The 71548-nt window shown below is 43.2% G+C and overlaps 1 protein-coding gene across 3 annotated transcripts; it reads left to right on the top strand.

Moving 5' to 3' along the window:
* The first annotated feature begins 28197 nt into the window (after positions 1 to 28197).
* Positions 28198 to 60400, top strand: PTP4A2 (protein tyrosine phosphatase 4A2). Of its 3 annotated transcripts, XM_045476492.1 has the most exons (7): positions 29002 to 29110; positions 44698 to 44831; positions 45288 to 45991; positions 49805 to 49897; positions 54212 to 54342; positions 56963 to 57037; positions 57848 to 60400. In XM_045476492.1, the coding sequence occupies exons 3-7, from the start codon at positions 45896 to 45898 to the stop codon at positions 57954 to 57956; spliced, it is 504 nt and encodes a 167-aa protein (XP_045332448.1). In that variant the 5' UTR covers positions 29002 to 29110; positions 44698 to 44831; positions 45288 to 45895; the 3' UTR covers positions 57957 to 60400. The 3 variants fall into 3 exon arrangements, with proteins under 3 accessions (XP_045332447.1, XP_045332445.1, XP_045332448.1); XM_045476491.1 differs by lacking the exons at positions 29002 to 29110; positions 44698 to 44831 and adding an exon at positions 28198 to 28429; XM_045476489.1 differs by lacking the exon at positions 44698 to 44831 and having other exon boundaries at positions 28983 to 29110.
* The last annotated feature ends 11148 nt before the right edge of the window (positions 60401 to 71548 follow it).

Raw genomic sequence — 71548 nt, 5'->3', positions numbered from 1 at the left:
CTATACTGATAGCACCTGCTGTATAAGGTGGTCGTGAGGATTACACGAGCTCGTTTCTGTATGGCAGTTAGCTCAGTGGGCACACAGAACGCACTCAGTAAATATGAGTTGTTCTTCTTAGTTATATTACGTGCAGAAGTACTTCTGATAGCCATCCTAATAGCAGAAGAGTGCACAGTCAGGCAAATTAATGAGAAAAGCTTTCTGAGGAGATTCAGAGGTTTTAACCGGATTTGAGAGGTAGAGAGGAATCTATTTTGGCAAAGAAGACGGGGGTGAATATTTTGGGAAGGAAGAAGAGGGAACAGGTGTCTGTGTGACCAAAATGAGATACTTGGACGCAGCTCAGGCCTGTCCTCAGGGCACTGTTGGGCCCCTGCCAATAGTGGGGAATCCCAGAAGCTTCTCAGGCTTGGCTGCAGAAGGAAACAGACATCTCCCATGGAGAGAAAGGGAAATCGCAGAGCCGCTGTCTGGTGGTGCCTGAGATTGGGGCCAAACCAGCCAGCAGACAGATTTCTAAGGGGTCAAGGGAGCTGGCAGGGTAATGGCTTGAGGGTCAGTTCAGGACTCTCTGGCCATGTGGGAAGCTGAGCTGGAGGCTTTTTGCTCCCAAGTTAGCAGGGCTAATTCATCCCAGAATGTTCTTCCCAGATGTTCAAAGTACTTGTCCCCTATATGCCATCTTTTGGGGTTGCCTCCGTGGAAGGACGGAGAGCGCTATGCAGGAAAGACCAAAGCAAACCATGAGAGTTTTAAAACCGGTCTGAGCTTCCAAAAGATGATCGTGGGATTGTGGGAAAGACAGCCAGACCAGGCTGTGCTGCTTTCTTGTTGGGCCCCCTATTTCCTGTCTGTCCCTCCAGCTCCATGCTTCACTCTGTTCTGGGCCTGACTTGTTTTGATGCATTGGCAGACTCCTTTACCTTCTGGCTTCTGGCTGGGCTCAGCCAATGGTAGTCTGTGGATGAGAGACCAGCAGAGAGAGAAGTCAGGGTATTTATTCCCCTGGCTCCCTCCACAGACCAGTAATATGATTGAGAGTCCCTGCTCTTCTTGAGGAGGTCCCTTTTCCAAAGCTCTCTCTCTCCTGGTTCAGATGACTATCTTCTCTGTCCATTCAGGCCTAGGGGTGGTGATAGCTCCTCAGTTGTTAGTAGCCCCTGGTCCCCATGCTGTCTCCTGTGGTTCTCCTACACCACCTATACCATTAGATAGAAACCCTCTTCAAATTACTCTAATTTGGGGCACCTCGGGGGCTCAGTCGGTTAAGCATCCGACTTCGGCTCAGGTCATGATCTGATAGTTCGTGAGTTCAAGTTCCGCACTGGGCTCTGTGCTGACAGCTCAGAGCCTGGAGCCTGCTTCGGATTCTGTGTCTCCATCTCTCTTCGCCCCTCCCCTGCTTGCGCTCTCTCTCTCTCTCTCTCTCTCTCTCTCTCTCAAAGTAAATAGACAAACATTAAAAAAATTCAAATTACTCTAATTTGAGCGTTCCATCTGTTTTCAGTTGGGACCCTGATGGAGACATTTGCCAAATAACGATTCTTTGGGTGGACTTCAGGAGAGAGAGAGAATGTGAATTATTGTCTTGTGTGCCTAAAGCCTGAAGTATAGACTTGAGACATATCTGTCCAAGCATTTAGGCAAGAGCTCCGAGTGTACACGCTCAGCCCCATTCCACCCTTCCGCTCTATTTCTTTTGGATTTGCTTTGCACACAGGCATGTTCTCCACCTGGCAACCCCCAGCAGTCCCAAGCTTCTCTCCACCTGATGTCAAGTCCAAAGGTAGGTTCATCTGTTTCCCAATGGACTCAACAAAGTTCCAGGATTCTCATTGACTCGGCATGAGTTACAAGTCTAATCTCAAACCATTCCCTGTGACCAGAGGGATAGAATAAGGAACTTGCCAGACCTGAGTCACATATCCGCCCCTGGAGCTTGAAATAGAGGTGTCAACCCCACCCAAATCACGCGGCCTGAGAGTGGGGGAGGGCTGTTGCCAAAAGACAGTGAGGGTACTCTAACCAAAAGAGTAGGCATGGCTGCCCAGGAAGCAAAACTACACGAGTCTATAACGCCTGGCTGTGTGAATTCTGATACATGACCCACCCTCTGGAACTTTGGTGTCCTCTCCTCCGAGAGCACTAAAAATAGCTAACGAATATTGAGCAGCTATTGTACACAAGGCCCTAGGCTAAGGGTTTTAAATGAATTTTTGTTTGGCAGGGACCATTATTTCCCCCACTTTATCGATGAGCAAACCAAGAGTTGGAAAAGTAAAGTCGCGTTTCCGGGATTGCAAAAGCCTAGATGTAGCTAGAATTTGAACCCAGATTTGTCTGACCCAAGCACGCACCATTATAACAGACTGCCTCTCATTTTGGAGCCCAGCTTGCAGGGGTGTTGGAGGATTCAAAGAGATACGATAAAAATAACGTATCCAACATTTATTGTACTCTTACTGGGCTCTACATGGATTCATATTCATATTCCCTGCCACAGCTCTCTCAGCCCTGAAAGCACCTGGCACAGCCCCTGGCCCGGTAGGAACTCAGAGTGGCTTCTCTCTCCTCCTCCTGCCTGCCTTTTCTTTTCACGTTGGTTCAAGTATCTCTGCAGCGTTGACCATTCTTGGTTCTTTGATGTTGCACAGGGTCTCTGAGCCATTTCCCCGGTTGCCTAGAAGCTGAGAAGAACCAGGTTCAGGGCCTCAAGATATTGGAGAAGTCCTGATAGGGGGACAGGGCCCAACCAGAGGAGAGCAGGAGGGAAAACGGATATAGGGATGTGATGTGATGTGATGTGATGTAACGTCACCGCATCAGTGTTTTCCCCCTGAGCAGCTTTGGACACTTCTCTGGAGGACTGGGGTTTACCCCTATTGGGGAAGTGAGAGGCAGAGGCCTGATGAGTTCAAGGTTTCCCAGCTAGCTGGTGTGAAGACAGATATACATTGTGGTTTGCTCTCCAATCCCCCGCATTTCTTCTTTCTGAGTCTGGTTGTCCATATTCTTTGACTCTTCCTCTATTCTCTCTGTCCAGTCAGGTGCCAGGCCTTGGCGTTTCCCCCAGAGGACTGTTGTTACCTGAGAGATTGTTTGTTGAGAACTTTGGTTGAGTTTTCTCCATTCGGGGTTGAGGGTAGAGGCTGTATCTTTCTTTTTTCTGTTTCTAGCCACCGAGGAATTGAACTTAATCATAGTGATGATTTATTCAAAGCCTCCCATGAACGAGTTACTTTACTGTCAAATTTGATCCTCACAACGACCTTGTGTTATAGCTACTGCTTTTTTAAAAAAGTTTATTTATTTTGAGAGCGGTGAGGGGCAGAGAGGAGGAGACAGAGAATCCCAAGCAGGCTCCGCACCGTCAGTGTGGAGCCCGACGTGGGGCTCGAACTCACAAACTGTGAGATCATAACTTGAGCCGAAACTAAGAATCAGATGCTTAACCGACTGAGCCACCCAGGTGCCCCAGTTGCTACTGTTGTTATTCCTATGTGACAGAAGGGTCAAGTGCATCTCTGGGAAGTTAGGTGACTTGTCTAGGGTCACAAGGCTAGCAAGTAGCTGAATGGTAAGCTAGTGAGTAGTTTGGGCCTCTCTCTTGAACTCCAGACTCACGTGTCCCAGCTGCCTATTCGACACATTCTCTTGAATGTCCAACGGGCATCTGAGAATGAACATGCCCAAGACTGAGTTCCTGATGTCCACTCCCTCCTATCCGCTCAGCTAATTGCAACTATATCTTTCACTTGCTCAGGACAAAAACTTTGAGTTATCTTTCACTTCTTTCTCATCCGTCGTAGCGCTAATCCATCAACACATTCTGCCAGCTCCTCCTTCAAAATCCCGACAGAATTGACCACTTCTCACTCTCTCTACTGCTCCCTGTCTGGTCCAACCTATCATCATAAGCCGCTGGTTTCCCTGCTTCTTTCTGCCTTTGCCTTCTTTAATCTGTTCTCAGCAGAGTCAGATGTCACCCTTCTGCTCAAAACCCTTCAGCGGGTAAGTTGATGAGTAAAAGTCAAAGTCCTTACTCTGAGCTATGGGGGATTATCTGAGCTGGTTTCCTGAGACTTCTCTTACCTCATTTCCGGTCTCCCCTCCCCACCATCACTCTGCTACCCGTGCTTTTCCTCAGACCATGCATTCTTACTTGACAGCTTTTGCACGTGCTGGTCACCCTGCCTGGGGGAATCTCTTCCCCAAAATTCTCAACATGACTTGCTTCCGGATCTCTTTTAGGTCTTTCCTCCAATGCCATCTTCCTGGCGGGGCTTGTCCTGGTCACTCTATCCAAAATGTCACACCCTCCAATAATATTTCCTGCTCTCTTTCCCTGCGTTATATATATTTTTCTCCTTAGGACTTACCATCATCTAAGATAACATATATCCTGGTTTATTGTCAGTCTTCCCATTAAAATATATGCTCCATTATACCAGGGTTTTGGTCCCTTTTTTTTTTTTTACTGTTGAACCCCCAGCTCCTTTAGCAATGCCTGGCACATACTGGGTGCTTAAATATCTGTTGAATAAATGTATGAATGAATGGAATTAGAGGGAGAGATGAGGGCTGTTGACTTATTCCATTGCTCCATGCTACCTCTCCAAACCCAATGGCTCTGTGATATACAAGTAGTTATTGGATGGAATTCATACTAGGCTGGGGTTCTTGGGGAGTCAATTAAATAACACCCTCCATGCTTCAAAATGTTCTGAGCCACTTGAGAAATAAGATGAGGGAATGAGGCGTATGAAAACCAAAGCAGCAGTATCGATAAAGCTGATATTGGAGTTTGTGGATAGGTGCTTCCTAATAGTGACCCCAGAATTGGGCCACCTTAACCACCCACTCACAGGCAATGGCTGATATTGCAGAATTTAAGGCATACAGAAAGAGAGAGAATGCCTCCTCCAGGAAGAGAGGAGTGTGCAGAACTGCATGCATCAGTTCTTTATTCCAAACACACAGATCAATTAAATAGCTTCTTTCTTTTAGGGGAGGAGTGAGTCGCAGGCAGAAAGAAGCCAAGAGGACCACACTAATGGCTGCCTTTCCCGTGGAAGGGAAACCTCAGGAGGAGGCTAAGAGTATTTCACATATAACAATCCCCAATTAAAAAAAATAATAGTAGCTTTATTGGTATACAATTCACACACTGTACAATTCACTCTTCTAAAGTATGTAAGTCAGCGGTGTTTAGCATGTTCACAGTTGTGCAACCATCACCACCCTCTGATTCCAGAATATTTTCATGGCTCCCAAAGAAACCCCATACTTACTAGCAGTCACTCCCCAACCCCCACCAACCCTTGGCAGCCGCTAATCTACTTTCTGTTTCTATGGGTTTGACTCTTCTGGCTGTTTTCTGTACATGGAATCATAAAAGATGTGACTTTTATGATTGGTTTCTTTCATTTAGCATAATGTCTTCGAGGTTCATTCATTTTGTAGCATGTGTCAGTATTTCGTTCCTTTTTATTACAAATAATATTCTATTGTACGGACATGCCACATTTTGTTTATCTGTTCACTAGCTGATGGACATTTGGGTTGTTTCCACTTCTTGACCATTGTGAATACTGTTGCTATTAACATTCATATACACATTTTTGTGTGGCTATGTTTTCATTTCTCCTGGTTATATACCTAGGGGTGTAACTCTATGTGTAACATTTTTTTTTTTCAACGTTTATTTATTTTTGGGACAGAGAGAGTCAGAGCATGAACGGGGGAGGGGCAGAGAGAGAGAGGGAGACACAGCATCGGAAACAGGCTCCAGGCTCTCAGCCATCAGCCCAGAGCCTGACGCGGGGCTCGAACTCACGGACCGCGAGATCGTGACCTGGCTGAAGTCGGACGCTTAACCGACTGCGCCACCCAGGCGCCCCATCTATGTGTAACATTTTGAGGAGATGCCAAATTATTTTCCAAAGTGGCTGCACTATTTTACATTCCCGCCAACAGTGTACAGGATTATGAAGGCTCTAATTTCTCCACATCTTCACCAACACTTATTATCATCTTTTTTTTTTTTTTTAATTTTAGCCATCTTAGTGGGCGTGAAGTGGTATCTATCTCATTGTAATTTTGATTTTGCGCATCTTTTCATGCGCTTATTGGCCATTTGTGTATCTCCTTTGGAGAAATGTTTTTTTCAAATTATTTGCTCGTTTTTAAATTGAACTATTCTTATTGTTGAGTTTTAAGAGTTCTTTATGCATTCTAAATACAAGTTCCCTTATTTGGTATATGATTTGCAAGTGTTTTCTCCCATTCTGCGGGGTGTCTTTTCACCGTCAAGAGATGGTGTCTATTGAAACACAAAAACTTTTAATGTTTAGAAAGTTCGGTTTATCTAATTCTTTCTTTTGTTGCTCATTCTTTTGGTTTCATATCTAAGAAATGATTACCTGACCCAATGTCATGAGGGTTTACTCCTATTTTTTTTTTTTAAGAGTTTTTGGTTTTAGCTCTTACATTTAGGTCTATGATGCATTTTTTCCTATGATGCATTTTGAATTAATTTGTTTGTATGGCACGAATAGGGGCCCAACTTCATTCTTTTACATATGGATGTCCAGTTGCTGTCTTCATATTTTTGTCTAAAATTCATTGACCATAAATATAAAAAAAAAAGACTGACTTGTATACTTTAGAAGAGTGAATTGTATAGTATGTGAATTGTATATCAATAAAGCTATTATTATTTTTTTAATATGGGGATTGTTACATGTGAAATACTCATAGCCTCCTCCTGATGTTTCCCTACCATGGAAAAGGCATCCGTTAGTGTCATACTCTTGGCTTCTCTCTGCCTGCATAAATATAAGTTTATTTCTAGACTCTAATTTCTATTCCATTAATCTGTATGTTTATTTAAAAAAATTTTTTAATGTTTTTATTTATTTTTGAGACAGAGAGAGACAGAGCATGAGCAGGGGAGGGGCAGAGAGAGAGGGAGACACAGAATCTGAAGCAGGCTCCAGGCTCTGAGCTGTCAGCACAGAGCCCGACGCGGGGCTCGAACTCCCAGATTGTGAGATCATGACCTGAGCTGAAGTCGGATGCTAACCGTCTGAGCCACCAAGGTGCCCCTGTATGTTTATTTTTATATCAGTATCACACATTATTTCAGCTATGTAATAGGCTATATAATACGTTTTGAAAATTTGTTTTGGCTATTCTGTGTCGCTTGCATTTCCATACAAATTTTAGGGTCAGCTTGTCAATTTCTACAAAAAAAGCCAGCTGAGATTTTGACGAGCATTGATCGCATTGGAGATGTCGATCAGTTTGGGAGCCGTTATCATCTTACTCCTCGCAATGCTCTGTTTATTTCCATCCATGAACCTAAGATTCCACACCCCTGCCCCGATTTACCTGTATTCAGTTTTTCTTTAAATTTCTTCATTGTTTTATAGTTTTCAGTGTACACGTTTTGTACCTCTTTTCTTAAATTTATTCCTAAATATAATATTCTTCTTGTTGCTGTTTTAAATGAAATTTTCTCAATTTCTAGATTGTTCATTGCTAGTGATTATGGGCTGAATGCTTATGTCCCTACCAAATTCATGTTGAAATCCTAAAACCCACTGCGACGGTATTAGGAAGGGAGGGGGCCCTTTCAGAGCGTGATTAAGTCCCACCCTCATGAATGGGATTAGAGCTCCTATGAAAGGGACCCCAGAGAAAATCGCCAACTGCAGCCTGGAAGAGGGCTTTTACCAGACCCCAAGTATGGTGCCCCAACTCTGATTTCAGATTTCCCACCTCCAGAACTCTGAGGAATAAATTTTTGGTTTTTGTGTCACCCAGTCTATGGTATTCTTTGACAGCAGCCTGGACAGACTAAGACACTAGCACATAGAAATTCAACTGATTTTTGCGTGTTGATCTTGTGTCCTGAAAACTTGGTCAACTTATTTATTAGGTCTAATTGTGCGTGCGTGTGTGTGTGTGTGTGTGTGTGTGTGTGTATTCCGTAGGATGTTCTATATGTAAGATCATGTTATCTGCAAATGGAAAGAGTGTTACTTCTTACCTTCGAATCTAGGTGCCTGATCTCTGACTCTTATCCTTATCCTTATGTCTTTCTTCTCACACATAGCCTTTAGCTAATCCCCCTCGTGTTTTGCTTTTAATTTGGAGTAGGAATCTGGAGACTTACGTTCTGAGCCAGCTCTGGCTGCTGATCTATTCCTGTTTCTGTAGGTACAAAAATCTTTGAAGAAATGACAAATTAAACTGAAATTACACATGAAAATTGTAAGTTTTTCTCCCTGTATCTACCACATACCAGGCCCCATATTCAGCAGGGCCATCACAATGTTCATCTCTAGAGGGTGCCCATCATATAAAAGGTAACATGAATAATGCCCCCTGGAGGTGTGTGGCAAGATTGTCCTGATACTAAATGCTTATCTTTAATCCTCACAACAATGCCATGAGACTGATGTTACTAATACCCTTGTAGATGTAAGAAAATTGGGGTTCGGAGTAGCTAAGTGGTTTACTCAAGGTCATGTAATTGGTAAATCTCAGAGTCTAGCTTTGAACCCAAGCCTTTCTGATGCCATTATATCAAACTGTCTTCTGGGAAATATTATTTGAAAATTTCAAAATTAATTGAAAAAGCCATACATGTACGTGGTGAAGAATTTAACATTATACAAAGATATAGTGAAAGTAGTTCTCTTTCCTATTGCCATGATCCTCAGTCCTTTCTTCCCTAGAGGCAGTCATTATTATTCGTTTCTGCTGTTTCCTTCTCATTTATTTATTTTTTTCAACGTTTATTTATTTTTGGGACAGAGAGAGACAGAGCATGAATGGGGGAGGGGCAGAGAGAGAGGGAGACACAGAATCGGAAACAGGCTCCAGGCTCTGAGCCATCAGCCCAGAGCCCGACGCGGGGCTCGAACCCACGGACCGCGAGATCGTGACCTGGTTGAAGTCGGACGCTTAACCAACTGCGCCACCCAGGCGCCCCTGCTGTTTCCTTCTGATTGTATATCTAGAAACTTATTTCTCCAGTTATACAGATCCTTATTGAAGACACATACACTCACACGTCTTGACTCTTACGCATCTTTCTTTTTTTTAAACTTAATGAATCTTGGAAATCATTCTATAACAGCACATACTGATCCACCTTATTTGTTTAAGTTTATTCATTTGTTTATTTTTAAGTAATCTCTACACCCAAAGTGGGGCTCAAACTCAAACCCTGACATCAAGAGTCGCATGCTCTTCTGGGGGCACCTGGGTGGCTCGGTTGGTTAAGCGTCTGACTCCGGCTCAGGTCATGATCTTGAGGTTTGTGAGTTCGAGCCCTGCATTGGGCTCTGTGCTGACAGCATGGAGCCTGGAGTGTGCTTTGAGTTCTGTGTCTCCCTCTCTCTCTCTCTGCCCCTCCCCGGCTCATTCTCGGTCTGTCTGTCTCTCAAAAATAAGTAAAAATTAAAAAAAAAAAAAAAAAAAAAGAGTCGCATGTTCTTCCAACTGAGCCAATCAGGTGCCCCCGGATCCACCTCGTTTTCGAAACAGCTACATACTATTCCATTTTGTCCAAATGTTCCCACACAGAGGGATATTTAGATTGTTCCAGTCTTTTGCTGATACAAGCAATTCTGCAGCAGACATCCTTATATGAATTTATTTGTACATGTCAAACTACTTTGGAAAGACCTTAAAACGTGAAAGGAACCATACAAAGACAAGGGCTTTCGTGATAGGGGTGATTGCAGTTGTCTTCCCGCAACACGGTCTTCTACTCTCTCGAGGCCCAAGTCCTGACCGTCAGCGCTTTCTAGTTGACAGGAAAGCTCTCCACCGCTTGCTCTAGCAGTTGGAATAGAGCATCTCCCAGGATTCTCCGGCGTGGAGTGGACAGCATTGTCCAGATGGGTTTGCAGGCATGGTTAAGCCTGGGTCTTGGTCTGTTCTGGGGAGAGGTGCCGAGCTACTGATACTGGGGTGCAGCTCACCGAGGACTGCAGGGGTAGCCAGAAATCACACCTCTGGAGATGACCTTGGAGGGTGCACTGGGTGCAGTTTAGCTACATCAGGCTCTGACCTGTTTTCACCAGGAGAGGGCAGTAGTGAGCTGCCTAGCACGGAAGGCTGTCTTCCCTGTACAAGTCACTTCTGTCTCCCGCAGCTCCACAGAGGACTGAGCAGGTAAGCCTCTCTATTCTTGACGGAGGAAGATGTGTTAGAGGAAATCTGGTAGAACATGCATCTTGGACAATAGAAGACAAAATAAAATCAAGCTAACCTCCCCTGCCCCATGAAAATAGTTTTTTCTTTTCTTTTCTTTTCTTTTTTTAAATGTTTTATTCATTTTCTGAGAGAGGGGGGTGGGCGAGAAGGGGCAGAGAGAGAAAGAGAGAGACACGGAATCCAAAGCAGGCTCCACGGCCCGGAGCCTGACGTGGGGCTCGAACTCACGAACCATGAGATCATGACCTGAGCTGTAGTCAGACGTTTGACTGACTGAGCCACCCAGGCACCCCCGTTTTATTTTTTCTCATAAATATAATACACACACATTATAAAAACGTCAAACAATATATGAGTATAAAGAAGAAGAAAAAAAAACTGCCTGAATTCCCATGGCATGAAGTAACCACTATTCTTTTAGGATTTTTTTTTTTTAAGTTTATTTATTTTGAGAGAGAGAACACAGTGGGGAAGGTGCAGAGGGAGAGAGAGGGAGAGACAGTGAATCCCAGGCAGGTTCCACACTCCCAGAGCAGAGCCCAATGCAGGGCTCAAACTCACAGACTCGGAGATCATGACCTGAACCGAAGTCAGACACTTAACAGACTGAGTCACCCAGGCACCCTGTAACCTGTCTTTCCTGTAACTTGGAAAATGTTGTGGACATCTATCTTTGTCAATACTTTTAACGTTAGAGGCCTCAGGACTTGCACTTACATAAATGCTTCTTAAAATTTTCCACCCAAGTTACCCCAAAGGCAGAGAAGATGAATGAACGCATTGCTGGGTGGTTGGTGTGTGAGACGGTGTGAGGTGCTGGAATGTAAGAAAGCGAGAGGAACGTCTTTGAAATATTGGGCTCCTACCTTAAAACTCAGACAAATGTTGCATTAAATCCCATAACATCCTTCATCCCACCCCCTTGTTTATTTTTTATTTATAAATATTGTGGTTTTTTTCGCTCCCCAATCTTCATAATATCCTATTGTGTGTATATACGTAGCATCATCTATTAAACAAAACACAGTGATGGACATTTAAGTCACTTCTAGTTTTTCTCTAACATAAACACTACTGCACTTATGCATATATATTTTCTTTTGTTTGACTATGTTATTAGAACACAGTTCCAGAATGGGCACGTTTAAAAATAACGATAGGGTTGCCTGGGTGGCTCAGTCAGTTAAGCATCAGATTCTTGATTTCTGCCCAGGCCATGACCTCACGGTTCATGATAGCGTGGAGTCTGCTTGGGATTCTCTCTCTCTCCTCTCTCTCTCTGCCCCTCCCCCTGCTCGCGCTTTCTCTCTCGAAAGAAATAAAAACTAAAAAAATACAAATAAAAATAAAGATATTCCTTCCCTCCTCAATGCTTTTGAAAAATCGGTGCACATGACATGAAAAGGGTGCCGATAGGGACAGAGCTTGTATCTTTAAGCTTCCTTTGCTCGCCCTGTGTGGGACCCACCAACGGACTGGTTCTAGGCTGGTACCCAGTCTCTCTCCTGCATTCAGCTCACACCGATTATAATGGGTTCTTGGGGGCCCCCAAGTGTGCTAAGCTCGTCTTTCCATCTTATCTCAGTCTTCACAATAACCCAGTTGGGTAGGCATTAGTATTCCCATTTTCCAGAGGAGGAAGCCAGTTCAATGAATCCAGGGGTTTTGGCCACCATTGAGGGTGTCCTGATTCAGGAAGCCAGGGTGTTTGTCAGCCTAGAGAACAGGACACTTAGCAGCAGACTTGTTCCTGGGCCGGTTGTCTAAAAGCCATTTAGTTACAAGTAAAAACAATGCAAAACAAAACACCACTCGAGCTATTTTAAGTTATAAAAAAAAACAACAACCAAAAAACAAAACAGGGGAGGGTGATGGCAGGGGAGAGCATTATGCGAATCCTGAGAAATCTCATGGAACCCAAGAGGAGAAGTAATTAGTCTCAGGAGGGACGAGGAGGCCGCCTGTACTCGCTCGCTCTCTTTCTCCTCTCTGTCTCTCTGGGAAAACATGGCCTCCAGCCTCTGCTTCCCTGTGTGCGGCAGCCTCATTCTTGTCCTTCGGCAGATCAGCTTCCCTGCCGCTCTGTGCCTGTGACCTTCTCCCAGCTCCCAATTTTACATCCCTCAGTTTAAGCACGCGGCTCTGTCGCTAACAGAACAGTTAAGGGCTTGGCTGCAGGCACAGCTAGATCCACTTGCGCAAAAAATACCGTTAGGAACCCATCTCTTTCCCTTTCTCAGACCTTTTTCTGTGTTATTCCTAGGTAGGCTTTCCTCTCATGGTGGTAACATTACCACTGGCAGTTCTAGCCTTGTAGTCTCGTGACCTAGCTTCCGGTGTGGAAAGCAAATGTCTCCTTTCCAAAAGTTTCAGCTCTGATTGGCTTTGATTGAGTTATATGCGCATCCTGAGCCAATCACAATATTCAGGGGGTAGCTATCTCTGATTGGCTAGCCCCAAGAGTCACATGACCATCCCTACAGCGGAGGGGGGGGGTCAACCACAAGGGACAAGGGGGGGGGAGGACAGTTCCCCAAAGGAAAAATAGGGTTATTAACAGACATTCCAGAACCTACTGTTTTAAAACAGTGGATTGAGATTTGTACCAGTAACCTCCAAGGGTATGTTAAAGAATCCTGGGGGTGCCTGGGTGGCTCAGTCGGTTGAGCGTCCGACTTCAGCTCAGGTCATGATCTCCACCTCGCGGGGTTTGGTGGGTTAGAGCGAGTTGGGCTCTGTGCTGACAGCTCAGAGCTCGGAGCCTACTTATGATTCTGTGTCTCCCTCTCTCTTTCTCTGCACCTCCCCTGCTGGCACTCTGTCTCTGTCTCTCTCCTTCAGAAATAAATAAACATTAAAAAAAAAAAAAAAAAAAAAAAAAGAGTCCTGGTGGAAGGGGGCGCCTGGGTGGCCCAGTCGGTTAAGTGTCCAACCTTGGTTTTCAGGTCATGGTCTCATAGTTCATGAGTTCGAGCCCGCGACGGGCTCTGTGCTGACAGCTCAGAGCCTGGAGCCTGCTTCCGATCCTGTGTCTCCCTCTCTCTCTGCCCCTTCCCCACTCACACTGTCTCTCGCACGTTAAAAAAAAAAAAAAAAAAAAAAAGAATCCCGGTGGAAGGCAAAGAGATGCCTTTCATTTTTTTTATTCAGTATCCGTGAGTTGAGGGTCTTACTACCTGTGCTCAGCACCGTGTGAGGCACGGGATACACGAGCGAGTCAGATAGACAAGGTCCTTATTTTCACGGAGACTAAATTCCAGTAGTGTACCAACAAATAGATGTTTCTTGAGCGCCTACCAGGTACAAAACACACACTTCCTTTCTAAAGAGAGATAAAATGTGGTTTTACGATATACCAAGGCAGATAAAATAGCCATCCGTCAGAAGAGCAAATGGTAAATGCCCAGAGAGTTACACGAACAAGAAAGTGTTCTGAGAGAGAAGGCTGGGCTGAGACCGAATGCTACTACTGATGACAGAAATGACAGCAATGGCTAATGTTCATTCAGTGCGTTGCTGGGTGTCAGGCTAAGAGCCTTCTGAGCAATATCTCCTTTAATCCCAGTAACAACCCTATTAAAAATGTACCCCATGTTGCAGAGGAAGGAACTGAGGCTCAGAGAGGTGAAGTGACTTGCTCACCGTCACTCAGCTGAGGAGTCGTAGACTCCGCCCTTGAACCCAGGTCTGTCTGACTTCAGGGCCCGTAACTTTATCAAAAAACCCTGGGCCTAGGAGGAAGAACAGGAGATGAGATGCTGGGCCAGCAGATGTGGGCAAGGACCACATATCCCTGGGGGGGCAAGGAGCCAGCAGGATCAGGCTTTGTTCTCTCTGTGCAGAGGGCTTTCTCCGCTTCTCCATACACGCGGCAGAAAGTGGCCATCCCCAGCTTTGGGTCCGGTGCTTAAACCCTACTCCCTGGTGCTGACTACAAACTGACAGCCCTGTACGCCAGATATGATGCACAAGATATGCTTAGCTGGTGGCATTTAAAAGAATGGGTTAGTGCCCAAAATTTGAAAATTGGTAAATTTCACATTAAAAAAAAAAAAAAACAAACCTGGAAAATCGGAATATGCGACAAGCCTGGGCTTATATTCCCATGGCAACCATCTGCTGTCTTTAGACGAGGCACATACTCTCCGTTTGCTTGGGCTCTCTCACGCGTTTTTATTACTGACGTAACCCTTGGGGGGCATTTGGACTAGAGTGGCCGTATCCCAGTTTCACAGTCCCAGGAGATAGAATTCAGCTCAGCGTGGGTCGGATGTGCACCTCTGGTTCAAGACATCCTGGGGATAGCAGGGCAGGCTTCGGTGAGGTCAACGTGGGCATCTCGGGGAAAGTCTTCAGCAAGGTCTGTGGGTAACAGTGGGTCCTCAGGAAGAGGACTGTAGCTGGGCAGACCCTCGAAGACAGGTCCAGTCAAAGTGGGGGGAAGACTGAAGGCCTAGAGCCCACTTATAATAAGCTGCGTGGTGATCTAGGCTTCAGGTCATGATGAAGGCAGAAACCAGGGGGATGGGAGGGAAAAGGGGAGACTGAGAAGATGTGAAGAGCATGGTGGTTTTGTATGCAGGGCAGGGGGCGGGGGGGGGGAGGCAGGGTGACGTTTGAGCCTCTGGCTTGGGTAACAGGGTGAAAAGGTGGTGTTGGTAGGCAGGTGACATTTGGAGGAGAGATCGGGGCTGGAGATACAGTGTGGGAAGTCGCCAGCAAAGAGGTGAAGTTAAAGACTCGGACACAGGTTAACCCTGCAAGGGGAATGCAGACCGGGAGGGGAAAGGGCTAAGTAAGAGCAGAACCAGGGAGCAACCTTTAAGGAAGGGAGAGAAACCCGTATCCCATACCAAAAAGTGCTGGCTGCAGAGGGAGGAGGACAACCGGATGGCTGTGGCCTCAGAGAAACCCAGGAAGGAGACTTTAAAGACTAAGGTGGGGTCAGTAGTGCTGGGTGTTTAGAGAGGGCGGGAAGGAAAGGCCTGGAGGCAGTCTTTGTCAATTAAGAGGTCATCGATGAGCATGATGGTGTGGGAGTGGCTGGGTTAAGTTGCTGGAGGCTGAGAAATTAGTGGGTGGGGAGGCTGGGAGGCAGGGTGTCCACTCTCCCTAGGACTGGGGTGTGGAGGGACGGAGAAAGTTTGTCCAAGAGCTCGTGTCAAACAAGATTCCGTGGGAAGGCCTGGCGGCAGGCTGCTAATGTCTTGTTCCCGGCACCCACCTGGGAGGGCCTGGGGTCAGGTGCTGGCTTGTTTGTGGCACCCGCGTGAAAGTTCAGCCTAGGGACCAACAGAGGGAATTGCCCTGAGAGGAGAGCAACCCGACTTTGTGGCTGGGTTTTCCCCATTCTGCATCTGGTTTCCTTGACCCCACCGATTGTCTTGGGCTGGTTTTGCTGAATGACTCAGGAGTTTGAGCAAGCTTTGCTACTCGGTTTCACAGCTCTGGGGGAGGGGAGGTCAGATTCTTTCCTGATAACTGGGAAACAGTCATTAGATATTGAAAGAAGGACAATTGGGCCCCAGCTTCAGAGAAAAAAAATGTCCTCTAAGCACTAGAGAATTCTAGTGCTTGGATCTGGGAGCAAATAGCTGATGCTGAGATGCTTTTCCTCTCTGCCTCCCTACCCCCTCCAGGTCTGAATAAAAATAACAATATCTAACAGTCATTGAGTGCTTTTACTCACAGGGCCCTGCACTGTCTGTGGGCCTATAGGCTTTATCTCTGAAGTCGACTACTCTCATTATCCTGTTTGACAAGAGGAAGTTGAGAGTGAGAGACAGGAAGTGGCTGGCCTGGGGCATCCAGCCAGTAGTTGCAAGAGCTGAGAATTGACTGCCAAAAGCCATGTTCTTTACCACTAGGCACCACTGCCCTTCTTAGGATGTCTCTAGGTGACCCAGCAAGGCTGAGGGTTTGGTGAGGGGCCCTCCCAGATGAAGATCCTGCACAAATGATAGGAAAACAAACTTCTTTCCAGCTAGGATTTCTATTGGGGAGGAAGGGACAGGATCCCCTGAGCTTGTTCAGAGGCTCCATGTCACCTGAGACCCCTTCCCGTGGCTCCCTCCCCACAAGCTTCTAGGTTCAGGGATAAAAGGCCTATTCATCGGGACTCAGAGAGCTGGGTCTGGAAGTTGGCCCTGGCAGCGGCCAGGGATTAGTCCCTCCCTCCCAGAGCCTGCCTTCCCTGCCCCTCCCTCTGGACTCACACCTGGTATCTTTTTCTGGTGTCCCGGAGCCAGGGCACACGAGGCCCAGGTGGGCACAGTGTAGCTTTGTCACACAATTTCATGTGCTGTGTGGCCCTGTTGTCAGCGCACACTTGCAAGGGTTCCTGTGGAATCCAGCCTCCGGTAAACACCCAAAGAGGAGGAAGTGGGCCAAGCAATGAGCCTGTGATTGCATCAGGACTGACGCACTCCCTGCCTCTCCCCACCTCACTCGCAGGGAAGCCAATGGGGCCAGGCCCAGGCCCTCTCCCCTTCATTCAGCCTGGGAGAGAGGCTAACAAGGCCAAGGTGATAAAGGGGATGCTGGGGAGGGAGGGATGTGCACCTCAAGCTGCACCTTCCTTGGCCTGGGAGAGAAATAGCCAACACTGTTGAAATCTAGAGAAGGCACAGAGGGAGAGTGGCTAGAGGAAAGGCTCCAAAAAGGCTGGGAAAGTAATGTTTACAGAATGTGAACCAGGTGCCATGTGACAATAGCAATAATATCTGACTTAGGACACATCAGGAACAGGAGCTCTACTGCTGTAATAAGTAACTAGAATTTTGCTATCGGCTGGTGCTATGTGGTTTACGCACATTATCTCATGTAATTCTAGCACTACTCTTATGAGTTACTATGATTATGATTACTAATTTTTTTAATGTTTATTTCTGAGAGAGAGAGAGAGAGAGAGAGAAAGAGAGAGCATGAGCAAGGGAGGGGCAGAGAGAGAGGGAGACACAGAATCCGAAGCAGGCTCCAGGCTCCGAGCTGTCAGCACAGAGCCCAATGCGGGGTTCAAACTCATGAACTGTGGGATCATGACCTGAGTGGAGGTTGTACGCTTAACCAACACTAAAATGTTTTTTTTAGTGTTTATTTTTGAAGGAGAGAGAGACAGAGCGGGAGTGGGGGAGAGAGTGAGGGAGACACAGAATCTTCTGAAGCAGGCTTCAGGCTCTGAGCTATTAGCACAGAGCCTGACGTAGGGTTTGAACTCAGGAGTTGTGAGATCACGACCTGAGCTGAAGTTTGACGCTTAACTGACTGAGCCACCCAGGTGCCCCTATCGTGATTACCCTTCTAAGGTGAGGAAACTGGCTCAGCAGGGCTAATGTTCTCCAGAGTCACTCAGTTGAGCATTGGAGAGTTGAGTTTTGAATCTGGGCCTGTTTTTTGCTCCATCATTATATATTAATGAATGTAACTTTTCTCAGCAAGAGGTAAGGTAGTTATCATTAGCTTTGGTTTACAGATGGGGAAAGTGAGGCACAGGACGGTGAATTAATTTGCCTGGGGTCATAGTGCAAGTCTCAATTCTTGTCACCCTTAATCTGATGCCTTCATGCTCAAGGCAAAGGAATCCTGGGGCACCTGGGTGCCTCAGTCGGTTAAGCGTCTGACTTTGGCTCAGGTCATGATCTCACGGTTTGTTAGTTCGAGTCCTATGTCAGGCTCTGTGCTGATAGCTCAGAGCTTGGAGCCTGCTTTGGATTCTGTGCCTCCCTCTCTCTCTGCGCCACCCCCGCAAATAAATAAACATGAAAAAAAAAAAAAAAAAAAAAAAGGAATGGGGGAAGGAATCCTTGCTCCAGCGTTTCTAAGAGTCCTTCTCAGTGCAGTGTGGGTTTCATATAGTTTCTTTCCTCCCTGGAAGGTCACCTCTCTGGACAGTGATAGAACCGGCACCTGCCTCTGCAAAGTCACTTATACTGGCTCTGCTGACCCAGCTTTCCCTCTGGACTACACCTGTCTGAGAGTCAACTCTGGCTGTTAAGTCTTGTCTTTGTACCTGCTAGTGCTGGCCCAGACGAGGGCTTGTTTGAATGAATGGATTCGCCGAAGAGCTGGGATTTGAACCTAGGCCTTTTGGGCTCTGCCAGAGCCATTTCTGTTCCCTTACTGCAGACCCCTCTTACCCAGGAAGGACTTTAGTTACACAAGCTCAAAAGCAAATAGCCAAGACAGCAGACAAGCTAGCTTAGAATCCTTCCCTTGCCTCCCCTTTCCTTCTCCAGAAGCCAAGGAGAACCATGAAAGCTTAAATGTGCCCTGAACCAGTCTCAACCCCCAAGTCAAGGAATGCAAAAGGTGAGGAGTCGCCATGGAAACAGCAGTGCCCGGTGTGGTGGTGAATACTTACTCAGTTCCTGCAGCATCACCGAGGAAGGCCTGCCCAGTGCCTGTCTGTCTGAGGGTTTGCATTTTCTGGCTACAGGGGAGCCGCATTTCATTTGTTCCTCTTAATGGGACGTTACAGGAGACTTTTGCTTTTCATTGCTTCCAGTTTCTTATAAGTGGAAGGGGAGGGGGAAAAAAAACCCAACAACAAATATTTTCCTCTCCTCCCAAGCCACTCAGAGAAATGCCCAAAAAAACACCTGCATCCCCATCCGAGGCTCTGTCGCCACTGGTCACAAAACCCCATCATCACCTAAATTGCTCTATTTTAAAGGTTTGTGAAAACTGCATCAAATTGATTTTTCCCATATCACCCCTATCTGTTATTTCTGCGGTTTTTCTTCTCGAGTGCTGTATTTCCTGGGAACAGGAGAGCAAGTCTATATGAAAACTTGAGGCACTCTTATGTGGTTTGGGAACCAAAAACTAAAGGTGTGTGAGAGAAGACCAAATTGTTTTTCTTTCTTTTACTTTTTCAGGTATTTATGTATTTATTTTTACCTTGGGTCTGTTGAAAAAGATTTGATTCACAGATTCCAAACTTAATTTAGCTTTAGGACTTAACCAGTATTGAGCAGAGAATCTTATACAAGGACGGAAAGAACCTTAGGAGTCACTTGGCTCAGATATAACACTGTATGTTAATTATAGTTCAATAATAATAATTTTTTTTTAATTTTTTTTCAACGTTTATTTATTTTTGGGACAGAGAGAGACAGAGCATGAACGGGGGAGGGGCAGAGAGAGAGGGAGACACAGAATCGGAAACAGGCTCCAGGCTCTGAGCCATCAGCCCAGAGCCTGAGGCGGGGCTCGAACTCACGGACCGCGAGATCGTGACCTGGCTGAAGTCGGACGCTTAACCGACTGCGCCACCCAGGCGCCCCAATAATAATAATTTTTAAAAAATAAATCACTTGAAAAAAAAAATAAATCACCTGGCTCAGAGGTCCGCAGACTTTTAGATGTCAGTTATAGTCAAAAGTTTAAAAAATGAGGAGGGGGACCTAGAATTGGCTGCCAGCTTTTAGTTTGGCCAGACAAGAACATTAAAGAAAGATAACTCCCGGGGGTGCCTGGGTGGCGCAGTCGGTTAAGCGTCCGACTTCAGCCAGGTCACGATCTCGCGGTCCGTGAGTTCGAGCCCCGCGTCGGGCTCTGGGCTGATGGCTCAGAGCCTGGAGCCTGTTTCCGATTCTGTGCTTCCGTCTCTCTCTGACCCTCCCCGGTTTGTGCTCAAGAAAGATAACTCCCATGGACTACAACCACTGCTTCATAAAAGGACATTTTAATACCAAAAAAAAAGTAGAAAAGGTATACTCTCAGAATGAAAGACCGTCCTTTAAATTGAACAAGTGTAGCATATAAAAATTCACTTTATTTTACTTATTTATTAAAAAATTTTTAGTGTTTATTCTTAGAGAGAGAGAGAGAGAGAGAGAGAGAGAGAGAGAGAAAGAGCATGAGCAGGGAAGGGGCAGAGAGGGAGACCAGAATCCAAAGTAGGTTCCAGGCTCTGAGCTGTCACCACAGAGTCCGACACGGGGCTCGAACTCACGAACCGCGAGATCATGACCTGAGCTGTAGTTGGACGCTTAACCGACTGAGCCACCCAGACGCCCCCAAAATTCACCACTTTATTTTCCTCCTTTCCCCATGACCGAGTCTGAGGATGGCCGTTTGAGAACCAAATTTGGTTTATGGTTCCTACCAGTATTTCTTGGGGGTGGTGCCTTGGCCTTTGCTTGGATACCTCTGGTGGCTGGGGCACTGACTGCCTTACTTCTTTGGATAATTGAAGCTATGACTTCTTTCTCATCATTCCTGCCCTTCTTCAGGCTGCTTAGTGTCCCTCCTACATGCTCCCTTATCTCCCCTGAGGTTACCACTTTTGTGGTACTTATCTCAGAGGTGTTGTAATTGCCAGTTGACACATTCCTCCACAAGAGATTGTCAACTTCTGGAGGGCAGGATCCACCTCTGTTCACAGTTGGCTCCTCAGGCCCATCCCATGGCAGAAGTTCGTCAATAATTGTTGACTGAAGGAATGAATTTCTTGGCACCAGACCAATGATTTTGTGACATAAAGGTAAGAATAACCATGAAAACAACTAAAATGTGTTCAATGTGTACTATATGCTAAGCAGTTGATGTGATTTTGATCAGGAACAGGCTTTTATGTCAAGGCGTTTGGAATTAGACGAAAACGATACTTTATGAAGCGTCGTGTTTTAAAAGGAATAGTTTCTCTGGGAATTTATCATTCAGAATTCCCCTAAAAGGGCTCCAAGATCTATGTGCAAAAATGTCCCTTGCAGTACTGTTTGTAAATAGCAAAATATTGGAAGCAATCCAAATATCTATCACTAGGGAACCGGTTAAGTAAATTATAGTTTATCCATACTACGTAGGCAGCCTTTCAAAGAATAAAGTAGATCTATATGCACTGACATGGAAAACTGTCCGAGACATATTGTTAAGAGAAACAATCCCATTTTTGTTAAACATACACATGCGCGGGAGTGTGTGCATGCATGCATAAATGAATACACAGAAAAAAATCTGAATGTACAGAGAGAAAAGTCTAGAGAAACAATATAATACAACTTTTTTTTCAGAGAGGGAGAGGGAGTGAGAGAGAGAATCTGAGCCCAACCCTGAGATCACGACCTGAGCCAAAATCAAGAGTCAGACGCTTAACTGACTGAGCCACCCAGGCGCCCCTAATACAAAATGTTAATAGTGGTTCCTTTTCTGGGAATGATTGTGGAGGACTTTTACTTTATTAAATATTCATCCCTATAATTAAAAAATATTTATAAGAAGCATGTCTTATTTTTTAACAGCTTTATTAAAGCATAATTTACATACCATAAAATGCATATATTATTTTTAAGGTAGGGGGAGAACAGATTTTTTATTTTATTTTTTATTTATTTTTTGAAAGAGAGAGAGAGAGTGAGAGAGAGCAAGTGGGGGAGGGGCAGAGAGAGAGAGAGAGAAAAAAAAATCCTAAGTAGAATCCACACAGATGTGGTGGGGCTAGATCTTACTACCCTTGAGATCATGACCTGAGTCGAAATCAAGAGTCAGATGCTTAACCAACTGAGTTACCCAGTGCCCTGGGAGAACAGATTATTTATTTATTTATTTATTTATTTATTTATTATTATTATTATTTTTTTTTTTGAGAACAGATTTTTTAAAACACCACTGGAGGGGCACCTGGCTGGCTTAGTCGGTGAAGCACGTGACTCTTGGTCTCTTGGTTGTGAGTTCAAGCCTCACACTGGGCATGGAGCTTGCTTGAAAAAAAAAAAAACAAAACACCCACCACTGGAAGGAAAGGCTTCTAACATTGAGGCTAATCTAGTCTTTTGTCCCTTTGCCTATAGGTCTGTTCCCTTCCCCACAGTGGGTCCTCTTACCCCTCCTCAGGCTCTCAATATCTCTGAGTGGCTGGGACATTCTTTTTCTTTAGCTGGGCTCATAAAAGGAGGCATTGCACTGGGTGACTTCTGCCATTCTTTCGGACATTAATTCAGGGAGGTTCATAGTCCAGCTCTCTCTCCCACCAAAACTCATTTTTAGGGAGGCTCTCATAATCTTGTTCTCATTACATGAAAATGGCTGGTGAAATCCAGTTAATTTTTTTTCCCTTGTAATGTTTGCATTTTAACAAAAGATGAACTCTATTTTGGCTTGAAACCAAGAAAGAAACCTCCAATTCTGTAGTTTATAGGCACACAAGCTAAGGATAGCGTAGGGGATATATTTTGGGTGGGGGGCAGGGTAACATTTTCAGCACCTTTGAAAACATACCAGTAGTCAAATTAGGATCACTGGTGGGGAGATGGGTACTCCAGGTTACCAGTAGGTATGATGGGGCCCACTGTGGCTGGGGTGGGATCGGGGAGGGGGGGGGAGGTCAACATTCTGGCCATAGCACTGGACAGAATTAAGACAACTGTGTACCATTGGGGAATGCATCTTCTCAATTTCACAATGTGACCTTGACTGCCCCATTTAACCTAGTGCTTTGATGTCTCAGTGTGTAGAAACATTATCACAGTCAGAGAGCACATATTAAACATTTATGTTCACACAGATAATCTAAGTCACTCTGAAAGAGGTTGCCATGATGAAAAGAGCTTACACTGTTAAACCAATGTGCAGGTGGGTAGGCTGTGAACACATTCTCATTAAGAGAGGCAGATGGCATTGTGGTTGAGGGTGTGGGGCCCTGGAAAAATACTCCCTGGGTTCAAATCCTGCCTCCATCATATACTGGCTGGGAGACTTTGGTCAAGTGGCTTTGCTGTTATCACACTTTCCCCATATCCTATATGGGGATAATAAAATGTTCCATCTCCTAGCATATTGAGAAATTTAAGTTAGTTAATACATATAAAATGCTTAGAACAGTACTTGGCTCAGTACGTGTTAGTTGTGAACATCATTACCTCCAAAACCCTTTGTTGTGTCAGGAGATGAGTTACATTTCCAACAGCTCTTGTTTCAGTTATAAATTCTTTTTTATTTCCCGACTGCCAAATGGGGAAGCTAAGTCTCGAGGTTATCAGAGAATGCTGTGAACGGAACCCAGAAGGCAGGGCAGCTCCAGAGGTTCAAGTTCTGGGGAGTCCACCGCTGACCCTCCGTACCGCCTGGAGCAGATCCCCACCTTGTCCGGGAGCAGTTGCCCCTATCCTTAGGAGGGTCCAATAAGGTGGCTGAGCTACCTTTTCTACGAAGTTTCTAAACTTTTCCCACTCCTTCGCCGCCAGGTCCTGAAGTCGTTTTCTCTTTGGTTTCCTGGCTGAAATCCAGCTACACCTGACTGCGGTGGAGATGGGGATCCTGAGAGCTGATTGGCCTCGGGAAGGTTCCTGAAGGAGGCCGCGGCCTTCCAGCGCACTCAGGCCTCAGCCGGGATTCAGCTCCAGCTCTCCAGCTCCTACCGGCTAGAGGCGAGGGAACTCTCTCCACCCGGGGACCCACCCGGAGCGAGCCTGGCCGTCGGTCGCAATTCACAGTTCCTCTCCCCCACCGCGGGGCTCCCCTCCAACAGCACGCACCGCAGGGAGCAAACTGCACGGGTCCGTGCTTGAATCCCCAGGCTTCCCGCAGCAGCTGATTGGCAGGGTGTGTGTGTGTGCGGAGGGGGGGGGGGGGTTCCTGCTGCCGGCCTTAACTGGGGCCCTGCCCCCTCCGCCTCCGCCCCAGTACAAGAGGGCTGTAAAATTCCGGAAGAGAGATTAGAAGCAGGGGATGGGTGGGGCGGTGAATCAGTACATTCCTTCCTCCCCCTGCCTCCTCCTCCCCGGTTATCACTTTGGGAGGGGGTGGGTCCTCTCTTGGCCTTCTCCTGACCGGTCCTTGGGGTCCAGACAAGCTAAGCCGTGCTGGGCGGGCACCTCCCAAGCTCAGCTGAACTTTGTAGAGGCTGGATCGTTTATTTTGCAGCTCATGACCGCGTCTGGTGTCGGGTTGGGGAATTTTGGTCGTTGCTTCCAACTGGGTCCTTTTCATAAGAGTAGTTCATAGGTCTGTCAGTACATTGGTTAGTAGTTCCCATTTATTGAGCAAGCCCCTCCTCTGAGGCAAGGTCTGTGCTTGGTCAATCAGTCTTGTTTTCCTAAAACTGCAACGTAGACGTACCTTATCTCTTATTAGAGGCAAGGAATCTGAAAGCTCAGAGAGGTTAGATAACTTGCCCAAGGCCACACGGTGGCAAGAATAATCCCACCACGTCCTGCAGACCAGAATAATAACCTCTATTATTGGTTTTATACATTTCCCACCACGTCCTGCAGCTTCCTTTACTTTAGGACGTTGAAAAGCAACACTCTTTGGGGGTTAGGGAAGTAACATGTATGGCCCACCTCCACCGTGCTAGGCACTAGAATATATCGCCTTTAATCATTTAATGTTTTTCGCCACGACCCCCTGAGAGCGATGTGATCCCCATCCCATATTACACATGAAGGAACTTTACAGGTCAGGGATTTCAGGGGCAGAACTGGGATTCCTGTACCGTCATAGCACAAAACCACGGTTCGTGTCTGCACAGTGCTTGACCGTTTACAAAGCACCTTCAGGACCTTCATTTCAGAACTGTCTCATTTCACAGATGAAGACAGCGGTTCATTCATGAAGTGAAGCCCCGTGTCCAAGGTCGCAAAGCTAGTAATAAGGAACAGAGCCTGCAATTTTGAAATAGACTCTGAGAACCAGGGGTAACAAAACTTATTCCATTTATTCATTCCACACTGCCCAGTACCATTCTCATAGTTGTAATAGTAGCTAACATTTATCGAACACTTTTTTTTTTTGAGTTTTATTTATCTAAGTGATTTTTGGACTCAATGTGAGGCAGGAGCTCATGACCCCAAGACCAAGAGCTGCTCACTCTACTGGCTGAGCCAGCCAGGCGCCCTTATCGAACACTCACTATGTGTCTGGTGTGGTTCTACCTGAGTTATATACGCTGGTTCCCGTGACGCTCAAAACTACCTTTGGAGGTAAGCACTGTTACCATTTCAATTTTACAGATGAGGAGATTGAGACTAGATGAAGTAACTTCCCAAGGCCACCCAGGAACTACATGGCAATGCAAAGATGCCACAGGAAACAGCCTAGAGTCCTGGGGTGGGAACCAGGCACCTGGGTTGTGTCCCCACCTCTATCTGAAACCACTTCTCCAAGGGTCTCAGTTTCTTTGCCACATCACCATTACGTCTAACTCCTGTGTGTGGCAGGCCCACACAGCTTCTGCTCTTAAGAAGCTAACACTCCATAAAATCAGCCAAGAATAATGCCAGCTTTGCCTCACAGGGGCGCTGGGTAGATTAATAAGCTAATGGCACTTGGAAGGTTTCAGCAAAGGCAGTGGATGAAGTCAGGGCACTCATTATGTGTGAAACTCACTGCCAAGGGTGGTTTATAACTATAATAAGGCGCCTGCAGCCCAGTTCCTGATCTGTTTGAGGTGTGCAGCCTTCCTTGGGAAACCGTTTGGAGAAGGTCATTCATGTCAGGGGTTAGAGCATTCCCCTGCTGTCCTGGGGGTATGGTGGCATCATGGTCTCAGGCCTTTCACTCTCGGAGGCCAGTGTTTCTAACACTTCAGAAGGGTTTCCAGCTTCCTCTGAGGGACACCCATTATTGATTGGAGTCAGAGACTAATATGCTTATTTGGGCTTCAGAGGCAGACGCCTGGGTTGAGTCCTGGTTCTGCCACTTCATCTCTCTGAAATTCCAATTGCCCCTTAAAAAAAATATTCTTTAAATGTTTATTTATTTTTGAGGGGGGGGGAACAGAGAGAGTCAGACGTGCGCAGGGGAAGGGCAGAGAGAAAGGGAGACACAGAATCCGAAGCAGGCTGCAGGCTCTGAGCTGTCAGCACAGAGCCCAACGTGGGACTCGAACCCGCAAACCACGAGGTCATCACCTGAGCTGAAGTCCGATGCTCAACCGACTGAGCCACCCAGGCACCCCTAATCCCTTTTAAAATGAGAATAATAGGGGTGCTGGGGTGGCTCAGCTGGTTAAGCATCTGGCTTTTTGATTTCAGCTCAGGTCATGATCTCATGGTTCGTGAGATTGAACCCCAAGTCGGGCCTGGCGCTCAGTGAAGAGCCTGTTTGGGATTTTCTCTCTTTCCTCTCTCTCTCTGCCCCTCCCTCCCTCTCTCTCTCTCTCTCTCTCAAAATAGCTAAATAAACTTAAAAAATATTTAAAAAAAGGGGCGCCTGGGTGGCTCAGTAGGTTGAGCGTCCGACTTCGGCTCAGGTCATGGTCTCGCAGTCTGTGGGTTCGAGCCCCGTGTTGGACTCTGTGCTGACAGCTCAGAGCCTGGAGACTGCTTCAGATTCTGTCTCCCTCTCTCTCTGCCCCTCCCCCGCTCATGCTCTGTCTCTCTCTCTGTCAAAAATAAAAATAAACATTAAAAAAAATTAAAAAAAAGACAAAATAAGAATGATACCTTCCTTATAGTATTATTTTGAAGAGTAAACTTGATAATATATTTAAAAACAATTTACCTGGGGCTTAGAATACTGTAGATGTGGGGCACCTGGGTGGCTCAGTGGGCTAAGCACCCGGCTTCGGCCCAGGTTATGATCTCAGGGTTTGTGGGTTCGAGCCCCACGTCGGGCTCTGTGCTGACAGCTCAGAGCCTGGAGCCTACTTCAGATTCTGTGTCTCCTTCTCTCTCTGCCCCGGCCCCTGCTCGGGCTCTGTGTCTCTGCCTCTGAAAATGAATAAAATTAAAAAAAAAAAAAAAAAAAAAAGAATAGTGTAGATACTTAATAATTGGTAGCTACTATCATAGCCATTATTGTTTTCTTTAGTTGATATTGTATTATTTACTGACATCTTAGGGCCAGGCTGAGAGCTAGATGAGGGAAGATTCATTCGTTTGTTCAACCATGTACTAGATTGCCCAAGGTAGGTCAATCGAAGGAGGGGAGAATCATGAAAATAGGCATTTACAATACACATGATAAGTGCTATGACAGGGGACTGCGTAAGGTGTTTTGAGACTTTAGTGGAAGAATCAATGGCCGGGAAACTCAGCGCAAGTTTTGTGGAGGAGGCAGTTCTCTGTTTCAAGTCTGTGCTTCCGGGAAGTAGAAAATGCTGCCTGCTGGAGGCAGACAGAGTGCAAATGGCAGCTGAGCCTGTGCTCCTCATCCAAGGGCCTTGAGGGCCTCTCAACTCCCACACAGTCCTGCCAGCCAGCCTTGCCCTGGAATACCCTCTCCTGGGCCACCTGCTGGTGGTGAACATCTTGGGTTCTGTTCTGTGGCTTAATGTGGCTGAGTCATAAGACCTTTCTTTTTACTGCTAAGCTCTAATGGAAGCCTTCTGGTCAGGAGCAATGCCCCAGGTCTACCTTGTGGGGATGGCCTAATGATGACTGCTGACCACTGCTTCTCCGCACAGGGCCAGATGAACATGTGTGTGGTGGAGGGGAAGCAGCCTAAGGGGCAGGAGCCCCTTCTGGACAGGTGGCATTTCTGGGCAGGTGAGACATTTTAGGGTGGACAGGGGAGATCAAGCCCCCCTCCCCAACCCTCATGGGTGAGCCTCCCCTCTTCCTCCCAAGCCAGTTTGGAATTCCTCTTTTTGGCTGCCATCCAGTAGTGGCCCAGACCACTCTCCCAACTCACCGGTGACCACATTTTCCAAACCCAAACTCAGAACTCGTGGTCTGGCAAAGAATTAAAGAATTTGTGGTCACCTTCCAAACACAAGAGAGAATAGTAGATTCTCCAGGATAATCTCTGTCGTTAAAGGGGACATTGGGTTGGAAACCCAGGCATTTTTCATACATTATATCACTGGTATGTGAAAAGAGCCCTATGAGGTAGCTAACTATTTCCACTTAATAGTTGAGAATACTCAGAGAGAGGAAATAAATTGCCCAAGATGTTCCGTCCCGGAAGTTTGAATTTGGTCTGTCAAGGAGGGTTCCTAGGATGTGTGTTTGCGTGCGTGTGTGTGTGTGTGTGTGTGTGTGTGTGTCGTGCGGAGTTGGGCGGGGAGAGAGGCAGAAACATCCTTCACAATTGCAGACGCACACACTATTTATTTGGGGCCTCGAGGAAGGGTAGCCAAGTACTGAGCTGCCCTGGTTGTCACTTCTGAGCTGGAAATCCCCGGGCAAAGGGCTCGGTCGCCGCCCCGTCCCATCAGGATCTGGCCCCAGGCTTCGCGGCTCGGGATGCGAGAAAAAGCCCTTCGACCTTGCACGTTACACAGCGGCCACCGGCCCTCGCCTCTGCCCAGGTGCGGGTTGAGGGGGCCGCGGTGTGGGCGAACGACTCCCCAGGCCACGTTCCGCCCCCCCCCCCCCCGCCCCGGTCACATGGACGCGCCTTCCGCAGCCGGGAGCGCGGAGCGGAACGAACCACGAGGAGGAGCGGGGGAGGCGCCGAGGGCAGTGGGTCAGCGCCCCGCGGGGTAGGTGGGCGGGCTCAACCGCCCCGCGAGCCGGCCGGTCAGCCAGTCAGCGGGCGCGGGGGGCGGGCCAGTGGGCGCGCGCGCCGCGCCCCGCAGCGCCCCCTGAGGGGCGGTGGCAGGAGCTGGTTCCGGCTGCGCGCGCAGCGGTGGTGGCGGCGGCGCGATCGGCCGGGCTGTAACCGTCGTCCGTCCGGTAGCGGCTGGAGCGGCAGCGGCGGCCGGGCAAGGCGCGAGGTGACGCCACAGGGCAGCGGCGGGAGCGGGGCCAGCGGCGGCAGCAGGAGACGCAGCGGCGGCCGCAGCAGCAGCAGCAAGACGGACTCGTGGACACGCGCCGCCGCCGCCGCCGGGCCGGGCCGGGTGTCGCGCGCCGAGGCTGGGGGGGAGTCGTCGCCGCCGCCGCCACCGCTACCGCCGCCGCCGCCGCCGCCGAGGTGACTGAGGAGAGAGGCGCCTCCTCGCTCCCGCCGCCGCCGGACTTCAATGCCCAGTCCCCAGCTCGCCAGCGTGAGTGCGCTCCTCCCGGGCGGCCCCCGCGCCGGCTCCCGGGGCCTCGGGGAAGGGGAGGGCGGGAGGCGCCGCAGCCATTAGTGCAGGCCCGAGACACGTCCCCGGAAGGAGGGCCGGGCCGGGCCGGGGGCGGGGGGAGCGCAGCCGGGAAGCGTGGAGAACGAGGGTGGGTGAGGAAGGGGGGACTGTGCGTGTGCAAGAATGTGGAGTGTGTGTGTGGGGAATGTGCGTGCATGAGGGGGACAGTGTGAGTTGAGGAGAGGGCTGGGTGTGCATATGGGGTGAGGAAGACTGAGTGGGGGGTGTGGATGGGAGAGTTGGGGGCCGTGTCCGGGGTCAATGTGTGTGTGTGAGTGCGGGCGGAGTGTAGAGGGCAGTGGGGGTGTGTTGGGGGAGTGTGCGTAGGCGACAGGGGTAAATGGGGGAGAGTGAGGAAGCGGGAGAGGGAGAGAGCGGTCAGTGTATGGGGTAGAGTGGGGGGGGAATATGAGTGGTGCGTGAGAGGGAGGACGGGGAGAGGGTGAATGGCAGAGGAGGGAGCGTGGAAGGGTGTGCCTGCGATTGTCCAGCGTGTGAGCGGGCATCCTGGAGACTCTCCGTGATCGTGATCGCTGTGTATGGCGATAGTGAACCCGCGTGTCCTCGGTTAGAGAGTTCTTTCCAAGAGCGTCTTGTTCCTGGGTTTCAGTATGAGGAAACGGTATAGGAGTCTATTCCAATGGCACTATAATCTTCTGGTTCTGCGATTTCTAAAAGAACGGTCGTGTTTTTTCGGAAGGGGGGGGGAGGGTGAATGTTTTCCCCCATGTCTTATGACATCCATATAAATTTCTAAATTTGTCAAGGACATGGTCTTCATCCCAACCTAGTCTGGCCCTCTGAACGCCAACTTGTCTATTGCCCAGGATCCTCGACTCTTGTCTTTAGAGTGTTCAGAGGCATAGACGCTTTTGTACAAGTACTGCTGGTTTTTCAGGTGAAAGGTATTTTATTGTTAGGTAAGTGGAAAGAATTTTTGTTAGGTTTTGGCTCTTTCCTACCCTTCTGGAGAAGAACTCTTAAGAAAAAATAATGTGATGATGATGATGATGAAGAAGAAGAAAAACCACAGGCTAGTTTATTATTCCCTGGAGTTTGTCAAGAAACAAACATATAAAGTGCTCAGCAGTTCTAGCATCACCACAGACCTACTTGTCTGTTTGGAATCACCAAACTACAACTGGTGCTGGATTAGAATATGGTAGTTATTTACAGTAGTTTCAGACAGGAAGTGAGTGAAGTTATGCCTTGTTCAATGTGCAAAGGGAAATTAAGGCTGCGGAACAACACATTGTTAAGGCTCCAGAATCACTTGTGTTGGTGAAGATGGTGAGAAGTTGTTTGCCTGTATTTTGATCTGACATTTTCAAGATTGTTTCATATTGGATAGTGAAAAGACTTTTTTTTTTTTTTTTAAATGATTATTTATTTTTGAGAGAGCGAGTGTGAACGGGCGAGGGGCAGAGAGAGAGGGAGACATAGAATCCGAAGCAGGCTCCAGGCTCTGCCTGTCATGACCTGAGCTGAAGTCAGTCACTCAACTGACTGAGCCACCCAAGCGCCCCTCGAATAGACATTGTTAATGGACTTTGCCAGATTCTTGTGTTGTGGAAGTAGGGGTTTTTGATAAAGAGTATTTGGTATGGATTTTACACTTTAATGATAAGTTTCTTAGAAGTTGGGAGTCTTTCAATATGATAAGCAAAGAGGAAGGTAGTCCTTTTGATAGTAGACACAATCGAATTATAGACCACAGCATCTACGTGTAATTAGAAGTCTGAAATTATATTTTTTCTAGAGTGTTCTTCTCATTCACTAGCATGCCATGCTCTCTGCTTTCAGAAGTAGTGAATAGTATTGTTAACTAATATTCAGTGGGGGACTGGATTAATTAGTATTAAGTGCCTGTTGTGCACCAGGTACTTTTTATACACTCTCATTTAAATCTCACAGCTACTGTGAAGGTTGTAGGGATCCTCATTTACGTTTATTTGGCACATACTGAGTGGTTTTTGTTTGCTAGGCACTTGGGATTCAGTGCTGAGCCCTCAATGACTTACAGTGATGAGATGAAGAGATAATAGAGACGCAAAGAGGTTAAGTAACTTGTCCCAGGTCACAAGATAATAAGAATTGGAGCTGGATTAAAAACCCAGGTCTGTCTGATTCGAGTCCTTGGTTTTTCCACTACACCATCACCACCCTCGCAGTAGGTTGTCTCACTTCGAGGTTTCTCAACCACACAGTGACCCAGCAGCTTCTGCAGATGAGAAATGTTGAATTTAATGCAGAAGACTAGATGGCCAGAGGCAAAGGGATCATTTAGGAGATGCTGACTTGAGGCTCTTTGGGGCCTAAGCTAGGCTTTTATGTGGGTGGAGATTCTGCCTTGAAACTCTTGGGGCCCCAGGGTGTGTGCTTTGAGACATAGTTTTTATGAGGCACCTGGGATATGTCTGGGAGAGGAAAGTCTGATTAAAGAAACCCATCAGCCTTTTATGTTTTTTTATTTTGGGGGAAAGAGAAAGAGTTACTGGGGTTAAGAGCCAACTAGAAGTTGTCATTCCTATGTGAAAGTCTTCTCTGTTCAGCTGTATGAGATATTTAACTCAGATTGTGAAGGCAAGTGAGAAAATACATGTGGAAGCACTTTGTTAATTATAAATTGAACTATATAGATTCAAAATATTATCACCATTAAGACCTTTCTAAGGCAACAGTTTGTCATATTTAGTAACTGGAAAAAGCTAGCATTTAGGACACCTATACAAATGAAAAATTGTTTAGAACTGCTGAACTGGGTATATTCTGACTCAGAACAGCAAAAGTCAAACCACTCCCTCCATGAGTCAGTCTAGTAATATTTAATTTGAACGAACCAAATTTATAGGCAGAAATCATTTACAACATCATTGAACTTTGGTGGCACTAGGAAGAGTAAATGTTTGAATGCTTTTGTGTATAACTTTCTTAAAAAGTTTGAAAGTCTCATATTTCCTTGAAAAGATATTTGTGTGAAATGAGGTAAAATAGATTTGTTTTTCTTAAGATTTAGCTCTTTGTTTAACAATTTGTCTTAACTTTTTTTTAATGTTTATTTATTTTTGAGAGAGAGACAGAGAGACAGTGTGAGCAGGGGGAGGGGCAGAGAGAGAGAGGGGGACACAGAATTGGAAGCAGGCTCCAGGCTCTGAGCTGTCAGCACAGAGCTGGACGTGGGGCTCGAACCCACAGACCCCGCGAGATCATGACCTGAGCTGAAGTTGGAGGCTTAACTGACAACCACACAGGTGCCTCTTAACATTTTTTCTTTCAAAGGTAGAAGTTTTGTATGTAATAGTTATAGAACTTTTTATGATTTTGAGACAAAGTTGAAATTTAGTAAAGGTTCATTTAACAGGGTTTTATACTATACCTTTTTGTTGGAATATGGGATTGTTAACCAGTGAAGCCTCTAGAAAAAACATTTACAGATAAGATGCAGAGGGGCAGTACATAAATTTTTAGCTGTTGCTCTTGGAAGAGCGAAACTTAAGTTAGAGTGAAATCCAAGTTAGATTGATTTCTTCAAGTACTGTATAATCAGCTATACTACTTATAGAAGTTGGGGATCTTTAAACGTTTTGAGCAACTGAATATCAAGATCCATCATTTTAACGTGGTAGATTTAGTTATGTTTATTGAGTAGGGCAGTGGTAGAGATTTTGAGGTCATAGGATACTTGTGATGTCCAACATTATTACACTTTAAATTTCAACATTCCCTTCTTGAGAGTCTTATGTATGCTGAATCATAAATCTTACTTAAAATTCATAATAATCCTTTGAGTAAGTGGCATTCTTTAAATTGTACAGATAAAGAAATTGATTTATAGAATCAGTTGTTGAATCCCAGGTTTTGGAATCCAAGTTAAAGAGTATCAGTAAATAGATGGCAGTGGATAAAAAAAAAATTCCCCTTGAGGCTTAAGGTACTTAAATCTCTGGCTAAACTTGATTTTTGAGTTAACTCTGGTCATTTTATAGGGAGGTATATAGGAGTTAAGTAGACGTTAAAGAAGTTGGCCTTGGGGCACCTGGCTGGATCAGTCGGAGAAGCATGTGATTCTTGATCTCAAGGTCATGAGTTTGAGCCCCACATTGGGTAGAGAGATTACTTAAATAAATAAATAAATACATAAGCAGATGAACTTAAATTTAAATACATAAGCAGATGGCCTTTTGTTTGAAATGTAGTTTTTAGGGTTTTTTTTTTTTTTTCTTTTTTTCTTTTTTTTTTTTTAAAGGATACTTCAGTTACCTGCATATTTTTTGTTTGCTCTTTTGGTGATATTGCTGCTTTGAGAGTTTTCTTAAGACACTAGTTGGGTTATATAGAGACTGATGATTATTTTCTAAGATAAAGCAAGAGTCTGTGATGTTACAGTTCACATAATTTTGTACCTTGGGTTTGTTAATGAACAATGGATACCACCAATTACAAATTTTGGGGGAAATGGTGATTTGAGTCTGTTAATCTGGAATGTTAGAAGAGCCTTTTATCCATTTTCATCCTTAGGGCTAGGGTATATGTATAGAGGTGTCTGGTCGCTTTCTCTAGTTACCCTTTGTTTTACTGACTGAACCACATTCTCTAGCTCCTTTGACTTCTGGCCACTGTCTTGGGACTTGGAGCCCTATAGGACTGCTTGATGTAGAGCCCAAGTAGGTATTGTACGTATGTTTTCTCTCCTTGGAGTAGTGGAGATCTATGTGGGCTTAACGGAAATTGTCACTAGTCTAGCACCTCTAAGAAAGAAGCTGCACAGCACTGTGGGCTCTGTCCACTTTCCACAGTTACCCTGTGGAGTTAACAGGACCTGGGTCAGAAAATGACCCTTCTGCACGTCTTACGGTGGTTTTCCCTGAACTATCTGTTCAATCAGCATAGATTGACAGGGCACAAAATCTTTCCTGACAAAATGACTGTGAGGAGTTGACAGATTATACCAACAGTTTTTTGTTACTTGAATACAAATGTTTTTTGTTTGCCTGCATGGATTTCTTACCCATACATTCTGTAATACAGCATCTACTTCATTTTAAGGGGCCTAGAAACTAAATTTCATCATTTGAATATAAATTTACGTTGCACAACATTGCCTTTTTAAACGATAGAGGATTTTAAGCTTTTCTGTGACTCTTTTCTAGTTGAGCCTGTTTTGAAAAAATATTTTGACCATTAGAATGGTCTTTACCTTTAGAGATATTTAATTCCTTTCATAGTATTTTTGGGTTGAAATTTCATTCTTCTCAGAAAATGTTAATTCTTTTGGCATAAAATGCACACATGATATATTTGCTTTAGCAGATCAGATAAATTACTTTGTGTTTTTATTTCTGCAGTGGTCAAAAATGTTGGCTCTTAACTAATGTATCCTTTGACAAGAATTCAAATTCAGTCTGCTTTCTTGTAGTCCTCTTTTAGTTTTAGTTGAGATTTGAGCAGTCTTATAGGAGACGTTCACTAGGTTGTATCACCACAGTATCCGTAAATTGGATTTATAGACATATGCTGATATTTACTGTTTTTAGCAGCAAAACAAATTGATGTTTTTTACTTTCCATTATTTATGAAAAGCCTCTCATGAGGGAGCAGAATGACTGGTTAGTGCAGAAGGATATGAGTCATCGGCAGGGTTTGTCAGCAAATTGAGAAGGATATGATGGAGAAACAATAGATTCTAGTGACATTATTCTTCATTCCACACGTGTGGATGCAAACAAGTTTCCTTTGGTGATTCGTTTAAGTTACTCAAATAATTTAGATCTTCCAAGATGAGAAGCAGTCCAAATTTAAGTCATAGACTATGCCGTGAATTGTTTTTCTAGTGAAATGAGATCTTCATTTGGAGGTTGTCAACAAGTAGAATTTAGTTAAACCCCTCTCTCTGTTTACTAGGAAAAATAATTCACCTATGAGGTAGGAGTTAGTAAGTTGAGAGTCTGTTTTTGTGAAGCTTGTAACTATGGACGTGCTTGGTAGATCAGAAGATGTCCACCAATGTGACGTATTTGTTTTCTGTCATTGAGTAAAGAGTCACTCCCTGACTACTACTCCTACTTTTAAATTCTTAAAAGCTTTTATTGCATTCAAATTGGTTTGAAATTCTCAGCATGCTCAAGGCCTCCTAGAGTTATTTAACCAAAGACTCCTTTCCTTTCTCAAGGCATGCTACCATGGCCCTTCACTGTTTCTACAGTCTTGCCAGAAAAGTTTTACCTTTCCTCAGAAGTCGTAATCCTCCTCCATTCTACTCATATTTACTTTGTGTCTTCAAAGTATGTGGCATTAATATGAAATTTTAATGTCCCTCATCAAATATTTTCACCCACGTGGATTCTTTTAGGCTCTTGATCCTGGATAGTGTTTGTATGGTGTGCACAAAGAGCTCCACAAAGGCTCGTTGTTATATTGGATATGCTGCACTTTAGTATCATTCAGAGGTGGCATACTGTCCCCCATCTCAGTAAGCATTTGGAGGAAGAGGACGAGAAAGTACGTTTTGCATTCTTTAAGTTGGAAGAGAAGGAAGGTGAATCCATGTTGACCTAAACTGGTGAGCAAAGAATAATAATCCCTTGACATGGTGTTATAGAGGTATTTCACCATTTTTACTTCACTTTCGTGTTTTAATGTGAAACAACTGCTTTCACTGTATGGTTTTTAAAGATTGTGAATGTTGTGTTTTATGAAAATAAACATCAAGCCATTAATGGACAATTGGTGGGTAGACAGTATATTTTAAAAGGCCACTGGCAGCTCCAAATAGAATGATTTGGGTTCTTGTCTATCTTGTATTACAGTGAGTACACAGAGAGAGATGGCTGTGAAGTACAATGTAATTTATAAAAAGCAAGTTTAGGAGAGGAAGTGAAGTGTAACTTAACCGGTTTTAGGGGAAACTTGGACCAAAATGCCCTAACAGCAGAAAAATTTTTGGGGCTCAAACAAAAGAATTTATGCTGACAAGATGTAATTTGGAATGTTTTTTATTCTGTATCCTGTGCATAGCTTCCTTCCCTCCCTGTCAGTGGTGGATATTTAAACAGGACCTTTAAATAATGTTCAATATATTTGACAAAATGGGGAAATGAAAGAGTTAAGCTGACCCATAAACCGCTCAGCTCTGAAACATATATTTTAAATAATGCTAACAATAGCCTGGAAGTTCTTACTTTGCATGCTGCTCCTGTGCTGTAGGTTATTTTGAAAGGTGATTCAAATAACCTTTTCCCAAGTATCTATTTTGCAACCTCAGGGAACTCACAGCTGTTACAGTCATTCTAACTGTCCTGATATAGCTCAGAAAATATTTCAAAGTGGTGTTGACAGGATGAATCCAGGTGTCCTTGTGGATTTTCTTTCTTCTTTCTTTTTCTTTTTTTCTGGATTTTCACTACTGAATTCGCATTATTACAGTTGAAGTTCAGAACCTCAAATGTATTTCTTTATTAATGAAATAATCAATTCAGTGGCTCTGGGTTAATGTACATATAGTGATGTTGGAAACTAAATTAAAATGATTAAAACTTATTAAATTGTTTTCCAGGAAAATTACTTAGCCTTTTGAGGTTAAAGGAGGTAAGAAAGGAAAAAAACAAATATTAGAATTTAATTATACGGGAGTGCTGCTGAATTTGAGATAGTTATTATTTTTTTTAATTTTTTTTTTTAACGTTTATTTATTTTTGAGACAGAGACAGAGCATGAACGGGGGAGGGTCAGAGAGAGGGAGACACAGAATCTGAAACAGGCTCCAGGCTCTGAGCTGTCAGCACAGAGCCCGACGCGGGGCTCGAACCCACGGACCGCGAAATCATGACCTGAGCCGAAGTTGGCTGGTTAACCGACTGAGCCACCCAGGCGCCCCATGAGATAGTTATTATTATATAAAAGAGGTTACCACAGTTATTTAGGAAAACCGTGAACTTAAACTTTATAACATTGGGAGTCTTAAAGTGCACGTAAACTAAAGTCTTTAAACGCAAAGCCCGTGAAGAGGATAGCCGTAATATCTTTGCCTAGAAAGGAAAAGTGTGAATAAATAGAATCAATTTAATAGAGCTATTTAACTTAACTTTTAAAAGATTTAAAAGGTTGCCTAGATGGCTCAGTTGGTTAAGCGTCCCAACTCTTGATTTCGGCTCAGGTCGTGATCCCAGGGTTGTGAGATCAAGCCCCACGTTGGGCTCTCAGCTGAGTGTGGAGCCTGCTTGGGATTTTCTCTCTCTCCCTCTCCCCTGCTCATACACTCTCTCTAAAATAATAATAAAAAATAACAAAAGATTTACTGAAATCAGTAAGATTAAGCCCAATATTAGAATTGTGCTGTTAGGATTTTTAATGTTATTACCAGTATTCAAATAACTATTAAAATTAAAAAAATTTTTTTTTTGAGAGAGAGAGCACGAGTGAGCAAGGAGCAGAGGGAGAGAGACAGAGAGTGTGGAGTGCAGAGGCCACAGTGGGGCTTGAGCTCACCCCATGTGGGGCTCGAACTCAAGAACCGTGAGATCATGACCTGAGCTGAAGTCAGACCCTTAACCGACTGAGCCACCTAAGTGCCCCTAAAAGTTTTTTTTTAATGTTTATTTATTTTTGAGAGAGAGAGAGAGAGAGAGAGAGAGAGAGACAGATGAGTGGGAGAGGCACAGAGAGAGGGAGACACAGAACCTGAAGCAGGCTCCAAGCTCTGAGCTGTCAGCACAGAGCTCAACCTGGGGCTTGAACCCACGAACTGTGAGATCATGATCTGAGCTGAAGTCTGTCGCTTAACCGACTGAGTCACCCAGACGCCCCTCAAATGACTATTTTGGAAAAACTGAAAACTGGCCATAGTCCTGTTACCACCGTTTAAATTTTATTTAAATTTAAAGGAAAAATAACATTTTTGGGAAAAGAAATTCAGCTGGAGAATTGCTAATTTTTAGAGAAACAGTAAAGTACAAAATTGAAAAGTAAATATTTTCAAGTGTGGTATTGAAAATATTTAATGCAGTTTTCATCTTATAGTTATTTGTAGAGGTAAGAATTACTAGAAAATGACAAGTACTTCTAATCACTAGGGCACATACAAATTTGAAAACCACTCCCTTTTCATTTGAGTGGGAACAGAGCCCACAGGACTTCAGTAAATAACGGTCACTGTTCTCAGAAGCAGGTGCGATTGTTGGTTAATGACTTTCCTTTCTGAGTGGCAGGCCATGTATCTCAGGCTGGTTCTGAAATGTTAAGATACTTTCCCACCATCAAGGTCATGATTTCTTTTTATATAAGTGATTATTGATTTCTGTACTGGAACTTGATTCTCAAGTTCCCTCCTTAAATGAGGAAGTGGAAAAGTGGGAATAACCAAGACAGTAACTATGAAACTTTTTTTTTTTTTTTTTTTTTTTTTTTAGCAGTAAAGAAGCATCTTGGTATTTTTAGCTTGTTTACAGATATTTTGGATCCTAATTTGTGTAGAATTTAATGATACCTCTTTCCTTATCAACTCCCTGCCACTGTAATAGGGGAGGGGAACTAACATTAATTTGAATTGTCTAAGTTCACGGATTCAGATGTATACAATTTTAGCTTGATAAATGGCAACCATCGAGGGATGAACGAAGTAGCAGAGAGAGTAGAACTGTTGTTTCTACAAGGCTCTGATGAGTTGGTAGGGTACGAAAGAAGAGTACGATTTCAGTTTGAGACCGGTAACTAGAAGATTCATTAGCGAAGTTGAGTTCTCCTTAATTAACAAGTCTTTAAGATACATTTTCCCACAAACGGTCAGGATGCAGTAGATACAGAAGAGTCTCCCTACTCTTCTTGCATGGCGTTGTGGTGATTTTATGGTCCATTGTTTGAATAGACTCAGAATATTAAGTTAGGCTTCTCTGAGTTCTTGGAGTTACTCAGGGCCTTCTTTTTTCACAGACCCCACATCCAGTCTGGACAGATCTACCTCAGAGTATATCTTGAAACTGATCCCTCCTTATCCTCTACTGCTATTACCATGGTCCAAGCTATTTCTCTCCTGATACGGCTAGCAGTGGTTCCTACCAGATCTCCCTGTTTCTGCCCTCACTACTCGTATTATCTGTCTCCACATAGCAGCTAGAGTGGTCTTTTTAAACATAAGTTGTCAATCTTCCTTGAAACCTTATCATTTTTCTTGGAACAAGACCGAAATACTTACATTGACCTTTAAGGCTCTCTTATTTCTCTGACCCTATTCATTCCATTGCCTTCTCTGCTCCGGTAGCACTAGCCCCCTTGCTGTTCCTAGAACACTCCAAGCATGGCCCCACCTCATAACCTTTGCAACAGCTAATCCCTTTTGCCTAGAATGCTCCCTCAAATATCTATTTGGCTCACACCCCCAGGTCTTGGATAAAATGTCACTTTTTTCAGTGAGGCCTTTTCTGATAGCCTTATTTAAAATTGGAATCCCTCTCTTTTCTGGCACTGTAGATTCCCCTACTTTGCATTTTCCTCTGTAACAGTGGCATAGTTTGTCTTTTTCTGCCTACTAAAATATAAGATCCACCCTGACAGGAATTTTTGTTTACTGCTCTTGCTGCATCTGTAAAAGTATATGACGCATAGGAAATGTCTAATATACACTTGAATTATTAATAAATTGTTAATTAGCCAAATTGCAAGGAGGATGTCTTAACTCTTCAGAAGAAGGAATTCTTTACCGTTGACAGATTATTCATTTCTAGTTTAAGAGAAGTGCTGGTGTCTTTGTTGAAGTGAGATGAATTTGTTTTAGGAAGAGATTGTTGCAAGGTTTTAGCCTTATATGCAGTATAATGCTTTCATGTTGCCTGTTTGTACAAACCAAGCTGACTCAAATTTGCATGACTTCCTGTAGAATTTCTGGTAAGAAAAGCAACAGTAAATGTATGCTTGCTTGTTTTTCTAGACCTTTGCTCTTAGATTTTTTCTTAGGTCTAGAATTCTTTATTGTGCATTTATGTTATAATTTACTGTTTTAATTTGGTGAATACTGGTGTGACCCATCAAATTAGAGGGTTTATTGTATTATTTAATTTGGAAATAGGGGTAATTTCTCAGTGGAAAACTTGATGTGAGTGGATTGACAGGATTTTTAAAAGGATGCCTAGTAAGTTTGGGTTGCCCTCAGATTCTGTTCATTTATGTTTGAACTTAGAATTACAGTTGCCAAAGAGGAACCTGAATGTTACTCAATAATTTAATACTTTTTTTTTTTTTAATTTTTTTTTTTTCAACGTTTATTTATTTTTGGGACAGAGAGAGACAGAGCATGAACGGGGGAGGGGCAGAGAGAGAGGGAGACACAGAATCGGAAACAGGCTCCAGGCTCTGAGCCATCAGCCCAGAGCCTGACGCGGGGCTCGAACTCACGGGCCGCGAGATCGTGACCTGGCTGAAGTCGGACGCTTAACCGACTGTGCCACCCAGGCGCCCCAATTTAATACTTTTTTTAAAGTTTGTTTATTTTGAGAGAGAGTGCACATGCATGTGTGTGTGGGAGAAGCAGCAGAGAGGGAGAAAGAGAATCCCAAGCAGGCTGTTAGCGTGGGTCCATCTTGGGGCTCAATCTCACAAACACTAAGATCATGACCTGAGCTGAAATCAGGAGTCAGATGCCTAACCAACTGAGCCACCCAGGTGCCCCAATAATTTAATGTCTTTAACAAAGAAGAAAACTGTCTGGAATTGTGTAGGTACAGGCCTGCCTGGGACAGAGTGACTAGCTCTCTCTTAAGGCTCTTTGTAATCCTATGGTTATAGCACTGTTGAGAATGTAAATTGTAGTTTTTAGTTTTTGGGGGGCTGGAGGGAAGAGAGAGTATGCACGTGTGGGAGGGGCAAGGGGAGAGGTGGGGAGAGAGAGAGAGAGAGAGAGAGAGAGAGAGAATGAGAGAATCTTAAACAGGCTTCACAGCCCAGCGTGGAGCCTGATGTGGGGCTCCATTTCACGACTGTGAGATCATAATCTGAGCTGAAATCAAGTCAGTCGCTTAATGGGCTGAGCTACCCAGGTGCCCTGAGAACGTAAATTGTAAATCATTGTAGGGTTCTTTATCGCCCTAGAATTTTATTTTAATTAAAAAGTATATTTATTTTTGAGAGAGAGAGAGGGACTCGTGTATGCACAAGCAAGGGAGGGGCAGAGAGAAGGGGACAGAGGATCTGAAGTGGACTCTGTGCTGACAGAGAACCTGATGTGGGGCTCGAACTCATGAATGGAGAGATCATGGCCTAAGCCAAAGTCAGATGCTTAACCGACTGAGCCACCCAGGCATCCCATACCCTAGAATTTTATAAAAGTTATATATATATATATATATATATATATATAAATATATATATATATTTATATATATATATAAAACAAAACAAAAATATATATATAAAAAACAAAACATTTCAAAAGGTATGTATTATGGTAGAGTAATTCAGAGTTCTGGCCTCCAGCTCCAGTCCCTTCCACCCCCTAGACAACCACTGTTACCTCTTTGTAACTCTCCAGATAATTGATGGGTATGAAAGCTATACAGCACTCACAGGTATTTCTGTATATACTGTTCATACTATCATGTGCTCTTTTCACTTATTAGTCTCTTAGCCATCTTTCCATATTTCACATAGATGTGTTTTATTCTTTTTAACCTCGGCATGGTTTTCTTTTTTAAGAATATACCATGATTAACTGATGGTTAGTGTATAATTTCATGTATTTTGGTTTTTGATTCTCATCTAAGTAGATGTTAGGACTAGACTTGACACAGGACATTTAAACTCTAATACACCGCTTTTCAAAGCTTTAAGTAGTCTCTGTTGTGTTACTGACTTAGTCTTTCTGGCAGTACACTATCTTAGCTTGGTAGGCCTCTGCTTGCTTGTTTCCAGTCTCCTCTTTATTCTGTTTTCTCTTTCCCTTTTTCCTCTCTTCGTCTCCTTAATTTAAAACAGTTGCAGGGGGGTACCTGGGTGGCTCAGTCGGTTAAGCGTCCGACTTCGGCTCAGGTCATGATCTCACAGTTCGGGAGTTCAAGCCCCACATCGGGCTCTGTGCTGACAGCTCAGAGCCTGGAGCCTGCTTCACATTCTGTGTCTCCCTCTCTCTGCCTCTTCCCTGCTCATGCTGTGTCTTTCTCTGTCTCAAAAATAAATAAACATTAAAAAAAAAAAAATTAAAACGGTTTGCAGGGTGCCTGGGTGGCTCAGTTAAACTTCTAACTTCAGCTCAGGTCATGATCTCACAGTTCGTGAGTTTGAGCCCTTGGTCAGGCTCTGTGCTGACAGCTCAGAGCCTGAGCTTGCTTCGGATTCTGTGTCTCCTCCTCTCTCTGACCCTGCCCTGCTCTGTCTCTGTCTCTTTAAAAAAAAAAAAAAAAATTCAAATGGATTTTTCTGTCACAGACCATTCCTTCTAATCCTGCAGTGAAGTTATCATCTTTTGTTAAAAATGGAAATGTTGTATAGGAAATGTCCCAAATTCAACATTTTAAAAGTTAAGTTCTCTAAAAGATAACATTATTTAATTAATGCCAGTGAGACAGTTTTAGAAGAAAGTTTTCCTGTAAGATGTGCAGGTGCTAAGTTTATGCTGAAATAACAGGCCTTTGTAACTTTTGAGTATTTTCCAGCTGTGGTGAGTTGTTTATGATTTTTTTGCAGACTGCTTGTTTTGTGTTCTTATGTCTGTTACAGGAATTAACATTAGTTTATCTGAATTGACAGGTGCAAGAGCATTTAACTGTTGATGTGTAGTTTAACTGGGGAGGGGGGCTGGAGAAGGAGCAGAAGCTTGTTTTTATCATGTATCTGTTAACATTGATAGAACATACTGTTTCATTTGGCAGAAATTCCTTTGCTGGGGATCTCAGTATGGTGTTAAGAATTGAAAATCTAATAATGAATTATCCTTATCCTTGGAAGTGGTCCTTCTAAAATGAAGTTGGAGGAGTAAGATGGGATAACATTTGTTTTGTTTGCTGAGCAGACAAACACTGGAGACTAGGTAGAAAACTTAATGCTAGAGCTGTAACCTTTTAAGCCTGGCCATCCCTACAAAGCAGGTCTTTCAGTGCTTTTCCTCAGCTGACACACATATTAGCTGTGATAACATCATTAAACCAAAGGGATTCCAATAGGTTAGAATTTCCTTGTGTTTTGCTTTTCACTGCATGCAAACTATTGTTGAGTGGTTACTTTAATAATCTTTTCTCCTCTTATTTAAGGTCACAGAGTTGCAGATCAACATCCGAGCAAATATTTGAAGAAAAGTTACAGTTGCATGAAAAAAAATTATGACTTGAAAAATATGTGGGTTCCTCCTAGTCAAAATTGGAAACATGAATGGAGTTAGGAGATCTGGGTTCTTGTCCTTGAGCTGCTACTTATTAGGGATGTGGTCTTAGTTAAGTCATTTTAATCTGCCTCCCAAACATCATCTCCCCCCCCCCCCCCCCCCCAGCAAGGTCAGAGTAGTTGCTCTCTAAGTTTCTTGTAGCTTTAAAATTCCTTGACTGCACAGGGAGTAGTACTCTATGAAATGTGTAATCTAAGGTGGCTGTGTTTTGTGGTTAGAGTTAGAATTAGGAGTTGGGAAAGTGGTGGTGTATATTCTTGTTTTTCTTAGTTTGAGTATAGAAGTTTCATGTTTTTACTGTAGTGTATAACTTCTGCTGAGGTATTGAAGTTCTTAGAATGCCATTTTGGATTTCTTATGTGTTTTGTGCTTGTGTCCATGGTTAATATAGTCACAAGTATGTCAGTGACAACAAAATACAGTGCCATAAGAATATCATAAAAAGATGACTTGTGAATAGAATAGGCTTGAAAGTTTGTAAGCTTAGGTTCTTTCTTAGATGCATTTTAGTTTCTTCCTGAAAATGGTTCTGTAGCCATTATCTTCCATGTCTTTTTCTGTCTGGTCAAATCTTTTCAGAGACTACTAAATAAGCGTTTACTGGTGGCTGAGAAGAGGCAAGTGAAAGAACTTAGACCCTGTCCCTATTTCCAGAGCTATTCATTTATTTAGATTTATTTATTTATTTGAGTAATCTCTACCCCCAAGGTGGGGCTCCAACTCCCAAATCCTCACTTCCAAACCCTTATGGACTGAGCCAGCCAGGCATCCTCAGAGCAATTTATGATTATCTTGATACTCTGACTGAGCTAACTATAAAGGTTACTGTGTTTCAAAGCAGCAGGCCCAAAATAATATTAAAAAATTCTGCCACTTTTTTGCCTTGTTTTGGGGATGGATTAATACTCGGGCAGAAGAATGCTGTGTGAATCAATGACCTTTAGATGCTTTGTACTCTTGAGATAGAGATGTGATGTAAAAAATAGTAAAGAAGTAAACTGGGCTAGAAATGAGATGATGGGATTCATGCATTAGTTGAGGTAGCAGGCATTATGTGTGGTACATTGGAAAAACATTGGATTAACAGAAGACATTTACCTAGACAAATCATTTCACTTTTCTGATGCTCTTTCCTCATTCCTTCTAGGTAGCAATAAGTACTCAGAGTTGTGAGGAAAATAAGCTAATTTTTCAAAAAGTACTTTATGGACTAGTGTTATAATTGGGGGCCATTGCATATCCTTTGGATAGAAAGAATTCAGTCCTCAGAGTGAAATTTTGGTAAATATCCTTCATCCATTTACAGATGTATCTTATTTTAAGCAAAGTGTGTATATGAAAGACTTAACCATCAAAGCAGAAGAATAAGATTGCTGTGAACTTTACGAAGAGCCTATGGACGGAAGGTTCTTTAAGGATCTTTTAATAACTATTTTAAGTGAATTTAAAAATTCAGTCATTTAAAAAATGACTTGAGTTACAAATAATCTTCTTGACACAGAAATTTTGCTGAATCCCGTTTTGGAAAAGAAAAAACACACTTTTGAATTTTGGACTTTTAAAACTCTTGGTATACATTTTTATCCTAGTCTTCATAGATGACAGTAATTAAAACTTGGTGGCATTTCAGCATTTCAGAGCTCTTTGGGCTCACAGAGAATGTATTCATGACTTTGAGCATCATGTTTACTATGCTGTCAACCTCCACTTCATTTTACTTCTGCTTTTCTCCTCTAGGTTTTTCGTTGGAATATACGTTGCACATTTATGGCGATTCTGAGCGTGAGGGCAGACTTCTGCCAGGCTCAGCACAGCGTTTTCGCTGACAAGTGAGCTTGGGGCTTCTATGTGCCATAATTAACATTGCCTTGAAGACTCTGGACACCGAGACTGGCCTCAGAAACAGTTGGCTTTTTTTTTTTTTTTTTTTTTTTTTATTGCAAGCATATTTCTTTTAATGACTCCAGTAAAATTAAGCATCAAGTAAACAAAAGTGGAAAGCAACCTACACTTTTAACTTGTCTCACTAGTGCCTAAATGTAGTAAAGGCTACTTCAGTTTTGTATGTAGTTGGAATTTTTGGAGTCCGAAGGTATCCATCTGCAGACGTTGAGGCCCAAGTTGAATTTGGATTCAAGTGGATTCTAAATACTTCTGCTTACCTTGAAGAGAGAAGCTTCTTAAAGAATAAACAAGTTGAATAGAGAAAACACTGATTGATACTAGGCATTTTAGTGGTCTTTTTAATGTTTTCTGCTGTGAAACATTTCAAGATTTATTGATTTTTTTTTTTCATTTTCCCCATCACACCTACACACGCACGCTCACACTTTTTATTTGCCATAATGAACCGTCCAGCCCCTGTGGAGATCTCCTATGAGAACATGCGTTTTCTGATAACTCACAACCCTACCAATGCTACCCTCAACAAGTTCACAGAGGTAAGATTGTAGTATGGTCTACTTTTTGGATTGATTTATAGGTAAAGTTCCATTATAAGTGAACACCATTAGTAAAGAAATCTCTTACCACAAAGCCATTTATTTCTGTGGTTGGAATATGGGTGGTCATCCTTCCCAGTCTCTGTTTAAATTGGGTTGAATTAATTATAACAATTTTTTTTTTAGAGTTTATTTATTTAGAGAGAGAGTGAGCAGGGGAGGGGCTGACAGAGAGAAAGGGGGGGGGGGTGCGGAGAGTGTGAATATCTTAAGCAGGCTCTGTGCTGTCAGCGCAGAGCCCAGGGCAGGGCTCGATCTCACGAACCATGAGAACATGGTCTGAGCCGAAATCCAGAGTTGGGCACTTAACCAGCTGAATCACCCAGGCGCCCCTACAACAGTTTTTTAAAAGAACACTTAAAGAGTTTGGGGAGATTGTCTAGTGCTGGTTTTTTTTAATATCCTTTCTACGTAATTAGCAGTTCTTTTGTCAGATTTTTTTTTTTTTTTCAACGTTTATTTATTTTTTTTGGGACAGAGAGAGACAGAGCATGAACGGGGGAGGGACAGAGAGAGAGGGAGACACAGAATCGGAAACAGGCTCCAGGCTCTGAGCCATCAGCCCAGAGCCCGACGCGGGGCTCGAACTCACGGACCGCGAGATCGTGACCTGGCTGAAGTCGGACGCTTAACCGACTGCGCCACCCAGGGGCCCCAATTGTCAGATTTTTAATAATAAAAATAATATTTATTGAATACTTAGTATGTACCCAACGTTATAATCAGTCTTATAAAAAAAAAAAAAGCGCAGTTTTAGGCGTTATATTACTTACTACTCAGAATAGCCCTATGAGGTATAGGTACTGTTATTTTCTTCCTCTTACAAATGAGGAAATTGAGGTTCAAGGCAATTTGGTAATTTAGTAATTTGGCTAGAGGTACACAACATATAGTAGAACTGTCTCTGACCCTGAAATCCAGGTCTGCCTCAAATATTCTAGCCACTTTTGATAAAAAGCTACTCCAGAACTACTTATCAGTCGTAACTATCATCTACAAGGATCAAAACCTTATGGGGAGGAAAGGTATTATAGGTAACATTTTTATGTCAGATCTTTCATTTTCTCTGCTGTATTTATAGAGTAAACTTAGCTGGATGAACTCCTAGGGATTCTAAATCTACCCCTCTCATTTTACAGATAGCAAAATGGAGTTCAGAAGAGGTTTTGACTTTCATAAGGACACAAATATTTACTATAAAAAACTGTACCATAACCTTTCAATGAATAGCTACTATGGAGTTCATTTTAATAGGATTTTATTTGTATTTTGAAGTGTTTTAAAATTACTGACTCCATGTAATAGCAACAACTTTCCTGAGTCTGTTTTAGAAGAAGGCCATTCTCTGAAAAATAAAGTCCTTTAGCAATTAGAATAACTTTTACCCTTTAGTTAACCAAATGATGGACACTTGTAGGATATCACTGTTCCTGCTTATTTATACTTATAATTCCCTGAGCTTCTTAACTGTGTGTACACAGTGTGTAAGTTGATTCCAGGCCTGTGTGCCCTTAGCTTGTTCAGTCACCTTTAAGCCTGGTTGAATTATGTGATACTATTTTCAGCCTGTGGATTCCTTGGCCATAGACTCCAAGAGTGGCAGAAGCCACTGTCCTGCAACTATAAAAAGATGTTGGTGACCCATTGAAGATAGGTAGTCACTGGATTAGGCATTACTGGAGAAAATTTTCATTTTTCGTTTGTTAAAAAATTTTTTTTAAATGTTTATTTTTGAGAGGGAGAGAGAGCAGGGGAGGGGTGGAGAGAGGGAGACACAGGGTTGAAGCAGGCTCCACGCTATCAGTGCAAGGCCTGACGTGGAGCTCGAACTCATGAGCTGTGAGATCATGACCTGAGCTGAAGTCAGACACTCAACTGCCTGAGCCACCCCGGCGCCCTGGAGGAAAATTTTTAAAGGAGCAAGGTTCTGGCTATAATTATATGTTTGTTGGCTTTGTAACATGATACCACTTTTTAATCTTAATTTCAAAATTACTTTTGTTTCCTTTTATTTTTTAAAATATTTTATTATTTATTAATCGTTAAAAAAAAAAGTTTTTGGGGCGCTGGGTGGCTCAGTCGGTTAAGCGTCTGACTTCGGCTCAGGTCATGGTCTCGCAGTTTCTGAGTTCAAGCCCCGCATCGGGCTCTGTGCTGACAGCTTGGGGCCTGGAGCCTGCTTTGGATTCTGTATCTTCCTCTCTCTCTCTCTGCATCTCCCCCGCTTGTGCTCTGTCTCTCTCTGTCTCTCAAAAATGAATAAATGTAAAAAAAAAAAAAATTTTTTTTTAAATAAAAAAAAATGTTTTTTTTAAATAAAAAAAAATGTTTTTAGGTTTATTTATTTTGAGCGAAAGAGAAAGTGCAAGCAAGGGAGGGGTAGAAGAAGAGAGAGAATCCCAAACAGGCTCTGTGCTGCCAGTGCAGAGCCAGATGTGGAGCTCGAACCCTGAAACTGTGAGGTCATGACCTGAGCTGAAACCAAGAGTTGGGATACTCAACCGACTGAGCCACCCAGAAGCCCCTTTAAAGATTTTATTTTTAAGTAATTTCTGTACCCAACATGGTGCTTGAATGTACAACCTCAAGATGGGGTTGTATGCTCTGCCAGCTGAGCCAGCCAGGCATCCCACTTTTTGTTTCTTTAAATTAAAAAAGCAGTGGTACTTAGTATGTAAAAATCAGAAGATACATATAAGCAAAAGACAGTTTAGGGTTGCCTGGGTGGCTCCATTGGTTAAGCCTTTGGCTTCGGCTCAGGCCATGATCTCTTAGTTGATGAGTTTGAGCCCCACATTGGGCTGTCTGCTGTTGGCACGGAGCCCCGCTTCGGATCCTCTGTCTCCCCTCTCTCTGCCCCTCCCTTGCTCAGGTTCTTTCTCTCTCTCTCTCTCAAAAATCAACATTAAAAAATTTTTAAAAAGACAGTTTAAAAATACTTAACTCTTCTTAATACCTGTCTTCTGGAATACCTGTCTTCTGGATGTTTTTCTCTACATATATGTATATATTCGCTTACATTCATATAGATAGGATCACATTATATTTTATCATCCCCCCAACCTTCTTAGTATTATTTTTATAGCTGTCACAGTATTCTGTATGGATGTACCATACTTTCTTTTTTTTTTTTTAATTTTTTTTTTTAATGTTTTATTATTTATTTTTGAGACAGAGAGAGACAGAGTATGAACAGGGGAGGGTCAGAGAGAGAGGGAGACACAGAATCCGAAGCAGGCTCTGGGCTCTGAGCTGTCAACACAGGGCCTGACGCGGGGCTCGAACTCATGGACCGCGAGATCATGACCTGAGCCAAAGTCGGATGCTTAACTGATTGAGCCACTCAGGCGCCCCATTCCATACTTTCTTTAACTGTTCCCCTGTTTTTGGACCATTAATGTTTCTACCTTTTTACCATTCCAAACAGCCCATGCTGCACATGTTGGTACCTAAGTCTTGGGTGTATATTTAATTACTTTGTTACTATAAATTCTCAGAGGTAGAATTTCTAGGTTGTAGTGTGTGTGTGCTTTCAAAGGTTTTGTGACAGGTTACCAAACTGCCCTTTATAAAGGTGAATCATAGTGATGCTTCCATTAAGAACTTGAGTGTCCATTCTATATGTTGCCACGATGAGAATGATTTTGATCTTTGAGAATGATGTCTCATTGCTTCAATTCGTAATTGTATGCTTTTAAAGTTTTGGTTGCAGATTCTAAAAGTAAGTTCCCTTATGTTTGTTTTTCTTCAAAGGAACTTAAGAAGTATGGAGTGACAACTTTGGTTCGAGTTTGTGATGCTACATATGATAAAGCTCCAGTTGAAAAAGAAGGAATCCACGTTCTAGTGAGTGTGTAGTGTTTGCATTTTTCATTACGAACTACTAGTAGTACCTTTTAAACATAGCTGTTTTGAAAACTGGACATTCAGTATGCTTTTTAAGCTTATAGGAGGTACAACGTTGATAGCAGTCTTTTAAACTTTTTAGATTGGCAGTTTTGTTCATTTGTGCCCTTAAAGTCTATATATGCAAAGTATTTTCAACAAATGAAAAGCAAAATTTAATGTACACTTATTTCAAGAAAATGGAAATTTGATTTTGTTTTCTCTAGGAAATTATTGCAATATTTAGTTTTTGTTTCTAGGCTACTGTTGTGAATCTAGCTGAAAGTAATTTCCATCAGGAATTAAGTCACATGGAAATACAGTTGACCTTTGAATGCGGGGTTAGAGACACCAATCCACATATGACTTTTGACTTCCCCAAAACTTTACTAATAAGCCTACTGTTGACCACAAGCCTTACTAATAACATCAACAGTCCATTAACACGTATTTTGTATGTTATAGGTATTATGTACTATATTCTTACAATAAAGTTAGCTAGAGAAAAGAAAATTTCATTAAGAAAACATAAGAGAAAATACGTTAAAGTACCGTACTTTGTTTATTGAAAACAAATCTGCATGTAAGTGGATCGGTACAGTTCAAATGCATGTTGTTTGAGGGTCAGCTGTATTCTGTCTCACTTTGCAAATACTATTTGTTATTTAATGTTTTGTGGATAACTTATAGGGGACAAAAAGGTTGGAGAAGAGATTAAGAAGGGAGAGGGAGAAGGCATCTTGCTCTAGAGTAATCAGCATAGGTTCTGACACGTTTTGGTGGGCTTCTAACAAGCTCATGTGTGATTAGATTTATTTATGCTCAGTTTGAGCATAAAGTGCTTGGAATTATTTTAAATTCCTCCTTAGCCCCTAAATACACTATTTCATGTATCAGAAACAGGAGCATTAGGCTATTTTCCCCTAAATAGTTGTCTAAATTGCAAGAGCATGTAATGAAATGACCTTGTAGTCTTAGGTGTCTTAGAGCTATTTGATTTGATTGTGGGAAGACACTGTGGTGTTGTAAGTAGTTGGTTAGGAAAAAAGTAATAAAGAAGATATTGGTACAAGGTTATTTATTGAGAGGTACTTTTGTAGTCTTAATGCATTGGTCATCCGTGGTTGGAAAGTCAGTTGCAAAGGAAATAAATGCCTTCTTGGTAAGGCAGCTGTCTCATATCTGATCTGTAAAGTTTCCTCGCCTTCATTTTGGTGAAAACATAAAAACAAAACAACCAAGCATTAGGTTTTTTTTTGTTTTTAAATATTTATTTATTTTTTATTTTGTTTAAAAATTTTTTTTTAATGTTTATTTATTTTTGAGAGAAAGAGTGCAAGTGGAGGAGGGGCAGACAGAGACGGAGACAGAATCTGAAGCAGGCTCCAGGCTCTGAGCTGTCAGCACAGAGCCCAGCATGGGGCTCAAACTCCTGAACTGTGAGATCATGACCTGAGCCGAAGTTGGACGCTTAACCAACTGAGCCATGCAGGCGCCCTGTTTTTTTTAATGCTTATTTATTTTGAGAGAGAGGGAGAAGTATATGTGCACTTGTGCACAAGCTGGGGAGGGGCAGAGAGAGAGAGAGAATCCCATGCAGGCTCCGCACTGCCAGCACAGAGCCCCACCTGAGGCTCAGTCCCATGAACCATGAGATCAAGACCTGAGCTGAAATCAAAATTCAGGCGCTTAACCAACTGAGCCACCCAGGGGCCCCCAAACATTATGTTGTAAAAAAAAATGTATTTTAATAGTATGGCATGGTAATAATTTGCTTGCATTCCCATTTCTAAATGATTTTAAGGTCCTCTGGCTGTAAATCACTGGGGAATAAGTAGAAACTTGTATAAAATGTAGCCCTGTGTTAAAAAAAAAAAATTTTTTTTTTTTTTTCTGAAACTAGGCTGAATACAAGTTCTTTTTCCTGTGTTGTGAGTATGATCTCCAGTGGCCAGATGAGAAATCCGTTTTTGACAGATGGCATGGGTCAGAAAATGAACTGTGGGTTGACCATAGTCTGTTTGAATCAGTAATGTTGGTAAACACCTTTATGAAAGAGAAATGAACTAAAGAACTTGAACTAGTTTGTAGAAGATAATGGTAGGGCTGGGATTTATGTTAGGCCCTTAAATCTAGGCTATTGTTTTGTTTTTGTTTCGAATAGCTTTGATCAGATAAAATTAAAGGTCTAATTTAAGCTTATAAAAAACCAGAACATTTAGAATTAAGCTTGGAATTTCTTTCCTTTTCCCAGACAGAGATTTTAAGTGGATCGTTAATCTACTTTTGGTAGGTGAGGAGGGTTTATAAGGGCATATCCCCAAAATAAGACTTTTCAAATCCTTTGACTAATGTTCTTACAAATCAGAGGCATATTGGAAAAGACTAATAATGGTAGTTTCATTTATGTCCATCAGTTTGAAGTTCAGACCATTCTAAATTATTTTAATGATTTTTTTGGTAGAGACTGCTTATATGAGTAAGTGAAGCATATTTCATATCACTGTTACTTAACTAGGTACATTTTAGGAAGTATTAGAGGAAATAAGCTCTCAACTAAGGCACTAACTTGTTTTACTGCTATTTACAGTTAAACTCTATGGTGACATTTTTTTTTTTTTTTTCAACGTTTATTTATTTTTGGGACAGAGAGAGACAGAGCATGAACGGGGGAGGGGCAGAGAGAGAGGGAGACACAGAATCGGAAGCAGGCTCCAGGCTCTGAGCCATCAGCCCAGAGCCCGACGCGGGGCTCAAACTCGCGGACCGCGAGATCGTGACCTGGCTGAAGTCGGACGCTTAACCGACTGCGCCACCCAGGCGCCCCTATGGTGACATTTTTAATGGTAACACTGACAGCCGTTTAATAATGGGGTGTAGTTGACAAATCAAACATAATGTGTTGTCATTGCTAATGGGCTACATGAAATGTTCTAGTGGTGCCCATGAGTGTAGAATCAATTTAGTGTTTTGTCACTTTTCTCTTTTTCTTTCTCTAGTGTCTTAAAGTGTCCTTATCCAATCTCATTAGGATAATCTTATGTTTAAAAAAAATTCCCAGTGTTTTTGCATTTCTGTCCTTGAAGCTAGATGGAAGAGAGAGACTGCAAAATGTGAATTCCCTTCCCCCTTTTTTTCTTTTTTAATAAAGTTTTTTTATTTTGAGAGAGAGAGTGTGCACCATGCACGTGAACTGGACAGAGGCAGAGAGAGAGTGGGAGAGAGAGAGAATTCCAAGCAGGCTCCTCGCTGTCCAAGCAGAGCCCATTGCTGGGCTCGGTCTCATGTACCTCGAGATCACGACTTGAGCCGAAATCAAGAGTTGGACACTTAACCAGCTGAACCACCCTGGCGCCCCTCCCCTCTTTCTTTAAAGCTGATTTATGTTGGTTTCTTAGGTCTTTTGCTAGGTAGAAAGGAAGGTAAACCTCTGCCTATATGATAAATGCACATGGGGTTGGTCTTAATTAAAAAGCAACCTAAGGGGCACCTGGCTGCCTCAATCAGTAGAGCATGCAATTCTTGATCTTGAGATTGTGAGTTTCAGCTCACTTTGGGTGTAGAGATTACTTAAAAAACAAAAAACAAAAAATGCACAAATTGGTGAATATAAAGAGAAAGGGATACTTAAGAAAAAGTTCTCCATTTGCTCAGGACCCTATCGTCTGGTACTGTGCTTGTTAAATGGGATATGTATAATTTAGGCAGAACTTTTAAAAATATTTGCTACTTTTTTTTTTTTTTAATATATAAGCACAAAGATGGTAGTATATTTCTGTTACGATATGCCAACTACTGGTGATTTCTTGAGAGTCTTCCTCTAAAGGAAAGACATCATAACTTAGAGCTATTTGAGGGGATAATCCTCAAAATATTTGTACAGGTCAGATGGTATTCTTTGCCAGAGTGGACATTTACATCATACTGACAGGTGTTTATCCTCTCTTACTTTGTCTCGGTTTTATAGTTTTCTCTATTATGTCTAATTACTGCTTTATTCAGATAAAATATTTGAGGAACACTGGTTTCTCATCACTCTGATAAAAGATCTCCATAAGATAAAATTAGATGTTTACAGTGCTGACTACATATATTTGAGAAGGAATTTTGGTCTTGGATCATTTTTCAATAGTGATCAGAATTGCAGTATTAAGAATAGGTATATAAAGTACAGTTAGTTCACTTAAATCCCCGCTGTGTACTATGCAGCTATTCTGCATTAGATATTATCCTAGAGAAAATAACAATTTAATGTAAAAGATCTTTCCTTTCCAGGATTGGCCATTTGATGATGGAGCACCACCCCCTAATCAGATAGTAGACGATTGGCTGAACCTGTTAAAAACCAAATTTCGTGAAGAGCCAGGTTGCTGTGTTGCAGTGCATTGTGTTGCAGGATTGGGAAGGTAACCTCTTCCTTTTTTGTCTGTGAATTCATTATCAAAAACTTCACTTTGGTAGAAATTTGTATTTATGACACTAAATATTAAATTGCCTGAAAGAAAAGGAAATGAGAGCAAAAACTGGTGTAGATTTCTTGAGACAGCTTTTTGTGTTTCATTGGTTGTCTGATTCTAATGCCATAATAGGTTTAGTAGATGATCACTCAGAAATTGTTTTGAAACTGATTCAATGTAATTATCTTATTTGAGTTAAAAAAAATATGGTCTTAATTCAGTATTTTTTTTCCTTCTCCTTATTTCACATATTCAATTTTTAAAAAAACATTTATTTGTTTTTGAGAGAGTGTGAGTGGTGAGTAGCAGAGAGAGAGGGAGACACAGAATCTGAAGCAGGCTCCATGAGCTGCCAGCACAGAGCCTGATGCTGGGCTCGAACTCACGGACCGTGAGATGATGACCTGAGCTGAAGTCGGACGCCTAACTGACTGAGCCACCCAGGCGCCCCCTTATTTCACATATTCAAAGGCTTAGGTCTTTGAAATAGGCAACAAAATAATTTTAGATTTTGAAGAATCTATATGGGGTTAATTTTGGATTGAGATGAATGGGAAGTTAATAGGTGGAGAGAAGATGGCTGAACTTCAAACTCCTGAAAGGAGATGTAGAGAGAATGAAAAATGATGTTGATTTCAAAGCGTTTTTCCTGGAGCACTGTGTGGAATGGTGCCGCAACACTCTCAACAGCAGCAGATTAAATGCCAGTTTATGACGTGCACTTTGACTCAGAACATTAGTGCAGGCTGCTCTTGCCTCAAGGTGGTGGTGACTCAGGCCGTTACCTCTGCTTAGCCCTTTTGTTTGCTGTTTTCCTTTTTTTTCATATCAGTGTCTTACAGTTTCTTCTTCAGGGTCAGAAGCTTCATTCTTTATTCTGAGGGTGAAGGTAGTGTTCTAACTGGACTTGGCAGTTTTGTAACTAGTACCTATTCTAGCAGGTAGTCCAAAGTTGGTGCCAGGTAGTAGATTTTTTTTTTTCTTGTTGCAATTTTGTATATATATAGTTTTTAATTTTTTTTTAATTTTATTTTTTCAAATTTACATCCACATTAGTTAGCATATAGTGCAACAGTGATTTCAGGAGTAGATTTCCTTAGTGCCCCTTACCCATTTAGCCCCTCCCCCCCCACGCCCCCTCCAGTAACCCTTTGTTTGTTCTCCATATTTATGAGTCTCTTCTGTTTTGTCCCCCTCCCTGTTTTTATATTATTTTTGTTTCCCTTGCCTTATGTTCATCTCTTTTGTCTCTTAAAGTCTTCATGAGTGGAGTCATATGATATTTGTCTTTCCCTGACTAATTTCACTTAGCATAGTACCCTCCAGTTCCATCCACGTAGTTGCAAATAGCAAGATTTCATTCTTTTTGATTGCTGAGTAATACTCCATTGTCTATATATACCACATCTTCTTTATCCATTCATCCATCGATGGACATTTGGGCTCTTTCCATACTTTGGCTATTGTTGATAGTGCGCCTATAAACATAGGGGGTGCATGTGTCCCTTCGAAACAGCACACCTGTATCCCGTGGATAAATGCCTAGTAGTGCAATTGCTGGGTTGTAGGGTAGTTCTATTTTTAGTTTTTTGAGGAACCTCCATGCTGTTTTCCCGAGTGGCTGTACCAGCTTGCCGTCCCAGGTAGTAGACATTTTCAAACATCATTTCCCTTGTTAGATTTTTTTTGTGTGTATGATTTTATTGTTAAGGAGTCTGCTTCTGTGACTGTCATGAAGCCCAAGCTGGGTTCACCATAACGAGTCCTGGAGGTAACTATATCTCACTCTGGACTCTCTGATCAGGATCCAGTCTTCTGTCTCTCCCTCAGCTGAAAACACAGACTCCCTAGGCCCCAATCCCTGCCTTCCCATTCCTGGAAGATGCCAAATCCAACTATGTAGGAGGCTTTTTCAGAGGAGACAACTTTGTCTTCCCAGAAGACAAACCCTCTCCTTTGCTTTATGAGGCAGATAGCATCTCCAAACCAAGGACAGGTTGGGACCTGCTCAGGCCTCAACGTCCCTTGTTAGATGTTAAAAAAAAAAAAAAAAAAAAAAAAAAAAAGATACTTATATAGAAAACTGTTTGTAAATACCAATTTTCTGACACTCTCGTAGCTCACAGAAAGGATTTTGTTGAAGAAATGTAGCACCTTTTTAGTATTTGTTGAGGAAATGATATTAAAATGGATTTGTAATGAAAAATCTGAGATGCTTAGTATGGATGACACACTTGTTCACTTACTTTGCTACAGTACTGGTTAAAGGCCAATGAAGAATTTTTGATGACATATAATGTGAAAATTTGAGATCTAATGTGATGGTGCTTTAAATAAAGATCTCTTAACGAGGTGTAGAATTTAGTGCTTTACTAAAAGTGGGTAACACCATAGACCCTATCATGATACAGACATTTGTATAAGGAAAATAGCAGCTATCTTAGTACACGGAAAAAAAGGGAAGCTCAAACTTCGTGTTGTTTTGGTAATATGTAATCCTGGGTTAAAAAAAAAAAATCCTTCAATTCCAAAGACTTGTGGATATTTACAGATGCGTTTCTCTCTATAGGGCACCCGTGCTGGTTGCACTTGCTTTGATTGAATGTGGAATGAAGTATGAAGATGCAGTTCAGTTTATAAGACAGTGAGTAGGAAGTTTTATGTTCAGAAACACATAAAGCAAGACCATACAAGAAGAAGGAATTACGGAAAGTACCCTTTTGTAGTATGGAGTAACTTGTTGGTTTAAAATATTGTTTGATCGAAGAAATCAAAAGTGATAAACTTGTAATAGTACTGTTGGCTCCCAGATTTAAAGATTTTTTAAGTTAGGTGGCAAATTTGGACGCTAAAGAATCTGTCCAATATGACTTGAATATCTAGGAATCTTTAAAATGAATAGATAGTAGAGTCTCAGAGATCGAGTGACTCTTTTAGTGGATGTCCAAAACACCTTTCAAGTGCAACTATGACCAAGAGGCAAGGAAGAATCTATAGAGGAGCAGTGAATCACTTAAGAATCTTAAGTGACCTGTTCAGGCACAAAATCGGGATGGTAGTGCCCAGACAGAATCTTGGCATCAATCTGGAATAATGGGCCATGTTATTTTGTTGTCCAGAATTCTTTGGCAGTTAATACCTTGTCCTTTCCCTTTCAGCCTTTTCTTTAAAAAAAAAAAAAAAGAAAAGAAAAGAAAAGACTGTGACAAGAGGTCATGAAATGTATGGTAGCAGCTCTAGGAAGGTGGCATATTTCAAGGAATGCCATCTGTGCCTGCTGCTTCATTTAATACTTGGTCATTCATCAGCCCCTTCTCTTAAGAAGTGATACTGTACAAGGAATATACTGGTTTTCACAGCGTGAAGTTAGAAAAGCCTTAGGCCATAAATAATGCATTTCAGTGAGTCAGATAGCTTTTTTACATGATAAAGTTTGTCATTCTTGTATTTTCAGAAAAAGAAGGGGAGCATTCAATTCCAAACAGCTGCTTTACCTGGAGAAATACCGACCTAAGATGCGATTGCGTGTCAGAGACACCAATGGGCACTGCTGTGTTCAGTAGAAAGAAGTGTAAACGAAGGCTGACTTGATTGTGCATTTAGAGGGAACTCTTGGTACCTGGAAATGTGAATCTGGAATCTTAACTGTGTCACCAAAGTAGCGATGGATTCAGTACTCCTCAACCACTCTTCTAATGATTGGAAAAAAGCAAAAAAGAAATCCCTCTATAACATGAATAAAATGTTTAAGAAAAGAAAAAGAGAAAGAAAAAAGGGATTAATTCAGTGAAGGATGAGTTTGCTCCTAATTGTTGGAGTTTGAATTTCTGTCAGAATTGAGTTATATCAAAATCCCCTGTCTTTTTTAACTTTTCAAACTAGGTCTCTAAGGAAAACCAGCAGAATATTAGCCTGTGCAGAACCATCTGTTTGGGGAGCACACTTTTCCATTATGCTTGGCACATAGGTCTCCCTGTTGTGGGACTTTCTTTCTTTCTTTTTCTTTTTGGTGGTGGTGGGCGTATATTTTTCTCTTCTCTTCTTTCCCCATCCCCCCACCCCCCACCCCCGATACAAGTTGTAGATGGAATAGGAGAAGCCCTTGTTGCTGTAGACGTGTGTGCAGTCTGGCAGCCTTAAGCCCACCTGGGCACTTTTAGAAAAAACAAACAAACAAAAAAAAAACCAACAAAAAAAAAGAAACAAAAAACACCAAAAAAAAAAAAAAAAAAAAAAAAAGCAGTGGCATATATATTATATGATCCAGGTGGTTTTTAGTCTTTACTGATGATGGGGTGTTCATGTTAGTTTCTTTTCTTGAAAACCCTATTCAACATTAGGCAACGTAGCCAAGAGCCTTTTGTTTTGGTTTTGTTTTGGTAAATTAGTGGGGAAATGGCATTTTAAAAAGAGTCTTTCTTCTCAGAGAACTTAGCTGAGAGTCGAATTCTTCTCTTTTCCAACCAATGAAGCTAAGTAGGTATCCCAGAAACTTTTGCTTTCTGAAGGGGAGCGCTCCAGGCCATCACTAAAGGTGTGTCCAGGCGGAGAGTTAGCATACTTTGTTCATCACCGAAAATTGTGGGTCGTAGCATTACTCTGATTTTCTGTCTCATGTTATCAGAGAATGCCGATAGTTTGAAGTTTTTATTCAGGATTTACTCGTACTATGAATTTTTGAGAATGGTGGAAGGAGTTAACAGCAAAGATGGGGTATTTTGGACTCGAGAAATGCCTGTGATGCATATTTTCCAAACTGCCCCCTCTATGTACAGTTAAGTTTAACCACTGATTGCCTTGTTATTTTCTTACTAGGTTCTTTATGAGATTAAAAAAAAATCGCTGGTTCAAAACCAACAATGCCTAGTGAGTATGTGTCCACAGGCCATCCAGGGTGGCAGAGAGACCTAAAGCAACCCAGTGAATAGCAAAGGGACTGTGTTGTTGATGAAATGGTGTAGTATCAGTTTTACAGATTGTTTGCTGGGTTCATCGTGCTGATCTAGAGAAGCTGTTTTTCTGCTCTTCTGCAGAAAGCAGTCGTGACCGGGCTGCACTCACAAAGCAAGTTGAAGGACACCATCCAGGGCTCTTGCACCCTTCATCTAAACATTACTTAATAGTGCTCTGCTGCTAAGGATTTGAATAAAGGCTTAGGGTCATCTTGTCTTGCTGGAATTTGCTATGCAGAGCCATAAACTTCCCATTTTTTTTAGGATCAGCTAGGCCAGTAGGAATGGACCGGGACCTTGTCTCACACTGATGATACCTCAGACGTTGGCTGGCTATGTGAACTGCCTATTTCCTGTGCCGGAGTTGTTCTGATTTTTAACTAAATGAAAGTATGTAGGTTCTCTCCTTCTCCATCCCTGAAAACAAAACAAAATAATGCTTTTTGAAATTGTTTCTAGAATTTTAAAGTGAAAAATGATGGTACTCTCCAAAATTCTTTATTTCAGAACATTACAATAGATTCCATTAACGTAGGTTCAAGATCAAAACAGCATACCATCTAAACTCAGACTGTCTGTTGACTCCAAGGGTTTTGATCAATACAATAACAAACTTTTTCCCTTTGACATGCTCTGATTTTTGTTGTTTGTGGGGAGTGTGTGTGTGTGTGTGTGTGTGTGTGTGTGTGTGCGCGCGCGCGCGCTCGCATGTGTCGGGTGTATATGTGTGTGCAGTGTCCAGCAGTATCAGTGCCTGCCTGAGTTAGGAAAATTACATTCCTGGTTCTGTATGAGGAGAAGGGTGTATAAAGCGACAAGAAACATTATCCCTCATTTTGTTTTAAATTACATACTAATGTTAATTGTTCTCAGAACTGGATTTTCTTCCTCAAAATTAAAAGTTTTTTTTTTTCTTTTGGATTTAATGAAGTATTGCTAGCTGAAGCCAGTTTGACATGGTGAGAGAGATGTCAGACTGATGAAAGGTGTGCAGCCTGATTTAAAACCAAACCCTGAACCCTTTTAAAGAACAATAAAACATATTTTACATGCTCTTTGTCTGTGTATTGTTCTCCACCCCAGGTTGAATTTCCTTTATGTCTCCTTAGAAAACTTAGTATTCTCAAGGTCTGTTTTGGATCCTGCTAATTACTGCAAGGAGGTGAAATAGAGGCTGGGAAGTTCAAAGATTTCATGCCACCCAGGTGTTCAATACGGCGAACTTAACTGCAGTTGGGATACATCTGGTACATTTCGGGGTTCAGTTCTTGGACACAACATTGTAGGAATTCAGCATCTTATTCCACGGGATTTTTTTTTTTTTTTTTTTTTTTAAGCTACTTGGGAAGAGATGGGTTCCCAATAACTTGCTGGCTTTTAGGACCAAAGGATTTGTTTATACCATAGGTTTTGGTGAAGCATTGCAACTTTTTACTTGAACTCTTAAAGAACAGTAAGGAAGGAGGAACATTGTATATCCTAGGTCTGGGGTGGGGAATTTCCTTCAAACCATGGGTCAGCATCCATCCATTCAGAAAACAAGCTTATCTGCTAGGGTACTCAAGGACGAGAAGACAAGACACTTCGCACTGTGAGGACCTTAGTTTAGGAGAGGAGTTAGATCTGTAGATGTTGAGAACAGAGTAAGCAGATACAGTACTGTGTGACTTACAGTTCATTGAGCCTCCTCCCTGTTTTAAAGTTCCCACCTTCTGGTCTTCATTATCTAGCTTCCATTCAGTGGGCTGATGTTCCATTCACTTGGCTACATGGCAAATTGCCCTGCTGCATCTCTTGCTTCATTTTACTTGCCTGGCTAACCTCCATTTTTGGTGAAGTTCAGTCCGCCCCCTTATTTGCACGTGTGCACTTGTGCAACTGGACACGCTGACTCCGTGTCTGTGTTTAAAGTCGTGACCTTAGATAGACCTTAGTACCGTCTGACAATCCTGCTTCATTTCTCTCTTTGATTTATTTACTCCTTGACTTTCCCCGAGAACACTTAAATGTTAATTCTTTCCCCCTGCTCTCCGTTTGCGGCCTCCCCCGCCCAGACTAAGAAAATAGAAACAAGGAAATTTCTGCAGGCTCCTGCCTGATGGCATCTCTACTTACCTACATGCATCTCTGCTTGTATGCTCAGTCTTTCCCTTGGTTGTATGGACAGATGGTCCTGGCCCTTCTTCAGGCAAGCTCTAACACTTGTGTACTAGATTCCATCACTGTTCAAAGGGCCCAGATCCGGCCATTCTTCCTTCTGTTCATTAACGTACCTCTGCTATGTCACTCCCGTCAGCCTTTGAATGTACTATTATTTCTTGCATGTTAAAATCCTGTTTGACCCACACTCATCCCCTTTGCTCTTTATAGCAAAACTCAAAAGAGTTATGTAACTGTACACTCTACTTTTGTCTTTTGAACCCATTCCAATGAAGATTTTGATTCCACTGAAACTGCCCATGTAAAGGGGCGCCTGGGTGGCGCAGTCGGTTAGGCGTCCGACTTCAGCCAGGTCACGATCTCGCGGTCCGTGAGTTCGAGCCCCGCGTCGGGCTCTGGGCTGATGGCTCAGAGCCTGGAGCCTGTTTCCGATTCTGTGTCTCCCTCTCTCTCTGCCCCTCCCCCGTTCATGCTCTGTCTCTCTCTGTCCCAAAGATAAATAAACGTTGAAAAAAAAATTAAAAAAAAAAAAACTGCCCATGTAAAGATCACTAGAACCTCTGTGGTACTTAATCCAGTGGTCAATTTTTTTTTTTTTTTTAATGTTTATTTTTGAGAGAGAGAGGCACAGAATCCGAAGCAGGCTCCATCCAGGCTCTGAGCTGTCCACACAGAGCCCAATGCAGGGCTCGAACTCAAGAACGGCGAGATCATGACTTGAGCTGACGTCGTACGCTTAACTGACCGAGTCACCCAGGCGCCCCAGTCCAATGGTCAGTTCTTAATCCTTAACTTTTTTTTGACATGTTAGCATATGACATAGTTAACCACTCTTTGAAATGCTTTCATTTATTGTGGTAGGAGGAGTAATGCCTCCCAACCCACTACCCCATGTTCATACTCTAAATCCCTGGAACCTGTAAATATGTTGCATGGTAAAAGGGACTTCTGGCTGTGGTTAAGGATCTTGAGATGGGGAGATTGTCTTGGATTATCTAGATGAGTCCAGTCTAATTGCGTGAGTCCTTAAAAGCAGAGAATCTTCCCTGGCTGAGATCAGAAGGAGATGGGACTAAGGAAGAATGGTCCGAGAGATGCAGTGTCGCTGTCTTGGAAGATAGAGGAAGGGGGCCTCCAGAATCTGGAAAAAGCAAGGAAACGTTCTCTTTTAGAGTCTTCAAAAAGGAACTCAGCCTGCCCATGATTTAGGCCCATATGGGACATCCTACAGAATGTAGGATGATAGATTTATGTTGTTTTAAGCCACTAAGTTTGTGTTAATTTGTTAACAACTGCAATAGAACATGAACACAGAGATTTGCTTTCTAGGACAGATCTCATACTCTGAGGTTTCACCTGGTTTAGCAGCCACACCTTAGTCTGAGGTTCTGGTTCTTCATGATCTCCACCTCTGCTTTATCTACCTGGACTCTATTCTCTGGACTCCAAACCCATTATTCAAAACCTACTTGACATCTCTCATGGATGTTCCATAGTTCAGACAATTTCACTTCCTGCCCAACTTAACTTCAGTGAGAACTTCCATGACTTTCACTTTAGAATTGCCCCCCCCCCACCCACCATTGGCATGTTCTACTGTGTGGCTATGCTTTAGCCCTTAACAACCATTTCACAAACTTTGTCTCTTTCTGCCAGCTCCACAGGGCACAGGGATTTTTGGTTTCGTTCACTGTATCTTCACCTAGAACAGTGCTTGGCATGTACCGGGTGCTCAGGAATGGTAATAGATCAATAGATAAATGATGGTATTATGGAGAATGAGTGACAGTCTGGCCTGGAGCAGGTTAGGAAGTTCCATGGCGGTCACATTTGAACTGGGCTTTGACGTGTGAGGTAGAAAAGGCTGTTGCGTGAGGTAGCACTTGACGTCCACTAGGATGGCTAAAATAAAAAAAAAAACAAACAAAAAACGGTGGACAGTGACAAGTCCTGGCAAGAGTGTGGAGAAACTGGAGCCTTCATACCTTGCTGATGGGGATGGACAGTGTGCTGCAGCCTCTTTTGAAAACAGTCTGGCAGGTCCTCAAAAAGTTAGACACAGAATTGCCATATAACCCGGCAATTGCAATGTATCTAGTTCTAGATACGTACCCGAGAGAACGGAAAACATGAGTGGTTGCTTGGGGCTGGGGTGGGGGTGAGGATGTGGAGTGGCTGCTGATGGGTATGGGGTTTCTTTCTGTAGTGATGAAATGTTCTGGAATCAACGGTGATGGCTGCACAACACTGTGAATGTACCGAAGCTGGGCTTTGAAGAAAATACATTTCAGGCAGGAAAAACAATACAAGGGAGTGGATAAAGAGGAAGGTATGTTCGGGAGAGGTGGCATGGTTTGATATCTCTGGAGGGGATGGTTTATGCCAGGCAGCTTTGGTTGTCCTGAGATTCTAGGAAGCGTGCTAGACACTCCTCCCTTGTGCCTCCCTCTCCATCCCCAAGGCTACAACTAATTGGGTCAAGAGATAGACAGCTGGCCCAAAGCTAACCAGCGGCCCGCAAATTCTTACTTTTAACTGAGGGAGACTCTTGGATGTTGAGAAGCCAGCAGGGCCGGTGCATATGTTGGATCATAGGTGAGCTGAGTAAACACAGGACAAGGAGGAGGATGGAGTTGCAGCTTAGGGAGCAAAACATAAAGACGATGACCCGGGAGCTGGGTAGAAATGCCTTGGCCCCAGCCAAGTTCCACTTTGCCATGAGGCCTTCTCGGTGATTCCTGCCCCTTCCCTTGTCCCTCGTGTCCCTTGTCCCTAGTTTGTGTCCGTTGCTTCATAACCAACAGAGCCTAGACTTTGATGATACAAATGGCGTGTTAAGTGCTGTGACCGAAGCACCCATAGGAGGAGAGATGATCTAGTCACTAAGTATTTGAGTACCCACCACATACTACACATTGTTCTAGGCACTGAGGATATGGCAGGAAATGCTCTGCCCTGACAGGGCTTAAATTCTAGCTGAGATGAAAGGATAAACAGGTACGCCACCAAGTAATACATGTTTAGATAATGATTAACGCTCTGAAAGTTGGAAGAAAGTAAGGCAGGTAAGGGGTTAGTGACTGGGGTTATGTATGGAGTTAGATGGGATGGTCAGGGAAGGTCTCTGAGGAAGGTAAAGGAGCCTACTATGTGCAATGCTCTGTGAAGGTGCTGGAGGCACTTTTCAAGTAGTGGCCATAATAGCATGTGTAAACTTGAAAGGGTCATGATCTTGCGGTTTGGGAGTTCGAGCCCCACGTCAGGCTCTGTGCTGACAGCTCAGAGCCTGGAGCCTGCTTCAGATTCTGTGTCTCCCTCTCTCTCTGCCCCTCCCCTGCTTGTGCTCTGTCTCTCTCTCTCTGTCTCAAAAATAAAATAAACATTTAAAAAAGTTTTAAATAAACATTTATTAAAATAAGTAAATAAAGATTCATTAAAATAAATAAATAAATAAATAATAAATAAATAAATAAATGTTTATTTATTTACTTTGAGAGAGAGTGTGCCGGTAGGGGAGGAACAGAGAGAGAAGGAGAGAGAGAATCCCAAACATGGAGCCCAATGCCCAATGTGGGGCTTGATCCCATGAACCATGAGACCGTGACCTCAGCCGAAATTAATAGAAGCTTAACATCCTGAGCCACCCCATGCCCCCAAGAAACTCTTCAGAGACCGTATCTGTAAACCCAGTGCCTGATTCGTATTATTCATGCAACCAATACCAGCTGAATGAAGGAAAATGAATTGCAGAGAGTAGAAGTTGACCGTTTATGGACGGTGAGTTGACGATGGCTTGCAGGAGGCCAGGACAGAGGTGTTGGGGCCTCATCTAAGGGAGCCGCAGAGGAATAGGGTAGAAAACTATCTTTTCTGTCAGCCACCAGCCTGGATTACACGAAACGATGACTGGTGTATCTGCATTCACATTTCAAGGGAGTAATTTCATCAGCTGTGATATCTGGCCTTGGGGAAAGATTTGTAAGATGGCCCCCACCTCTTGTTTTCTCTGCAGATCACACATGCAATGAAAGCAATTAGAACACCTCACTGCCTGCAGCCTGGTCAACCGCCCTGGAAGACTTACTGGCCCGTGTGACCACAGTGCCATGCCTTTGCTGTTCTGGGGTCAGGGCAGTCAGGATGATGAAGGAACACAGGGTGAATCCTAGCCAACATCTGCCGAGTACAGCTGTGCTCAGAATCTCACATGCATTTTCTCATGTAATCTCCATGGGCTTCTACTCATTGCTAACCCCATTTTGTAGATGAGGAAACTGAGGAGGGAAATACTAACTAATTGGCTAGGCCAGTATTTGAATTAGGGCCTGATTTCTAAAATGCTTGCCTATACTGCCATAGCAGAATGGGACGATATTTATGTTCAGGATGTTGCTGTGGGTTTTTGCACTCAATGAGTCCCTGTTAATTGAGCTGCACCTTTGTGTGCACGCGCGCGCGCCTGTGTGTGTGTGTGTGTGTGTAGCACACGTATGTGTGTGTCTAGCAAGCCATTCTGTCTAGTCAGTGGATTTAACTTGTGCAAACTGTGTAATGGGCCCTACCAGTGACAAACCAGGATGTTTGAGCAGAGTGGTTTATAGTTTATAATTGGCTTCCTATTACTGTTGGCTGCTTCCCCTGCACATAGAGTCATACTCCAGGATTGGTATTTGATTTAAGAAATTTTCAAATTGATTTTATCTTCAGTGCATTAATGCGTGGCCTAAATTCCTGCAGAGGCATTAGATAACCAGCCTGGACATGCCTTAGCGATCGTAACTGGATCTGAGCTGCCAGGGCCACAGCTTTTATTCAGCAGAGATAAATCGCTTTTCTGAAAACACTTTTCTACCTAAGCCCTGTGACTTATGTTTTTAGGGTCCCTCAAGTTTAGGCCCCTTGAAATTGGAATATATTCCCCAGATCATGCTAAAACACACAAATGGGGATGTGTTCATACAAGTAGGTTTAATCTTTATCTTCCTGTAGGAATGGAACACATAAATATTCAAGGAATGGTGTGGAAATCAGCCTAATTTTCAAGGGTGCACAATTGTAATGTCTTTTAAAATCAGGAAATATGAAATGTGACTCCAGTAATGAACATGCTATAAATGTAGCTGAGTGCATGAAAAACTGGAAGGTGTTCTGCAATTTCATGAGGATTAGTGTAGGTAAATGTTTTTAGGGGAAATTTTTTTCAGCTCTTGAAGTGCCGAATGGATCACAGCTGTATGAAAATACCAATTAATCATCTTCTAATGCTTTTATGCAAATGATTATATTTGACTTTCATTTAGAGTTGCCATTAACACCTGGAACCCTAAGATTGATAACAGGTAAAATTTTAATGAATACATAAATTAAAGATTTGAATCATGTTTAGATTAATTTATAGCACTTTTATTCATGAAAAGTCCTCCTAAAATGTAAAAATCATAGGATGAGACAGAAAATAGAGAGGAGGAGACAGTCTTTGAACTTACTCATTTCTTTACTGGTGAAAAAAGATGATTTGGGAATGCTAAACTCTGCAAATATTTTTTCTGCCCTTTGCAATAATTTGCTAGGGTGATAGGCCTGTGTATACCACAGAAGACTTTAAAAAATTTTTCTCATGCCCTGAGACAACACTGGTCTTTTTTTTTTTTTTTTTTAAATGAGGATTTTCCTTGCTATACACTGTCCTTGCTTGCTTAAAAAGTATTTTTTCTGGGGTTCCTGGATGGCTTGGTCGGTTAAGCGACAGATTCTTCATTTTGGCTCAGGTCAGGATCTCATGGATTTGTGAGATGGAACCCCACACTGGGCTCTGTGCTGATGGGGGCATGGAAGCTGCTTGGGATTCTCTCCCCCCCACCCCCCGCCCTGCTCCTCTCCTGCTTGGGTGTGCTGTCTTGCTCTCTGTCTCTCAAAAATAAATAAATAAACTTAAAAATATTTTTTTCCGAATGAAAGCCAAAGTAGGGTTGTTGTAGAAGTTTTGGGAAATACAGAGGAGGTAAAGAAATAAACCCCATGGTCCTGCCATTCAGGGACAACTGTTGTTAATATCACGATGTATTCCTGTCACTTCCCTGCCTCTTGCCATGTGTAATTGTAATTTTATGACTATTTTGCTTTTTCACTTGCATAGCCACAAAAACATTTGCAATTTATTGAAACTTTATCATGTGCCAGGCGCTGTGCTTATAGTGTTTTAGGGATATTATCTTTTGAGTGGGAGGTTGTATTATCTCCATTTTATGGATTAGGACATGAAGGCTCAGAGGGTATGTAGCTTGCCCCGTATCACGTGTCTAGGAGGTGGCAGACCCAGAACTCTAACCTGAAATGTCTAACTCAGAAACCCTGATCATATCACCACGCTATACTCCCCTTGCACTCAGTAAGAGAAAGCTGTTATTAACTGAAACCAAGTTATCCCCTGAGGATACTGCTTTCCCTGGGACCTCAAAAATGGAGGCTACTCATTCTCCCATGACCCTTGTATTACAAAGGCCAGTGGGAGATGAGGGCTTGGCAATCCATGGCCATGTTCAGACCATTGCTCTTCTGCCCTTGGGTAATACCAGCTTGAAACCGTTTACCATCAGGCTGTTACAACCACTACCCCTCATTGCTACTGACTTCTGTCACCCTCCCCATCACTCAGTGCATGGAGTTCTTTGGGCCTTAAAGGCCACCCCTAGTCATGCTCCTCCTGGGAAAATTCAGTGCATCTTCTAGCCCCTCAGCATTGAAGGCTTTCGCTACCTTAATTCCAATGATCCGTTCCTAGCGGGGTGAGACTTCTCTGCCCCTTGTGGAGTCAGGAGGTTGAACAACGTGTGTGTGTGTGTGTGTGTGTGTGTGTGTGTGTGTGTGTATACCCCCACGTACAATAATTTACTGTAAATTTTACTGATATAAAGGATGTAACATATAACTTAAAAATGATAAAATGTGCTTTGCTCTTTATTGTAAATTCCATGGAGCCAACTGGTTCTCACAGAATGATTTGTTGACTTTTGCCAAACTCTTTTTATTTAATTTCTTAATGTTTATTTATTTTTGAGAGAGACAGAGCGTGAGCAGAGGCAGTGCAGAGAGAGAAGGAGACACAGAATTCGAAGCAGGCTCCAGGTTCCGAGCTGTCAGCACAGAGCCCAACACAGGGCTCGAACTCGTGAACCACGAGACCATGACCTGAGCCAAAGTTGGATGCTTAACCGACTGAGCCACCCAGGTGCCCCAAACTCTCTTTTTTTTTAAAGTTGATTTATTTACTTTGAGAGTGACAGCACAAGTTGGGGAGGGGCAAAGAGAGAGAGAGAGACTGAGAGAGAGAGAGAGAGAGAGAGAGAGAGAGAGAGAGAGAGAGAATCCCAAGCAGGTTCTTTGCAGAGCCTGATGCAGGGCTCGATCTCATAAACCATGAGACCATGACTTGAGCCGAGATCAAGAGTCTGACACTTAACTGACTGAGCCACCAAACATCCCTCTATTACTTTCTTAAGTGTAGACAGTTGACAAAAAATTAATCAAGCTCTGATCAGTAGCACTTGCTGGTTTCCACAGTATAAATACACCCACCACGGCCACTTTCAAGCTATTGATAGGTGTCACTGAACATAGAGCTGGAAAGAGAGGTGCAGGGGCACACTGTTACAGTATTTCCACCATACAGAGACAACAAAATAGCACAGATAGAAGTAAAATGCACTAATTAGGAAGAGATGAGTTAAGAGTTTATGACCTTTGTCTTTCAATATGATTTATTTAATTGTAAGTTTTTGCAACTTATTCTTAAACATTTTTTAAACTATTAAAAATTTTTTTTCTTTTAGAGCGGGAGAGAGAGTGCGTGTGTGTGTGCAGGGGAGAGGGGCCAAGGGAGAGTGAGAGAATCTTAAGCAGGCTCCACACTCAGCACGGAGCCCAATGTGAGGCTCAAACCCTGGGATCATGACCTGAGCTGAAATCCGGGGTCAGACGCTCATCCGACTGAGCCACCCAGGCGCCCCTGCAACTTAATTTTAAATAATGGCCCAATTCCTGAAATTTACCAGTCACGGGGTAGGAGCTACTCCAGTACGGCACTGTGGAAAGTCATTTCTGCATCTACTCGTGAACTCCAGACCACAAAGCCATGGCGTTCTCTCACTTGCAGCTCATCTGTTTACCCTCTGGTTTATTTTCTATTCAACCCTCAATCCACCACGAGCTGACTTCTGTCCCTTCTGTGACGGACCCTGTGCTAGTAGGTGAAGCCTCCTTTTCCTGCGCTGGCCTCCTGAATTCCAGTTTTCCCCAGGGCTCCGTGGTGGGTGGTCTGCTTGTCTCTTCCCACACAGCTTGCTTCGGTGATCTCATCCAACTCCCTGACACGAAGAGCCCCGAGGGCTCCCGAATCTGTAATTCCTAACCACATCTCTCTCTGGAGCACCGGAGCCTTTTGTCCAGCAGCCTATTGGACTCGCTGGTCTCACAGCAATTCAAACTCAGCATTTCAAGAGTGTATTTATTCATTACTTCTTCAGCGTTCAACCTCCACCCCTCAAATCTGACGTTGCCCCCCCCTTTTTTTTCCTTCCTCTACAACGGACATGCCTTATTTACTAAGTCATCTGAGCCAGACACCAGGGAGTTATCTTCGATCCCTCTTGCTTCTTCATCATCCCCGTCTTTCACGCTGGTACTATATCCAGATTTACTCATTCATTCATTCATCCATCCATTGAACATTTCAGCAAATATTTATTAGAACGGCTGTGTAGCATACTGTGCAAGAACGCTAGAGCTTGGTGTCAGCCTACCAAGCATCAAATCCTGGCTCTGCCACTTACCTAGCTTGGTAACCTTGGGAAACTTGTCCGACCATTCTGTGTTTCCGTTTCCTTAAATAGAAAGTGAAAATAGTAATGGACTCTTCCTCACGGGGAACTAAGGAATGGGTTGCTCTGAGCAGAACACTTAAAACGTAGCCTGACAGAGTAAGCACTCAAGAAATGCTAGCTGTTGGTATTTATTGAGCTAAGTAATTATGCCAGGATGGTATCCTGAACAGGTGGGAATGTATTTGTTTGCTAGTGTTGTTGTGACAAAGTCCCACAGGCTGGGTGGCTTAAATAACAGAAATTTATTGTCACGCAGTTCTGGATGCTGGAAGTTCGAGATCAAGGTGTCAGCAGGGCCATGTTCCCTCGGAAACCTATGGGAGACTCTCTCTTCGCCTCTTCCTAGCTTCCAGTGGTTTGCTGGCAATCTTTGGTGTTCCCTGGCTTAACAGCTGCACATCCTGGTCTGTGCCTTCGTCACCACGTCGCTTTCTCGCTGTGTGTCTCTGTCTTCACATGCTGTCTTCTTATCACAACACTAGTCATATTGGATGAGGGGTCCACCCTGGTATAGGATGACCTCATCTTAACGATTGCATCTGCAATGGCCCTACTTCCTAATAAGGTCACATCCTAGGGTTCTGGGAGCTAGGATTTCAACATATCTGGTTTTTTGGGGGGGGGGGCGGGGGTTGGGGAAGCCCTGATCAAACCCATATCAGGCAGGAACAATGATCTAGGAATCCTATCTGATCCCCAGCCTTCTCACCTCCTCTCTCCCGATAGCCACTGCTTGGTTCATTCTGTCTTGTGACACCCCTCCTGACGAGACCCTAGTCTGGCCCCACCATTTCACATCTTCCATGTGGCTGTCAGAATGATCTTTCCAAAACATGAAGCTGATGTTTGGAATTCACCCCCTTTGGAAGCTCCCTGAGTTTTCAGGTAAATGTTTAGCACGAAAGACCTTCTTGCTCCTTCCTGCCTCTCTGCTCTGAAACTTACACCACAAGCCCCCAGATTGTTTGTGTTTCTCTAGTTGTATCCTTCTCTTTCCCGGGAAGACGTTTCTTCCCCTGTCTGACACCCTCCACCCCTCTCCCGAGTTCCTTCGGTACCCGGTGCACACCCTGAATATGGGACTTGCTGAATTTATTGGGGTTTTTTTTGTGTGTCTGCTGACAGGACAGTGTGCCCCTGGAGGACAGGGATTGTCTTCGTATC

This window comes from Leopardus geoffroyi, chromosome C1, assembly GCF_018350155.1.
Source record: "Leopardus geoffroyi isolate Oge1 chromosome C1, O.geoffroyi_Oge1_pat1.0, whole genome shotgun sequence".
In the NCBI taxonomy this organism is placed as follows: Eukaryota; Metazoa; Chordata; class Mammalia; order Carnivora; family Felidae; genus Leopardus; species Leopardus geoffroyi.
This window is presented reverse-complemented; position numbering and strand designations above follow the sequence as displayed.

Coding starts and splice junctions, on each gene's coding strand:
- PTP4A2 (XM_045476491.1), top strand. CDS start 45,896: ATGAACCGTCCAGCCCCTGTGGAGATCTCCTATGAGAACATGCGTTTT. Junction 45,992..49,804: donor CCCTCAACAAGTTCACAGAG/GTAAGATTGTAG, acceptor TTTTCTTCAAAG/GAACTTAAGAAGTATGGAGT. Junction 57,038..57,847: donor GCAGTTCAGTTTATAAGACA/GTGAGTAGGAAG, acceptor TTGTATTTTCAG/AAAAAGAAGGGGAGCATTCA.